Source organism: Strix uralensis, chromosome 1 (genome assembly GCF_047716275.1).
Source record: "Strix uralensis isolate ZFMK-TIS-50842 chromosome 1, bStrUra1, whole genome shotgun sequence".
Taxonomy (NCBI): domain Eukaryota; kingdom Metazoa; phylum Chordata; class Aves; order Strigiformes; family Strigidae; genus Strix; species Strix uralensis.
In genome coordinates this window covers 34742173-34808259 of record NC_133972.1, presented here as the reverse complement: position 1 = coordinate 34808259, position 66087 = coordinate 34742173, and the positions used below count along the sequence as shown (strand labels likewise).

General features: G+C 41.8%; 1 protein-coding gene and 1 long non-coding RNA gene across 4 annotated transcripts; one reads left to right on the top strand and one right to left on the bottom strand.

Annotated features, from left to right (window-relative positions):
• The first annotated feature begins 7109 nt into the window (after nucleotides 1-7109).
• Nucleotides 7110-43068, top strand: SNX10 (sorting nexin 10). Of its 3 annotated transcripts, none has more exons than XM_074862271.1 (7): nucleotides 7110-7200; nucleotides 23271-23326; nucleotides 28924-29010; nucleotides 31083-31183; nucleotides 32153-32251; nucleotides 40227-40442; nucleotides 40883-43068. In XM_074862271.1, exons 2-7 carry the CDS (start codon nucleotides 23303-23305, stop codon nucleotides 40959-40961), a joined length of 606 nt encoding a protein of 201 aa, XP_074718372.1. In that variant the 5' UTR covers nucleotides 7110-7200; nucleotides 23271-23302; the 3' UTR covers nucleotides 40962-43068. The 3 variants fall into 3 exon arrangements, with proteins under 3 accessions (XP_074718372.1, XP_074718383.1, XP_074718392.1); XM_074862282.1 differs by lacking the exon at nucleotides 7110-7200 and adding an exon at nucleotides 9714-12496; XM_074862291.1 differs by lacking the exons at nucleotides 7110-7200; nucleotides 23271-23326; nucleotides 28924-29010 and having other exon boundaries at nucleotides 31098-31183; nucleotides 32157-32251.
• Nucleotides 40069-44815, bottom strand: LOC141940788 (uncharacterized). The gene is made up of 2 exons (XR_012628118.1): nucleotides 44758-44815; nucleotides 40069-40384 (listed from the first exon to the last, which is right to left on the bottom strand). It is a non-coding gene; the product is annotated as an uncharacterized LOC141940788 (long non-coding RNA).
• Between the last annotated feature and the right edge of the window lie 21272 nt (nucleotides 44816-66087).

The following is a 66087-nucleotide window of genomic DNA, read 5'->3' as shown; positions in this document are numbered from 1 at the left end:
ACCCTTTGGTGTCCAAGTACCAATGGGAAATGTTCATTCAGTGTGCAATTAGAATAAGCGCATGCTCTCCAGCTGTTAGAAAAAGGGTTCCTTCCCCCCCCAGTAACACAACCACTGTCAGTCATGCCAGACCCTGTAAATTTTGGTCTTTCCAAACCTGCTTCTCCTAATTACATCTCTGCTGTTCTTGACCTAATTCAATGGTAGTCATTTTGCTGCAGCCTTAAAATATTTACCACCAACGCGACCCTTCCCATCCGTGCACATCTCAGTTAAAAAGTGTCAATCCAAATGCCTTTCAAAACAACTAATTCCTCCCGGTCTTTATTGTCCCCCGCTGGTTTCCATTGCTGGTACTCTAACTTCCTTCTGCCTGAGTGCAACAAAAAGTTACCTTAGCAAGTCAACGGCAGAAGTCACCTCATTGGGCCAGACCCACCTGCCCCTCAGGCTTGGGATACCGTCAGCAGAAGAGGCAAGTTCCCAAGGCTTTGGAAGTATGCTGAGAACTGTGAGATAATCTGCCAAAGGAAACAGATGCTCATTTGGAAATACACATGTACAACCTGCTTAAAGCAGGACTCCCTCTAAAGTTTTTAAAGAATGGCTAATGTTTTTGTGTGTTTTTTCCCAATTTGAAATAAATGGCAGGTGAGAATTTATCATAGGTTTCTTTACATCAAAAGAGGAAACAGAAGAGAAATACAGGAAAGGTATTTACTAACCAAGAGTAAGTAACCAAGACTAACCAAGAGTATTTGGACTGAGAATATCACAAGCGTCTTCTTATTCCACCTCTTTTTATGAATGTATCGGGACAATGGTGTGGAGTAGACAGTAGTCCTCATAGACACTGCCTTTCATATGACATGCAAATTTTCTGTGCTGACCAAATGCCAGCTCACAGTCAAGCCTCTGCAAGCCAAAAGAAAAAACTACCATTTTATAGTCAGTCTGACCTAGGTGCCTCCCACTTGAGGTATGGAATTGCCCTTGGCTGCCTTTCTGGACACTGGAGGCACAGGTATTTTCAGAGGACAAATTAAATCCTAGGCAATCTGGATTGTCTGAAGGAGATGTTTGTATCTGCCTCGACTACAGAGAGCTGATGGACAAGTAAGTCCCCAGTGTAGGCAGGGAAAATAGGGCAGCCAGTTCCCTGGTCTTTGTGCCTTGCATCCCAGTACAAAGGGCCAGAAATAGGAAGGGAAGCTGGGAGATATGGAAATACACACTCAGCTGGAATCTTCTTCAAGAACAATATGGTTCTGGTCTAATATTTTGCAAGAAACCAGCACACAACCAATAAGAAACTGCAGATGGAAAACAGCATCTGAGGCTCTTCCAGACAACCACTGCTTTATACTATTATTATCTTCTCTGAAATAGTCATAAATGTCAAATGTGAGGGCTGTATATTTTGTTACTCTAGCATTTGATCTGGATGCTGATTTTAATTTGTGAATCTGATGGATCCATGCAGATAGACACCGTGACTCTATGTTATTTTGTTAAACTTGACTTAGAGAAACAAAACTAAACAGAACAAAAATTGCTTAGAAATAAAGGGAGGAAACAACAAAGACCTTGTAAGAAGCAAAGTTAGAGGGGAGAAGGGAAAAGAAAGTCTGTATTCCTTTGCTCCTATCAAAAGTGTAAAGGAGGAGTCCCTTTAAAAATATTCCTGTCTGTTTAATCCTTGCTTATTTTACTGCAGAATATCATGCAAGTCTTGCAGGTTGGTCAGACAACTCTCTGCAACAGTGTGTGGCGACGGGTCATAGCTTTTTCTGATGGTTTTCAGTTTTTAATAAGGCATTTGGCTTCTGCTCAAGTTGAAAAGATGGCATAGGGATTTCAATAACGGTTCTTCCTTCTCAATTGATAATTTTCTTCTTCTTTGCGCTAGGCACACTGAGGCCTTCTGTTTTAGCTTGTCTTCAGATCAGATATAATACCAAAAACTGGAATTGCTTATGGGGAAAAAAGAAAAAAAATTCAAACAAAATAAACAGTCCTTTTTCATATACATGCAAATCCAAATAATCCTCTCTCTCCCACAGTCTGACCCAATTTTGCTTGGTCAGACTTTGTTTTTCTAAGCCAGGCACCTTTGAGACTGCAAACTTAGGAGATACTACCGAATATGAGAGCACAGCACTTGGAAAGCTACGACATTCATGGCACTAAAATGTCCAGTGTACTGACAACTTGCCTGTTCTAACCAAAACTTCTCCCTTAGCCATGCTCACATAAATGGACAAACCAAAGCCAAGAGTTTCATTCCTCCAGCAATTTTATATATCAGAACATCTGTCCAAGCTGTCTGAGGGAATGCCCTATTCGCAGGTAGGAGTATTTAAAAATGTTCAAGTGCTTATTGGTATACATACTTGGAAAAGGGATAAAAATGATTAGCAGGACATTGGCAAATGCTTTATTGCAAACAAGCTACAAAGAAATCACTACTTGCCAAATACAACATGACAACATGGTTGAGGGACAATTGTTTTCCACCACGGAATACAAACAAGGAAGGGGACATATTTGCAGAGTTCCTTCCTTTCTTCTTCTCACTCTTTTCTTAACCTTTACACTTTCCACAACATGAAAATACAAAGCATCTTTTAGAACTTCAATCAGTGACACAACTCCTGCTGTTATTTATTGGTGCTTCCTAAGAGTAATGTCTAAGAATCCCATCGCAGCCTAATGCTGCATGATTTCCTCCCCTCTTTAGCTACAAAAAGGAAACTATAGGAGAGTCTTAAAAACATATTTCTTTTTATTATGTATCCATAATACGCTATGTGTCTTTGTTCTTTAGTTCTCTAGTTCGAAGAAGCAAACCTTGCAAATTTAAGAATCTTCCGTTGTATCTGAAATTTTTCATAATGTGATCAAGCTGTCAGGATTCGGATAGTCCTGTAGCATTTTCTGGATGCAGAGCTTTATTCCAGTCTAATGACATAGTTGAAGGGTTATAAACATACAGTAACAGAACCAGCATTTTTATCACTCTGTGACTTAGGCTATGCCTATATTAGCAAGCAGCAGGATGCAACAGGAAAAGCTCTGCAGTGCAAGCCAGCTTGTGTGGAGGACCTGACCTTCACCCTGTGTGCTCTGGAGGGTCTGTTCCAGGCTGGCTCCATCAGCGGTTGGAGTGCAGTTTTTGGTTATATTTCAGGTGAAATGTTTCTTCTGTGTCTTCTGGGGCTTCTCCACAAAATGAACAAAAGAGCACGAAGGGAGGGAAACCAGAGATTTGTTTCAAAAAATACATATCTCATCTGAAACAAAATGCTAACGTAGATGAACGCACACTTAAGTTTGCCCTTCTGAGTAAATGGACGGCCATGGCTATGGCAGATTTAATCTGAAATAAATCAGACTGATGTCAAGATAGCAGAATAATAATTTATTTCAGTGGAAATTTTAAGAGAGAGATGTTGTGGAATAAAGTCCCCATTTTTTTGGCTGAAACATGGAGAAAATACTTGATACAGATTCAGTAACTCCCTGAAGTGCAATTAGTTTATCACAGTGTTGAGAGGCAAGTTCTTGGCACAGAGAAAGAAGTCTCCTCAGAGCAGCAGGTCAGCCAGTGCCAGCAGCAGGCCACATCATTCATACCAGCAGTATAGCTGCACCCCGAGAAAGGCTCACAAAACACCCTGATGCAAGCGCGTTCTTGGACATCATGTCAGGACACAATGCCACTGGTGTGAAAAAAGCTGGACAAAAATAGCATAGAGTTATAGAATCATAGAATGGTTTGGGTTTAAAGGGATCTTAAAGATCATCTAGTTCCACACCCCCTGCCATGGGCAGGGACACCTTCCACTAGACCAGGTTGCTCAAAGCCCCGTCCAACCTGGCCTTGAACACTGCCAGGGAGGGGGCAGCCACAGCTTCTCTGGGCAACCCGTTCCAGTATCTCACCACCCTCACAGGAAAGAATTTCTTCCTTATATCTAATCTAAATCTACCCTCTTTCCATTTAAAACCGTTACCCCTTGTCCTGTCACTACCCTCCCTGATACAGAGTCCCTCCCCATCTTTCCTGTAGCCCCCTTTAAGTACTGGAAGGCCGCTATAAGGCCTCCCCAGAGCCTTCTCTTCTCCAGGCTGAACAACCCCAACTCTCTCAGCCTGTCCTCATAAGGGAGGTGCTCCAGCCCCCCGATCATCTTTGTGGCCCTCCTATGCACTTGCTCAGGCAGTTCTGTGTCTTTCTTACACAGGTGGGATCTCACGAGAGGGGAATAGAGGAGGAGAATCACCTCCCTTGACCTGCTGGCCACACTTCTCTTGATGAGTATGAGATCTTCACAGAAAATGCACAGGAATTTCCTTTATGCAAATTCTCAACTGGTCACAGAATTAAATTGGCACCACCAGTTTTCTAAAACTCCCCCTTACCTCCAATTTCTGTCCCTTTCCTCACAATATTAATCCCTTTTTCCAGTCCTTCAGTCTTTTTCACCTCCCTATTTTTCTTCTGCTTCCTCAGTCTTTCCTGGTGTTTTCCTAGGATGCTATATTTTTTTTTTTATTTAGCAGCTGCAATAATCCTGAATTTTGCTGTTGAGCTGATAGCTATTTCCCCTGCAGTAGGTCCAATGGTAGATGCTCTGAGCAGTAACCCACAGGTTCCTCTGGATCTCTCACCAGACAGCATTATATAGCTCAGGGCAAACCGAGAGCCTGTATTCCCAGCAAAAGAAAGAAGAAAAAGGAGTTGGAGCATACGGCCCCCATCATCCATGAGTAAATGGAGAGCAGAACATAAAATAGGAAACATCAATGAGGATGAATGAGAGTAGGAAAATTTTGTCTATGCTAGAAAAAGACCTGCATTGACCAAACTAGGCTATGGAAAAAGAGACTCATCCTTTTGAGGAAATTCGTCAGGGAGGTCTTGGACAGATCTTCCACTTCAGGACCACAAAATGTGGATATTGCGATGGTTGGCATCTGGTCATTTTGATGCAAGCTTTCCTATAAAAATAGGAAGGAAGAAAAGTTCTGTAGGAGCATCATTCACGTGTTCATTCTGCTGCTCACCGCAAACAGTCATCTTAGTAAGGTCTGTTGTCTTCCAGTCTCCATTCTTTCCTGGAATATATCTGCACATCATATGCTTATGAAAGGTGGTAATTCAGTATGACAGTGAAGTGGGACAGAACAAAAAGTGTCTGGAAAAGGAATTAAGGATTGTCACCCTATAAATAAGCAGTTAGGAAGTTTGAACAGACCTTTTTCAAACAAAAAATTTGTTCCCTGTCATAACTGTTCTTTCCTTTTTCATTAAGAACATTTGCCTGTACAGCCTCTGTTTGCTAAACTTAAATATATCTAATTATGATTTTTTGCTGGCAAAATTGTGTGGCTTAGAGGTAGCACTATTTCACATTTATGCAGAGATAACTAAGATTTATAAATCTCATTGATAATATTTTTTATTATGCCAGATTATAAAAAAAATCTGATTCCTGAAAATTAGTTTATAGTAGCAGTGCTGCAGAGAGCTATTTGATTGCCAGTTAGCGTCATTGTTCCTTTTCACTCTGGTCTTTTCCTATGCTATCCTTCCTTGTGAATCATTTGTCAGACAGGACAGTTGCACAGAGCCACTGTTCAGCACAGCATCTGACAGTAATAGCAAAAAAGGTGACGTCCAGCCTTGGCGCTTCCACCATCCTGCCACAAAAATTGTCTCTACAGGACAAATTTCAGCAGCTGCTTGGAGCCCTGTCTACACTCACACCGGGTCTCTGCTGCCAGCAATGTTGAACCACCATTACCAAAAGCGGCAAGCATTTTGGGAAAAAGACTGATGCAGACACCTCATGTAACACCCCTGTAATTCTCTGTACTTTGTTACTATGAATCAACAGTTGTTCATATTGATCTCTTACCTGTCTCTGTCGTGTTTTGCTTAAGGGCTCTTACCGGATGAAAGTTTGGGGCATGCAAGGTAGATTAATAATTATTATTTTCTTTTAGAATTTATATCCTAGAACTTGGTTCATATTTTAACACCTTATTGGAAAAATCAGCCTATAGTTTACATAAAAAGATTAAGAAAGGATTCTAGGCTTTTCAGTATTTAGAAATGAAGGAAGTATGTGTTAAAATTATTTCTCCTTTTTAAAACAGAAGTTGCTCAGATTCTTTGGTGACTCTTTATCAGTACATAGATAAGTAAAGATCATTCAAGCTCTTCAGAAGCAGAAACCCTTACTACTTCTTGTAACAGAAAAATAACTCTTTTCCTTCCACTCTCATTAGTGGATATTTCCCAAGGAACTTTATTTATTCCTCTTAAAACAATTTCAGCACACAAGAACAGCCTCAGCAACAAGAGACAAGGATTCTCAGAGATGTATTATTTCCCCGAGCTTGTTAAGCTCCTTTTCAGAAGTCAGATTCCAAAACTCGGGAATCTGAGGTTCCAGAGATGTGCCGTAAAATTACCCTACTATTTCCAAGACGATCTCCAAGCACTGCCACACAATGTTCATCATGTATTTCAAATCCTGGAACTTTAACATTTAGCAATCAAAGACGTAATTTAGGTAAAATATAAAACCAAAACAAAACCAAACCGGTAAGGAAACAGAAATACTAGTATTTTGATTTCCTGAGAAATCAAGTAAAGTTGAAAATAAAAGCTGAGAAACCTTCAGGAGAGATTTTATTCACCCGTTAAAAATAATTAATTAATCGGATTTAGCAATCTTAATTTCTCTCTTTTTTTTCCCTCCTTAACTAGAAGGCTCCTAAAAACGACTCTTTTTGAGGAAAGCCATTCTTTGCCCCTCTGGGTTTCCAGAACACGGGGCTCAAAAAGCAGCCGGCGCCGGGAGACCCGCCCGCTGCCCCGCGGCAGGGCCCGAGCCGAGCCGAGGAGCTGCCCCTCGCCCCCCGGTCCCTCTCCCCTTCCTGTCCCCCGCAGTCACACCCGCCCTTTACCCGCCCCCCGCGCAGGCGGGTGCCTCCGGGGACGGCGGCGCCCGGGGGTGGCGGTGGGCGGGTCGGGGGAGCGAGGCCCCGCCCACCGCCGGTGACGCGACGCCTCCTCCTGGCCTATGGGCGGCGGCGGGAGCGGCGGCGCTGGGGCTGCGGGCGGCGGCGGCGGCGGCGGCGGCGGCGGTGGCGGTGGCAGTGGCGGTGGCGGGGGGAGACCTCGCGGTGAGTGGGGCGGCGGCGGCGGCGCGCGGGGGCGGGTGTCAGCCCCGCCGGCCTCCTGGGGAGCTCGGGGGGCGCCGGTCCGGTACCGGGGCAGCGGCAGAGCCCAGCGGGTCTCCGGGGCGGGGTTGCTCGGGCAGTGCGTGCGTGCGTGCGTGTGCGTGCGTCTGTAGCTGCCGGCGGCGGCGGCGCGGGTGAGTGAGTGGGTGGGTGAGTGAGTGAGTGGGTGTAGAGCCGGTGTGCGGGTGATGGGGCGGCGCTGCCTGAGCTCGTTACGATAAGCCGGGGTTTAGACAGCGGCTTGGGAAGCCCGGGTCCCAGCAGCGAGCCCGGTTGTAGCGCTGCCGGCTGCCGTAGGGCTTGGCTCCTCCCGGTCTTTTAGTGTGTTTATTCCCCCGGTCTTTGATCTGGGACTCCGCTGTGATTTACAGCTGTGGAAGTGACTGCTCTTAGGAATGATTAACAGCAGGCAGTAAGAAACTTTGGTTTAAATAATTGCTAAGCTTGTTTTGAACCACCCGTTTTTGTTTTGCTAAAGCGAGTCCACCACCTTTGGCAACTGTGATCTTTATATGGATGTGCAAAAGCTCTGCACGTATATATGTTATATCACCATGCATATACATTATATCATCATGCATATTGTGCATAATAATACATAAATATTTAATGTATATAATGACATGATTTTGTATTAAATACATCGTGCTCGTACCCTTTTGAAGTCAGGAGACTGCCTTATTATTTTTAAAGTCATTGTGTTATTTAAGTAAGCAGCCTGAGCATTTTTAGCTGCATACAAAGAAAGCTGTGCAAACACGGTGTGCAATGAAGGCTAAGCGACTGATAAACCAAAGGAGCTGCTGGGTTTGCCTTGGGCCACGTACCCGGGTTAAGCACAGAGGCCCGTGGGCCGCCTCGGGTCGCCTGTGTTTGCTTGTTGTCTCACACCCACTCGCTGGGATCGCCCTGTAGAGACACGGTCACCATCAGATCAGTGCAAGGGGCTGGGTGTTCTCACAGCCCCCGTGAGGGTGTGGCAATTTTAGATAAATATTGCCTAATTCTGCTAGCAGTGGTGAAAAGGTGAAGGCAGATGGAGGTGTGGAGCCAAGCCACTGAGGATCAGGGTCTGGCCCACTCGGGTGCATTTGAAGCTCCCACCTAGCACGTGTCCGCATCACCCGTTGCCCAAGGAAAACAGCGGCTTGAGTCCTGATTTCTCACTTTGCTTCTCACATGGACAGAATAGGGTTCAAGTGAAGACAACAGTCTGCCTATTCATGCTAGGGAAAACTGAAACTAAAAGTAATGCAAGACAGGGCTTTCCTGAATGACAGAAAACTGGACTTCCTTTAGAAAACCAGCATTTTCTTTGTGTAAAAGATGAAAATAATATTTATGTCTACTTCAGCCTCGGATATTATTTATAATGCTTGACCTGAAATCCAGAAGTCTCTTGTTTGTCATTTATATTTTATATTGAACCCAAAAAGTATTTACCTTTTAATGAATTTTAATGTAAAGAACTTGCACTGGTGCACCATGTCTGTGTTCATATACTTTTAAGGGCTTATATGTGAACTTTATTATAGATTATTAAGATTTTAAATTTTATTTGGAAAATAAGTATATTTAAGTTTGGGGGTTTTTTTAAAGGAGAAAAACGTTCTGAAAATATTACTGCTAAGGTACTAACAACATAATCTCTCCAGTACTATAGTGTAATTAGAAGACAGTAGCACTGGAAGCCTCATCCAGTTACTTGTGCTCCCTAGTAGAAGCTGTGCAAATATAGGCAAAAAGGCAGAGCTTGGTCCCAGAGAATTTATGAAATAGAAAACAAGACACTATTTGTGAACATAAACAAAAATAGTTGTTTAATCAAGTACCTCCAGATGTTCCTACAAGTGGCAAACCCATTATAAGTTACATTGGTATCATGCTTTCTCTTTCATTTATGTCTTTATAGTTTAACTGAAGTTAACTTATCAGCTGAGCTACTGGAATTAAGGATTCATGCTTTTATACCATTGCAAAATGGCAGTTGCCAGCTTGCAGATGCTCTTTCCTAAAATTAGCTGGTTTGTGATAGAATCTACTGCAATACTTTTTATGTTTGAATAAGCTACTAATTTATTTGAATGATGCAGGTTTGGCCTGGGGGTTTTTGTTTGTTTTGGGGTTTGCCCTTTTTTTTTTTCTTCTTTCAAGGTATGTTTATGGTACAATCAGTCAGGGATAGCCCAGTAGAAAGCTGGAGTAGTATCACAACACTGCATTGCTGTGTTTATTGCCTAGATGAAATACTGCCTAGATCCTATCTTAACAGACTTTCAGTTTTCTTGTTTTCCCTTGTTTCCTACCTTGCAGGCAGAGATGAGTAAACATTGCCTTTACTCTTCAGAGCCCCTCCCTTACATCTTCTAATAGGCTGAAGAGTTGTTTTCAGCTATGCTTTTCCGCATTAACTCCTGAAGAGCAGCTATTCTGAAGGTAGTGCCTTTCACCAACCCTGGTGTACCTGCTTAAGCTACCTCTGTGCTTGCTGCATGCCCACGGTGCTGTCATAATTTTAGTGTAGATGCAGTGTAGGGATCAGACATGAGTGGTGCCCTGCTGTGCTGCAGGCTCTGGGTGTCTTAGGATTTCCCTTCCCAAGCACAGTGCTGTACAGAGCAAAAAACACTGGCAGTTTGGGTCAAACTGAGTAATTCTTAGGTGTAAGAGGAGGTGGAGCATTAAATCAAGCCAACAGTTGGTAAACATGTTGTGATGTGGCTTCTCTGGGTGAACTGTCACCATCTAGCCACGACGGTGATGCGACTGATGTAAGGTAGTAGCACTGAACAGATGAGGACCAGAACATAATAAGGGCAAAGGCTATATTCCTAGAAATTTTTACAGACCTCGTGATGCTTCTGCACATGAATCTCTTACAAAATAGCTTTTCCCACCCAGAGAAGGTTGTGGCAGTCATAATTTTGAAGCCTCCTGCATCCAGTTCCTAGTTAAGCAACCCAAGCGCACATCCCCTTGGGGCTTCCCTCCATCCCCTTGGGGCTTCTTGCCCCTGCCCTGGAGCTGTATTGCCTTTGGCCCAAGGGGCTGCACCTGCTGGTACCAAATGTGCTTCCTCAGTGTGGTGGTCTCCTCTGCCTGCCCTTCTGCTGGTCCTCTGATCCTGTGGAGTGAAAGATGCTGTAAAGAATATTGATACAGAAGTTGGGCCCTTCTGACTGTAAAGGCCTGAATCAGTCTTGCAGCCCTATTTCAGTTGATCTTTGCTCTGTACTTTTCCTAACTGTCATCATTTCAGGCGACTGCAATCTTCCCTGCTTTTATCGTACAGTTTTGTAATTTCTCCATATGAAAGAAGGAAACACTTCTCTGGCAGGCTGATTTAAAAAACCCAACAAACTACAACACAACAGAAAACACACTATAATAAATCCCAAAGTAAAAAGGTTGTGAACATTTGCTCAGCAGCATGGACTGCTGGAGGTGTTCCTTGCTCCCTGGGAGTAGGTGAGTAAGATAGGACAAATGACAAATTTGGTGTACCATCTCTCTGCAGTGTATCACGTGGATCTTATTTCCATACATGTGGTATGTAGTATGCCTAAGCTTCTGGCTTTTGTAAGCAGAGAAGAAAAGACACCTGATTGATTTAGGATATTGTGATTTTTCTTTCTTGCTAAACATTTTGCATCTTTTTATTATCTCAAAAAAATAACTCAGCAATTTTTTTGTTCTTGATACTAAAAATACTAAGAGAAAAAAACAGCTATGTGTCCTATAGGAATTCCCTAACTTCTTGGTAGGATAACTCTTGGGATAGAGAAGTGAATCATGCTCTAGTTGCCTACTGACTACAGGGAACTAAATGCACAAGCCTGGTGCATAGTATTTTGACTCTGGATCTGTTTATCTGTAGTATTCTGTGCTAAATCTCTATACAGTACAGCTTGGGCATGGGTTGGTGGCCTGGATGTGGGTGACCGGTGCCTTTCACGGGGGCTGTCCAAGGGGATCCAGGACATCTGTATGAGTCTGATGTTATGATACATGACCTATAGTTGATCCACCTTCTCCTTGGGCAGCAGCTGAAGAGTAAGTAGGACACCTTGTGAGCATCCACAAAGACGCTGAATGTTCATGTTTAGCTAACTGAATCCTCCTTGTCCAGATTTCTGCAGGACAGGGGGATCAGTGGGAGATTAACAAAACGTAATCCAATAGTGTAATTGCATTTGTCCTGTGTTTCCCACTGTGTTCCTCCAGTGATCCTCTTTCAACCTGGAGAACTTCAAAATAGTATTTCTCTTATCGAGGTCTAATCTGTGAAGACATATAACAAAATCCTTGAGGCTTCTGTTCCCAGGAATCAGTTTCCTTTTGGACTTTGCTGGGCATGCTATATACATGATGTCTCTCTGGTACTGCAGCCTGAGTTACTTCAAAATGTCTCCCAGCCAGCACCACAGAGGAAATTGTCAATAGACATGAACCCTGCAAAAACCTTTATGACTCAGCATCAACCTGTGGGCCTAGCCTGAAAGGAAGGACTTGCTCAGTTTGAAAGGTGTTTCCCTTTGCTCCAGCATCTTCACATGATTGACGTTATGGATTGCCACAGAGTCCTTTAGCAGGATGCATACCGATGATTTTAATTTGTTTAAGAACAAATAAACCAACAATATTTTGTTATGGATCTTCTCTACGGTAACCCTTGTGTGTAAAAAGAGAATGCAATCTGCTTTACATGCCTGCTTTTTGTGGTATGAAGAAATCCACGTTTCTTGGTATTTAAAGGTTTTGTGGCTTAAGAAAATTACTTGTTCCTCTCCGTTTCTTCACTACCAGAGTTGTCTAGGAGGATAAACTCACTTACAGGTATCCTGTGCCTCAAAGCAAAACGGATGTTTTGGTACTGCAACAAAGCATTTATTTTACTATGGAAGTTGACAGTGAGTAATATACCTGACCTCTGTGTGGGTGTGTGCTGCCAACACATCCTTCAGGTTCCTGCCCCTCCTCTCCCTTAGGGAAGCCCTAACTGCTCGCCTACCTTGCTCCATGTGTGCAACAATAGTCACCAGGTTATAACTTTGTGCCTTCTAATAGTCTCGTTGTTTTAATTGCATAATGGTGATGTGTGGTTTTAAATTAGTCATGACTTCAGTACCCGTTTTAGTGAGATCTTCAGCTGTCTTCCCAGAGGCGAAGGCTTTGTTTTCCCAAAAGCAGCATGCCTCTTCCCAGAAGAAATTAATTTCTACTAATGAGGCATGAAAAGGTGAGGTGGTAAAGGGAGTGGGTGGAGTGGTTACAGGGAGAAGGGAAATAGCCGTGAGTCTGGGGTGCTGGAGGACATTTTGATAATGCCAGAGCTGATGACGTGCTGGGCATTTGCATGTATAAATAGTCACATTGGCGAGTAGTGTCACTGCAGTCATGCTTGCCTTGAGAACAGCTAAGTGTAATAGCCTTGTCTCTCATGGCATAGAGTAACATGACGCAAAGATACCCTCGCATGTCTTCAGACATGTGAAATGAGACTGACGTTTAATGGCTGTGACACCAGTGGGTCTGCTCCCCAAGAATTTATGACTATGTTGCATTTGTTACGTCTGTATGGTGCGGTGTGACTGTTTGGAGTTTTATCAACAGGGTTGTTGGGGAAACAGGAAGACAAATCTCTCATTCCAGATGAGATAAAGCCCCTTGTCTCCCCCTCTCCAGGCGGATGAAGGTGGGGGTTGCTGTGAAGGTGGTGGGGAAGGCAGCCAGGTGGCTGGCTTAACCAGTCCCTCCACCTCCCAGACATGAAACTGGGTTTGGGCAATAAGATCCAAGAATCGGAGAGGATTTATAGCCAAAATATCCCTTTGGGGATTTTATAAAGAACTGTTTGACACACATAAATACTTGTGCTGAAACAAAGCCTTCCTAATCTGCTTGTCTGTAAGGAAGCTTTGACTGCTATTTTGCTCTATCACAGGTAGATTTGGAAGGAAGATCTGTTTGACCTGCTGGCCAGGAAAAGGACTACACTGGCTGTGTAGTCCAAAGCTAAATCTTAGAATAGGGATGCAAGATCTTCTCCCATCTGAGATCTTTTGGGCAAGCTTTTCAAAGCTGAGTCACAACGGGTTTAATGCAAACCCTGGTAAGCAGGTGTTAATAGATCAGGTCACCTTGCAAAGAAACCATCTTGACTTTCTCAGGAAAACTACTCTTCAGTACATGCACCAAACCTTGTAACTAATGCACGATAACTGTAAAGATTATTTGGAATACTGTGGACTATCTTTAAGAAAACATAAAGGCAGTCTTCAGGCTTCAGTCCACAGACAGATTTTGCCTTCTTTTTTGTCATTACATACTTGAATTAAATACAAGATTTGAAAAATACTATTAATATGCTGTACTGTAGTATATGTGCATAAGCAATGACTTTCTTTCAGAAATGATTCTTCCATATTCCCCAGGCTCTCCAGAGCCACCGGTCTTTGTCCAAGGCAAGTTTTGCACATTAAATATATTTTATTAGAGTAACATGTCTGCTTGAAAAAACACAGCTTTAGGATAGCCTCTGAAATATTTTCAAGTATACTTCTAATCTCTCACACAAGGCACCATCTCTGCTTACAGCACTGTCTTGCCTATGCTCTTAGACCATGACAGCAGCAAGCACTAGCGTGTTTCTGAATACTGCAGAATTATTTTGACCACCTGAGGGTCATTGGAGCTTCTGTCATTCTAACCTTGGGTGGTAATTGACTTGTCCTAGACATCTGAAATGTAAGTCTGTTGGCACTGTGGAAAACAGTAATTGGGTTCAGTGTATATGATTATCCCTTCACTGGATTTTTATCAAAGCTTAATTCTAAGGAGTGCTGTCTTTTTCCCGTAAGCTCAGCTAAACTAGATAACTTTCAAATCTTGAATAGCCTTATTCTCTCTAATGCAGAGGAAATTCTGGTTTTCAGTAGTCAGTTAATAGCTAGTTCTTACAGTTGCAAAAGCTATGTTGTTTTTATGCTAGATGACCACCATTCTCCTTCCTGTTCTTCTGCTAGATCAATAAAACAGACTCTGTCAAGGACAATGCTGTCTTTATAGAGTGCTTTCCAAGTATGTAAAGCACTTGCCTGTATATAAAGCGCTGCAGGATTTGAAACTTGTCTGTAAAGCAGAACGCATCATCAGTAATGGTTATTCGATCTCTGTTGGCCATAGTGACCCAATAGCATCAGTTCTGCAGAAAAGTTACTGGCAGTGACCCAGGAGGCTGGATACCTGCAGTGAGACTTTCCTCTATGGGGCTTCCAGCTGCGGAGGATGTGTGGTACTGCTCCCGCCTCTCATGGGCCGTTCGTTTTGCCAAGTTACCTTGATTGTGGTTTCCTTCTGAGATGCATGTGTAGCCCTGGACTGAAAAGTTATTATCCCCACAGCATCGTTGTGTTTCTGCAGAATGGTAGAGCTGGAGAGGATCTCTTGGTGATTGTCAGGTCCCATCAGCCACATGATAGACGTTTATTACATATTTGCATGTAGGACCAGAAAGTAGGATTTCAAATACGTCCATACGTAATGTGTAGGTTTCAACTGGTTTAGCTAAAGGTGTGATTATGTAAAATTGACACTTGTTCTAAGACTGGATTGTGCGTTTTTTCGCCTGAAGTAAATATACTTAAGTGAACCTGGAATAAGCCTTACTTAAACAACACAAACTTAAACCAGTTTCATCTCAGTTCGTTGTTTTCCTATAGGCTTGTAATACAGTCTGAGCTGACCAGGTTTAAAATGAATTTAAATCTGTGCATTCTACTAATTTAGGCAGCACCTGCTTCATGAGTGGGAAGTCTTTCTCCAGCTAAAGGCAGAAAAAGTCCTTCAGATTACTTAGTGGTCTACTTGAATTCATTGGTAGAAAAATATCATGTGGGTTTGGGCACCATGAAAGCAAGCTGTGGGCCATGTTTGTCCTGCAGGCATGAAGTTTTCTACCTTTGCTCTTCTTGCTGCTTGATCGAGCCAGTGTTTGCTGTTGATGACCACAGACCACTCAAACCCAAGTGCTGCTTTTCTTCTCTTCCTCCCATGTTTGTGTGTTTGTCATGTTTCTTGCTGTTGTCTAACTTATGAAAGGAGTATTGGGATGAAAGTAACTAAAATCACATCTTAACATTTAGTGGGAACAAAAGAAATGAGAAGCAGAAAATCCAGGAATATGAATAAATCGCTGATTTTCAGCCTGATTTTCTTATTGGTCAGTCTCATGAAAAGTTTCTCTGGCCAAATGCTGTTTGCTCCTCAGAATTGTCTGCTGTAGTAATGAGTAACACTATTTAGAAGCTATTTACTTCTAAAATATTGTTTTCATGCCACTGCCACAGGCTATCTCAGAAAGAGAACAAAGCCCGCTGAACAAACAAGCTGCCCAGTTGAAATCACTCTTAATACGTTCTTAAATGGTTAATTTAATGGTTGATAGATCCAGCTCGTAAACTAGTGCAATATAGGGGTGCAGCTACAGAGATGCAACACCAATAGGTTTCTGCTGTCACGAGGGGCCATCTGGTGCGTTCTTCAGGGGAAGAGAGTCTGAAGAGTGAATTGCTACTGTGTGGGAGACTGGATGGCTGATCCAGCTGGACCATTGTAATGATCCCTCATGGGCTTGCTCAACTTAAAAAGAGCCAAGAAACACAACAGTTTGAACAGAGTCTGTCAAAATGCTTGGTGAGCGCACTGTGTTGACTGCGATATTTCCTATCTTCCCCACTGTTCTGAGCTGCAGTTATAGAGATTGCTTAGGATCGATCTGTCTCAGGATGTTATTACTTAACTATTCATTTTATTTTTGACTGTATCTGTGCTTGGTCTTTCCCAGCCATCTCCCCAGACTCACATCATGAGACTGGGACTTCTAATTCTGTGGTTACAGCCAAGACTATTGCTTTTGCTTCAGCTTCCTCTCTGGGGACAAGACCAAGCACTAGCATTTCCTAGATGAGACCAGGTGGCGTGTCACAAAAATAGCCGTTTTGGTAGAATAAGGAAATCCATAGCAGAAAGCAAGCCAAGCTAAAACATGTAGTGCTATGTAATAGCAATTCAAGCAGCAGAGAAAAATCATATCATAAATTAAAAGACTTTAAAATGAGCAAAAAATGAGAAACTTCTGGCACATGAGATGCAAAGTGTTTCAGGGAGTGAGTCAGGAAGGAAAAGGTCAGGTGATGTCAGCCTCTGCATGTAAGAGACTGAGAAAGAAATGTTGCAATAAAACTGCATGGCGTTTGCTGACTTTTGCTCTGCTTACTCAGCAGGAAAGATACAGCTGCCATCGGCCCTTCTTTCCTCATGATATGTAAAAATTAGTTATTACAGAGAGATACCTTGGGGACGATAATATTTTTAGGGCAACTTAATTTGATTTAATGCAGTGAAATACTTAATTCCTGTAAGAAATATGAAGTTTTTGGAAGAAAGAAAACCATACATTCTCTGAACATAAACTCTTCTTCAGAAGCAGCATTTAAGATTTTTCTTAGGATTTTAATTAGCATTCTGAAATGCTGATACTTTAGTCTCTTTTTACAAATACCTTCTTTATGGTTTGTAATCCAGTTTGTAAAAGCAACAGCTGTCTAATGTGTTGTTTGTAATTGGCATCATATAAAAATATCTAGGGGTGGCTTCTCTGTCTGTGAGTGATTGTATATTGCCAGTTCTCATTGGTGTATCTAATAAGATGTGTATATGGTTTGTGAGTGAACAACATGGACATCTTCACTTGTCATTTTTGTAACTGAACGGAACTTTGACTTGGAAAGTACACGGGTACTGTGTCAGCAATTGGGATTTAGCCTGGAAATTACTTGCTTCTTTCCCTTTGTTTTCAAAGGTAGTTTTACTGCCAGTCGTATACTCTAATTTATATAAGTATTGGTAAGAAGTCTAATGCTTATCCAGTATTTTCCATGTTGAATGTATACAGCTATAGTTGAGACATAATTGAACTTGCCAGACTGCTGATTCTGAAACAAATTTCTCTTAGCTCAAAGGATCTCAGAAGTTCTCTGGAGCCATACTGAGACTTTACCTTGGAGGTCACCAGTGCTTCTGTTCAAAGACTGCCTCATGTCTTTGTTGGCTTCCTGAAAATGCCCTAGCAACAAAACCGGCAATTATTTACACTACAAAATCATTTAGTGTAGTTTAAGCTACTTACTATGCACTGTAATATTTGCAAAGAGTTAGGAAAGGCAGGCTCACATGGCAGACCAGCTTGACAGGCTGCCTGGAGAACACAGGAGCCAGGGCTGCAGGAGAATTTTGAGCGGTCCCCAGGTAGTCTGCAGAAGCCGTGGCAAGCATCAGCCCTGAGTAATTACTGATTACCATGATGAAGGCTGGCACATACTGTTCTTTCAGTGTCTTGACCCACAATTACAGTTCTGTAGCCATTGCCTAAAATCCCAATCTGCCAGCGTTAGCCTTACCAATATTTTCTAATGGGAAAACCTGAAAGTAATAGTTGCTCTGGGATCAACAACCCACTGAAACTGCAGAATATGGATGAAGTCCTTTGGTTGAGCATACGTCTGCAATTTGAGACTGTTAAAAAAAAAAAAAAGAAAGTGAAGACACATTCGATGCTCTCCCCTACTGTGAACAGATTTCTTAGTACTTCTTCCTTGTTTATCTTTAGGCTTTTAGAGGTTTGAGAGAGGCTTGGTGTGTGAGTCATACTGGTGTCCAGCAATATGGTATTAAGTTGATGCAATTCAAAGTGTGGTATAATACCACTGTAATTGGAAGTCTGTGACCCACACCTGACACCGCAATCCATGCCATGTATGTATTTTGGAGAAGAGAAGGAAATTCGTATGTTTGATTAACTCTTTGATTTTCACATTCCTCTGGAATTAATGAAAATTTCTTTGATAGTTTTTTTTAAATGGCCTGAATTCATTGTCTTGATAAAAACAGGTTTCAGTAGCTAGGAAGATTGCAGTACAAGGGAATGGCTGGTTGGGGAAAAGCAGTAACATAGTGTTTAAAGAGTGTCTTATACCTGGTGGCCATAAACAAGCATTTAGCAACCAAATGGAGTGAAATCCTATAGGAAAAGAGCAGTTAACTAAGCATCATGACAGCATCGGCTGGAAATAAGAATTTCGAGTGCATCTGGAAAGGCATGATTTTTGGCAGTGCGTTTCTACGTCACGTTGTGGTTGGAAGGAAGGTCTGTGAATCCTGTCGCTGATTTGGAAAGCTCTTGTTCTTTTAAAAGCAACTTAGATGGTGTCCTCGTTTCCTGCTCAGCAACGAAACAATTCTGCTGCTACTGTAATACAACACTGATAAAACAGCTACCTTGAGGCTGGAAAGTGAGATGGATTTGCTCAAGGGGTACTTTATTTTGTTGACTTCTGTCGTGGTTTAAATCCAGCCGGTAGCAAAACACTGTGCAGCCGCTCGCTCACCCCCAGCGAATGGGGGAGAGGATTGAAGGAGTAAGGGTAAGGAGACTCGTAGGTTGAGATGAAAACAATTTAAAAATTGAAATTAAAATAATAATGATAATAGTAATAACAGAAAATACAAATGAGTAATGCACAGTGTGATTGCACACCACCCGCTGGCTGATGCCCAGCCTGTTCCTGGCTAGTGATCCCAGAGAAGAGAGAATCCTGAAACCACAATCCCAGAAGCCAGGGTGAGCTTCCTGATCAATCCTTATCTATATAGTGAGCATGACATTTGATGATATGGAATACCATTGGCCAGTTTGGGTCCATTGTTTTGGCTATGCTCCTTCCCAGCTTCTTGTGTACCTGCACACTAGCAGGACACGAGAAATTGAAAAGTCCTTGATTTCTTAGCAACAACTAAAAGCATCAGTACATTATCGATATTCTTCTCATATCAAATCCCATACTGAATACAAACCACAGCACTATTCTAGCTGCTAAGAAGGAAAATTAGCTCTATCCCAGCTGAAACCAGGACAACTTCACTAAGCTGTATGCAGACATCTGAGTGCTGTGCAGAGTTTAGATGAAAATGCTGCTGTTTTTCATATTCTTTTCACTTCTGACAAGCAGACCCTTACGATGCTTTGCTGAGGGAATGCGAGGTGGATAACCAGCAGGGTAGATGAAAGAAGGAAGGATGCTTTGTGTCCTCCACAGTTGAGAGTTACAGTCCTCACTGTTCTGTTCATGGACAGTGAGGGACAGAAGGAAACTCGTGGCTCCTCTGATGAGCAGAGTTGAGTTGACCCCAGATATTAAACTGGACCAGGTGAAGTAGAAGACATCCACTTACACTGAGGCTGAGTTACTCTGGATTGACTGGGAGTCCCTGCTTGGGGAACATAATTTGAATAAGATTTTTCCTATCAACAAGAGCAGTAGTTCTGTGATGGCTATGTACCCAATTCCTGTAAATGCCAAGCAATGTTATGATGTGATCAGTGTGGCATCACAGAATGGCACATTTTATATGTATAAATGTATGCTACCTGTAGTTTTCATATCTTTTCCTCAAAACTGGGCAATAAGCACTCAAAATTTTTACTGTTTCTTATACTCTGAGGTTCCAGTATGAGTCACCATTTGGTCACTGCTGAACTAGATGGACCTTTGCATTGATATATACAGTATGGCTGGTCTTATGATTCCAGGCAGTTTTGTTCCATAAGGAAGTTAACATTGCTTTCTCCCACTTGTTATCCTTTCATCTGAAACCTATAATAACATTTCATCCATGCTTCTGACTAGCTGTGAGTTAGTACTGAGTTGGGATTTATCTCCTCCATTTCCTACTGCCTTGGAACAGCAGTGGCACAGGCATCCCTCAGGTCCTCTGCTCCGTGCAAGAGTTGCAGATGCTCTTTTCCCAGCAGTGACTCTCCCTGCCAGTGACTGACCTTTCAGAATTAGTCCAGAACCTGAGGCTTCTGCCAATCAATAAATGCTCCCCAAAAGAAATTTGCATTGTCCTATCCTGAATCAAAGTACTACTTATGTTTTAGCATGGGATTACTGAGTTTATTATAGTCTTTTTTTGAACCGTCCAGAGCTAGCATCTTAATTTATTACAGCTCTATTCTTCATACCCTCCCCCTCCCACCATCACCCCTTGCATGTGTATTTTCCTTACAAATCCATATGGATGACTTGCCTTTCAGGAACATAGGTGCACGCAGGCATGTTCTGTGATTTATCTATTACCCCTAAGAAAAGCACTACAGCACTTGTTTGTTTGGTTTGGTTTTTTTTTCCCCTGGATTTTTTTTTTTAGGTTACAGGAAATATGGCAAGTCATCCTACGTAATCTTTTTACTTTGGGTGGTTGTTGTTGGCAGTTGTGGAGCCATTCCCTGGTGGTTTTGTTGATTATGCAATTAAGAACTGTCAAAAACATGTACTGCAAGGAGCAGGTGTTACATTAAGTATATGAAACTAATTAAGAAAAAAGAAGTCTTCAGACTGATAATAGATCAGAAGCAGAACAAAAACTTCCTCAAAGCAATGGAGGTTTTTTCCCCAGTCACAGCAGAAAACATTTTATCAAAACTACAGATCTACCACTGCCTTTTTTGATTCTTTTTCCCAGCACTGGTTTCCACATTTCTCTCTCAGTGGAAATTTTTTTTTTTAATGAGAAAAAAGACCAGCAACCTTTGGTTTGTCTTCTGAAGGCTGTTTCACTCTGTCACCAGTATTTTGGGTAGGGTTTTTCTAAAGATAAAAAGACATTTTTTTAAGCAGAGAGTTGAACTGTTCTGCTTCACTGGCTTCTACGTGTGTTAAAGAGGTCCCAAAATATATGTCTTGCTATGAGACAGAATACTGCATTCAGTATGTTTGCAAGTGGTGACAGTGACTGGGATGATCTCAGACTTGGGGTGATCTCAGTGGGCTTGTGTTTCCTTTTTTTTTCAGATTACTTGATGAAAAAACAATGTACTTTAAATATTTTAGGAAGGCTTTTGGTGCTGAAATATTAATTTTAGTCATTAAATATTGAAAACTGTGATGGCTGTTTGGAGTTTAAACTGTTCTTTCTATCCTGCACCAGTTCTGTGCTATAACTCGGTCATTAGAAAAACAGACAACAAAATGAAATGTGTTATTTCAGCCCTGTCATTCACTAACAGTGTCAGGAATGAGATATTTTGGCCTTGCATAATTTCTTAAGTCACTTAAGAGACAGGAGAGAAGAGGCTGCAGAATCTGATAGAATAAAGGTATATAATTGGGAAAAAAATGCCATTTTTTTAAAAAAAACCCAACACATTCAACCAGAGCAGAAAGGGGGATGATACCACCCCCACCCCCCAAAAAAAATTACGTAGGTTTACAACTGCACCCAGTGGGAAGAGATAGCAGACAGAATCCTCTTCTAACAGCCTGAGCCCTGCACAGTGTTTTCTGTGGTGTGGGCTTGCACTCTCTTGAGAGATAAAAGCTGTTTATCCTTACTGAAAGGAAGGCTCCTAACATACTTTGATATTAACAGCAGTTATAACTGATGAGCCAAATTCTTGCCTGCCCCCCTTGCAGAGCTGCTTGGCGCTGCTGAGCCTGTGCAGCAAGAAGTGTCCAAGGCTCTTCTAATGCCTTCAGCCCAGAGTGTATATGCCAGTTAGGCATAAATACATTGAGTAAAAAAAGAAAATTTATTGGGAGTGTGTTTTTGATATTCCTCTGTGCTTTTGTCAGTGCCATCCTAGCTGCAGAAGCGAAATGGTGGCCTTACCTTTATAGAGACGAGAACCGTACTGATGACACCGTTTAGGATGTCTGAAGTCCTGTGTAGGGACTTTTCTATTTGGAGGCAGAGTATCTTGATCCTATAGAAATTTGACAAAGATGTGTTTGTCCAAAATAACTTCCCAGTCAAAGAAATATATGTGTGCTTATCTTTGTTCTCTGTTTTATTAAAATAGTTGAAGTTGTTTTTTGAAAGTTAGACATGTTTGTCCAGAGGGATGCATGGGGAGGATTTTGCTCAGCTTCTCCTGCTCGAGTGGCACCCCTCCTGACCATGGAGCCTGTGTGGGGAGACATACTGGGGTGAAGGAGGGATCCTGCTTGGGTCTTCTCGGTTTGGAAGGAGGAGGCTGACTTTTCACAGCTGAGGAGGCAAGAGGCTGTTTTTGTAGCTGAGGGTCAGTGTAGGTGTTAGCTGGCAGTGGCTGGGTGGCATGTGGGAGAGGTAAGGGGGAAAGGCAAATCGCAAATCCTTTTCCCATGACAGTTGTTTTTAGACAGGCGGTGTGTATGTAAGTAGCAAGTGAATAAAGCTGCCATGCTCTTCCCATGTGGGTACCTGTCCATTTAAAGGCTGCAGAGGTAGTTAAAAATTTACCAGGATTTCCAGTGAAAAAGTAGATTTAGAACATAAGTTAATGATGGGATTTTTTTGATTGGTCGAATTATACACTTCCCTACATGGAGGTTTTAAAACCATGGACACCGTGAAATTTAGCCTGAGTTATTAGCTAGCCTGCAGGATCCAAACAGTTCTCTGCTTATCTCTGTCTCGGAGAAACGGTTGAGAGGGGTTTTTGATTGTGCTGAGTCAGATGTTTTAGCATCTCCTGGGCCTCAGCTGCAGTCACGCAGAGCTGTGCTTGGGTGCCTGGGAGCAAGGTGTGGGCAGCACTGCCTCAGCTGTGTGTGTGCACTGGGGATGCTGGCTGCGTGGAGCTGGTGGGAGGTGGGTGCAAGGATGAGCCTCAGGGCAGCTCTCGGAGCAATGAAGAAAAGCACTGACTTCCAGAGATGGACAGGCATCGCCGGACTGTCATGTATGACAGATAGCCCCACGCAGGGCCTAACACAGTGCTTCTAAAATGGGATTTTTTTAAATTAATGAATTCTTAGCTATAGTTAATGCAAACATGTTTTCTGGTATATATGGCACTGTGCCTGGCTCTTCCCAGTGTCTACTAATGTCTAGCAAAAGTGATAATGATGTTCAGAGAACTACTGAATGTTCTAAATGCCAATCTCATGTCTGTTTTGGTTTTTTTTCAGGCTAATTTTTATTTTAATACAAACCAGTGAAGATGACACCGAAACATGAAAAACAAGTAAGTCATGTCTAAGCTTTAATAAAAAAGGATTCTAGTTGGTCATTGTGGATTGAATTTCATTAAGGTTCCCATGGACCAGGAAAGATTGGTTGTATTCTTCATGCTTTTAATTGCCTGGCTACAGAATGTTATGGAGCGATGCAGTGCCAGTTCCTTCTGTTAAAGTTTGATGGAAGAATCAAATATTCATTGGATCAGAGAGAAGGAGAGTAAGTGACTCTGTACATAAGGGACTCAGACACTGAGACAGGAGAGAAGGACTTGGATTTCAGTCTGCTCTCCGTTGGTCTTCAGCTATTTTGTAGGACATAATGGTTGGAGCTGCGTCTGAACTCTGATTACCGGATGCATGGACCACAAGAATCACACTTGCACATTCTCTTTTACTCAGTCCCAATGAACATGAAAAGTTTCAGACAAAATAATTTGTTCAGCTGTTAGTCTCTTACCAGCCTTACTACTCAGCGTGCATGGAGTGAAGATGCCAAAACTCCCAGCATGAGAAGTCCCCATGTCCTTTGTGGTTGATCCTTTTACTAATAGGCAACCTGATGGGAAACTTTATTTTTCTCAGAAGCTTTGTGGAAAATGACTCTTCAGGAGTTTTTGACTAATCAGATGTGTAACAGTGGCACCATGGAGCATGAGTTTATCACCTGATACAGTCCTGAGCATAAACATTTGAATTAAAATGCAGCTGGAATGATTAATGTGAATAATCATCCAATGTGAGATTATTTTTATTCCTCCTCCATGTGGTAGATTTTTTCCCTATATTAAAAATAGATGTTTTCATGTCAGATTTTCTATTTTCCTAATAGGAAAATGTTAAAAAGAGAGTTCTCAGAAACAGTTTTTGTGGTCAAATTCTATATAGTAGAGCTTCTGGCTTATCCTTGTTTCTGAGCAATCCATTGTACTGTGCAGAAATATTTCCAACAGGAGAAAGGAGGTGGGGAAAGGAGAAAAAAAAAAAAAACTTCTTATGTTTGCTTCAGCTGCTTTTTGCCTTTATGGTGTATTCTTTCTTTTGAGACAAATCCAAGTGGGAACATTTCAGTTCTCAGTGCTTGTGTCTACATGACCTCAGTGCTGCCGTTTTCCTCTGCTGTCAGCACTCGTGTTCTTTGCATAGGACTGTAACCACAAGGAAGTAGGTGTAAACCAGGCTTGGGGGTCACTTTGGCCATTTTGTCATTATGTGTGACCCTAGCTACTTGGACTGCTCCAGGCCTTGAGGACAGGGTAGCAAAATGCCACCAGTGCCATGCCTAAACTGACTGTTTTAGCCAGGAATTAAAAGGCACATCCAGCCAGAGAAGCTGCGCTGCTGATGCCTGCTTGTTAAGCAGTTATGACTATTTGTAGTAGTTACGACTACTTTTGGGGCAGATTTGAAGTTCTTCATGAGGATATTTGAGCAGGTGTGGCTGCTGGGCTCAATATCAAAACTATAGCACTAGCAGTTTGGATAGGAAATGTTTTGCGTATGAATTTAGCAGTTTCCAGGGAGAAGGAATAAATGGAGATGCCACTTCTTCCAGTACCTTTCTGCTGAGTCTGTATTGTTCCCAGTGCAGTAGGCCTCCATGACCAGGCGTGGACACTTTGAACTCTCAGCAGTAAGTTCTGGTTTTGAAAATTGTTCCCCTTAAGCGTTAGAGGACACCCACCATTCTTGAATGCAGGATAGATATGCATGTATTGTGCCCCTCCATTAAAAAACAAAAACCAAAATGGAAAGTTTGTATAATGTGGTGTAACAGCTAGATCTGCAATTCTGGAAAAAAAGAGCAGAACTGGGTGGGGGAAGAAGACACCTTGAAAAGGATTGCAGCTGACAAAAGTAAAAAGTCCCTAAAACCTTGGCTCTCCTCAGGGTCTGCTTTTCAGGTTGTGTGGCTGGACTGCAATACAGTCTTGTGACAAAAGATGAAGTTAGTTTTCATGTGGGCTGTGGGAGGAAGAGGTCAGCCTCATCTCCCCTACGTGAACAGTGCGTTACTTGAAGATAGACACACCTGTTGAGAGTATTCTAGTTTTTATAGCAAGATGGGGAGGAAAGGGAGTATATACAGAGCAGAAAGGTAGTTATTGCCCAGAACTACTGTATTCTGGTGTCTTTATGATGAGTGAATGCAGGATGGACTGATCATACAACAGCAATCTCCCAGAGGAGTATTCTGCCACCTAACTCTGCTTGGACCCTAATATAGCCTACATGTGAATATTGGCCTTTACAAACCTACTTTTATAGGGACAGGGAGGTATAAGCACCATTTCTGGCAGTGTGTGTTCATCTTTACTTGGCAGTTAGGGCTGCTTTGGTTAAATCAATATTTTTGTCCCAGTGGGGTCTTGTATCCTGGAGAAGGCTTAAAGGTCAAAAGAGGAGGGATAGTCTGCGTGTGCAAAGCCACTGTTTCAGAGCAGCAGAAATTGTAATGGGAATTGGGATTAACACTTCCTGGATTCAAGATGTTTATAGGGGAAGTAACCATAGCTCTTGAGAAAGGCTGTACATTTTTGGTTTTTTCTAGTTGCTTAACATTTATCTTGCTTCATTCTGAACTCAGCCTCAGTATTCTTTGGTAAATAAAGGGGAAAAAAAAAGAAATGCCCAGTCTTCTAAAATCCTGGTGTTTCTAATTGGAGCTGATGCTGTCTGTGTGTGAGGGCTGCAGTTTGCAGAGGTGCTCTGCTGTACCGCAGATCATTTTTACTCTTGGCTCAGTGATACACTGCCTAGACACCTGCCTGCCACAGAGTGTACAGCAGGTCTCCTTTCCTCTCTAGGTGTAGTCTGAAGGGTGATTGACTTCCTCAGTATTGAAACTCGGGGCCTATTTTATCATGTGGTCTGGAATGACTTGCAAGGTAACCCGTAGCTAACTCACAGCATATCCAATAGTAACTTTTAATCATAATACTTTGGTATAATAGAGGTTGAAAGAAGCATTTTATTTCGAAGATTATTTTGATTCAGCACAAAGGAGAGGGTTATAGAAGGTTACTTGGAAATGAAGTAATTTGGGGAACCTAGACAAAGAAAGGGCAATGAGAAGCCAGTATGGTGGTAGGTTAGCGGAAGGGGACCAAGGTTTGGTTATGAGCTGGCTACCTGCAGTTGTGACTCCTGAGCTGCAGCAGTTAGTTGAAGGGAAGAGGAGAGCAGTGTTCTGTTTGAAGCTTCCTGGCATAATTCCTCTTCCACTTGCAGGACTGATGCATTTAGTGCTCAGGAAAGAAAAGAAAGTATGTTTAGGAGAAGTGGTTGCAGCTCTGGGGAAGAGTGGGACACAGGAAAATAGAAGGCTGGGGAAGACAAAAACTTGGGAGAACGTAAGACTATGGATATGAAAAGATGTTACAGTGGATCTGAAAATATGCTATGTCTATATATGTGTGCTAAATATGATAGTGAGGCAGGTGGAAAAAAAATAAGTTTTCTTCTCAGTTGTTCAGCACATTGCTCAGGATCTGCTCAGGAGTGGTAACAACTTCCTCATGTCTCCCACGAGTGTTTTTGTAAAAGTAAAGGCATGACCCTCAGCTGGTAGAAGTGATTACAGCTCTGCTAATTTGTTCCTATTGTGCCATGTTGGCATGGGGTTAAAAAGCTGTGGAGGAGAATCAGGCTCCAGTGCTCTTCAGCGATGAAAGTAGCAGCAGAGGTGGTGAGAGCCCTTCAAACAGGCTTTCTTTGGCCAGGTGCTCATGGCACGCATCAAAAGGGTATCCAGCAATAAAACAGAAAACACCCCTGTGACTAGGAGCTGGGCTAAGTGAGATAAAACTGTGGGCTGTATCCAGCCATCAGGCCTCAGGGTCCCCATCCCTGAAGCAGGACCACCAGGAATCGTCATTTACATCACCATCGTTTACCAGCATGGTAAATGATCTATTCCAGAGCATGAACACCACCCTGCCATGTACAGAGTGCAATGACTGTTCAGGAAAAAAAAGTATCTTTCTGTTCAAGGTTGTCATTGTTCTCCTGTCAGTCCACTGAAGGTTGCTGCTGGTGGCACGCTGAAGTGTGGTGGTGGGGGGAGAAGACTTGGCTGAAGAGTAAAGGTTTCTTTTCTAACATCTGTGGTTTGGGCACGGAGAGACACATTTTGAGACCTTTCTAGTTCAAGATTTCGTGATTTATGCAAAGTCATACTGAAAAAGCATGTTATTTACCAGAGACACTGTCATTCCTCCCACAGTTGATTCCTGTACCTGGTGATCTTGTGCAGTGCCCTCCTCTCAGGGGGAATATATCTACAGCTTAAAATGATAGTTTTCTTTAACTGAGTCATTGTTTAAGTGGTTGGCTTAGCTCTTTGGGTAAATAGCTTATTTAAGCAACTGAAGTAGGACAGCCTATTTGTTGCTTGGGAAATAGCAGGTAGTTAGGCACATTTTCAAACTTTGTTTTTTAAAGAAACCTTTTCCATCCCAGTATGAACATACAGATTTGCCAGGGTTTTTTGGTGGTGTTCTTTTTTTCTTTTTTAAAAACATGATACAATGACATGGTCATTAGCTAAGGATACTTGAAAGCGTGTAATTCTTCAGCCTCTTCCTATTAGTGATGCCCAGTTACATAACAGTAATGCCCACAGGCCTCTCACACTTCTTCGGTATTTCTCTAAATTATTTTATAAAAGTAGAAATTAAAAGGAAATAGACTGTATATGACAACTTCTATGACAAATACTTTATATCATTGTCTCCCAAAAATGGGGAATTACACTCTGCAGCATGGGTGTGTTGCTTCCTTGGACAGGTTGATGGGGTGACTGGAATATAGCAGTGTCCGGGTCCTGCATCCTTGGGTATACTCCATGGCTTAAGTTCCTCGTGTATCAGGAAGCATTAAGTGTCATGGCAGAGGAGGAGGATTTGTCTCCTTCCAAACGGCACCCGGGACACTGGACTTGAGACCTTGAATTCCCTGCATTGAATCTGTGTGTGTCCAGGGCAATTAATAGTGTTGCATCCTTTTCCACTGGCTGGAGCGAGTCATTTGGGGCTTAGAAAACTGAGGTAGTTCTTTAGCTCCTTGTTGAGGTACCAAGCACTTGCCTCCAATCCCTGAAATCAATGGGTATAAATACTTGATTTTAAAAAATATAGGTACAATGACAAAAGAAATTTAGGAGCAAATATAATGCTATACGTATGTATTGGGTACATGGAGCAGGTTTGTAACACATTCTTTGTGAATGTTGACTACAAGGGTGGGAAAAGCCTAGTTCTCTCTTACATGTGTGACTTTGAATGTTAGGTTTTTAGTTTGTAGCTACTGATATCACCAAATCTCCCATGCATGAAACATGTATGACTTGTCACAGTATTACTTAATCTGAAATACTCCTTTTCAGTTAGCACTTTGGTGAGGAATTTCCCGGACATGTGGTGTAGCTCAGATGATTCATTGCTTTTTGCTTCTCCTTTTATAGGGTTGCAAAATTCAATAAAGCAGCAGTTCAGCTTTTAATCTGAGCACAGTAGTTTGTGAAACAGCAGAGCAATCAAGAGAGTCTTTCAGGCTCCCTTTTTCTTCTGAAATTAATTGCTTGATTTTTATTATGCACTTGCAGGAATTTGTAACTGTCTTGGTGCGAGACCCCAGGACACAAAAAGAAGACTCATGGCATTCTTACATAGACTATGAGATATTTATTCATGTAAGTATAAAAAAATATCAGCGCAGATTCTTGGGACTCTTATTGCTGTTTCTGTCCAAGCCAGGGTTGTCTTTGGGGTATTAATGGAATTTCTCTACACCGCTTCTGGGAGGCTGGAGGATATTATTGTCCTTTTAACTGAGATGCAGTAGAACAGGTAAGGTGGGTTGGCCAAAGGCCATGCAGAAGATCTGTGACAGAGCTGGGAGGTGAACCTGGTATTGTGTTTACATGTGCACTCTACAGTGTCTTGCAACAGAGACTATTCTTAGCTTTACATATCAACTAGAAGATTGTCATATAGTCGGTGACATCTTACCATTACAGAATTCTGGTGTTCAGGTATTCATGGGAAAACAACTTTTCAAGTAATTATCTGGCTATTGGTACTTCAAATTCTCCCGAGTTTTTTTTGCCATGTTATTTGGTTGCTGCAGTGCGGTTGTTTTCAGTGTACCTTCACATTCATATTATGCTAGTTTAGTGGTGCTTGGATATGCCAAGTAACTACATTTGGGTTTATGATTGTAGTCTGCCATATGGTAATGGGAGTGCACTTAGAATTATGGGTCTCTTGTGTCTTAAATCTGTCCTATACATAATTTTGTTTTGTTGATTATTCTTTGGTGGGTGACATACGGAAGGAGTTATCCAAATCTAGATCCAGGGGTTTTAATTGCAATGTAAAAAAATTTTTTGTGAAGTGTATCAAGTATCAGGTGAAGGATTTGAAATCACCAACTTACATGGTTAATGCTTGGCACAAGACCAAAAGCATTTCCTTCCTGTGTGGGGGAGTTAAGCATTCAGTGTAATGAGAGCAAGCGGTCAAATGATGGCTTATTAAATGTCCATTGTGACAAGTACTTCTCTTCTGTGTGGCAATCAGTCCTGGGAAACTTTTACATTTTACAATGTGGTTTAAGTACTGGTTCTAAAGCAATTGTATTTTTGACTTCTGATAAACAGAAATTCTGTAGATTGGTGGGGCAGGTGCTGTATTACTGCTTCACAGGCATTGGTGCTTCTGAATATATATTACTTTATATATAACTATAATAGTCAGTATATTACCAGCTTTCTCAGTGACTGCTAAGTTGGGGCGATGTCATTGAGAACTCAGTGTTATATGATTCAGCACTGGGCATCTCTGAAGCTGATAAGCATCAGCTTCATCATAAGGATCAGCTCAGCTTCCTACCAGCACAATGCCAGGCCTTTCAGAGACCAAGTCTCTAGGTCAGTCCTACCATCCAAGCTTCTCAATGGATTAAAAATCTTGGGTCTGCCAGGCTTTTAGACCAGCTGGGTTCCCCTTCTGCCCAGCTCCTAGAGCATTTGGCTTCTTAAACTGCGAGGTATCCCAGACACTCATCTTTTCCAGCAAGCTGGCATCTTTGGGCCCCCTACAATCTGTGTCATTTGGCTGTCTAGGAGTTGTGGTTCCTGGCAAGTGATTGAGGGTGGCTTAGACTGCAGGCAGATTTATAATGGAGTCCTGTCTGGTAGGTAGGGTTTAATCTAAATGTGTGCTTCACAGGAAAATTTGGCAAAAGCATTTAATTTCCGTGAATTGTTTCTCTTTTGATGAATTGGTATTTTTCTAGTGGACTAATAGTGTTCTGTGGGAAAACTTCCAAATGCTGCTACTTGTGGAGAGCAATCACATTGGTTTCTTTGATTTAAGTAGGATTGCGCACTGGAAGAACTCTATGTAGCTAACTGTTTGCAGGGTTATAACTAGAATAGCTAAACATTATTTTTTTTCCCTGGAAAGATTGGCATTATCTGCTGAAACTTTTTTTCTGAGATCTTTTTTCCTGTTATTGTTGTGCCATAATCTAGATCTCTTGCTTTTAAAAAGAAAAAAAGCGATGAAAAATATTTCCCTGAGAAGCACTAGAAACTGTCACCAGTCCTGTCTGAGATAAAGCACAGTCCTTCACCTAAACTGAATTAATGTCAAGCTTTCCATTGGTGTCTCAGGGATTAGCGTCTTGTGTTTTTAATACCATGCCTGCACTTTAGCTTAAGCTCATTTACAAAGTAAAATGTTTTTTATTTCCCAACAGACAAACAGCATGTGCTTTACAAGGAAAACATCCTGTGTTAGACGACGCTTTCGAGAATTTGTTTGGCTTCGGCAGAGGCTTCAGAGCAATGCAGTGCTTATGTGAGCAACTTTATGGCTATTTAATAATCTGTCAATCATGGAAGGGGAGGATTGTTTCATCTTAATTCTGAGAATTACAGAAATCAGAGCTGAAAAGTGTCCTGTGTTTCTGGGGTTGTTTAGTTTGGAGAAGAGGAGGCTGAGGGGAGAACTCATCGCCCTCTACAACTACCTGAAAGTAGGTTGCAGAGAGCTGGGGATGAGCCTCTTTAACCAAGTAATGAGTGATAAGACAAGAGGGAATGGCCACAAGTTGCGCCAGGGAAGGTTTAGACTGGATATTAGGAAGTATTTCTTTACAGAACGGGTTGTTAGGCGTTGGAATGGGCTGCCCAGGGAGGTGGTGGAGTCCCCATCCCTGGAGGTGTTTAAGAGTCGGGTTGACATGGCACTGAGGGATCTGGTGTAGTTGGAAACTGCCAATGCTACGTTAACGGTTGGACTAGATGATCTTCAAGGTCCTTTCCAACCTAGATGATCCTGTGATTCTGTGAAGTTTATTCTGTACAAGGCATGTTCTCGGCTTTACACCCAGAAGAACTGTATCAGTACAAGAAGGTTTGTACTGATAGCCTTTGTTAGGTGAGCCCTGCTCTAATTTGTAACAGATTTGATCTGCGTTTCCTTTTGCAATGCACAGGCAGCAGAAACAGCAGTCTAGCATAGGTGTATGTACCTCCTCTGCACTTTTAGGATGCACTTAACTTCTGCAAGGACCATAAGAGACCCAGCCAGACATGCATTTAGGCTTAACAAACAGACCAGAAAAATCAAATTAATTTATATTTCCCTTTGAGCTGAGTGAGAAGCCCTCCAGTTTCTCAACCTCGTGTTCCAAATTCAATTTCATGAGCTTCTGGAACATGACCCGTGATTTTTCACATGTTCGGGGTTGGCATTTGCTTAATGCATTTTTCTCTGCTGTTTCAGATTTGGTTTTAACTGTGTATTTGCTTCTTGTTTATAAAGACAGCTACCCGAACTGCCATCTAAAACTCCCTTTTTCAATATGAACAATCCTCATCATGTGGACCATCGCCGGCAGGGTCTGCAAGAATTCCTGGAAAAGTAAGTACAGCCTATCCTAGAGATGTTGGCATTTTTATGATGTCATCAATTTTCTGCTTTAAAATAGCTCATCTCTGGTACTTGAGAGCCCCCGTGTGGTCATCTGTACATGTTACACATCTGGATTTATTTTTTGTTTGCAGAGTCATATTTCATACACGTGACTTCAGCTCTATTGGTTATAAGGCAACTTCAACTGGCACTTTTCCATTGTGTTTCACTGCATTGGTTATAAATAATAGTTTGGGATATATGTCACTTTGCAATTGTGTACTAAGGTTGGGAGATCTTTCACCATGATGTCTATTTCTAGCTTTCAAGAATGAGCTAGATATTCTCATACAAAGAAACAGGCTTCTCTCCCCCTTTATATTCATGGAGAATCGGTGTCTTTGTGAACTAAACCCTCGGGAACCTGGGAAAACTCTGTAGCAAGATCTCCTAACACAGATATTTCCTATACTACCAATTACTTTGTTTACCAGTCCCACTAACATAAACAAGCCGTAGCAGCTGTGACTGTTTTCAGTAAAGCTGCAATCTGTATAAAATCATTCATCAGACTTAGCTAGAGTCTGTCTGACCTGTGTTACAAGGGAGTACTGTGTGAGTTTCAGTACTGCATCCCTCAGTCCTGCTGCTGTAACCACTTTAACTTCTGCAGTGGTGGAGACCCTATTGGTGTAATTTTCTGCTTTCTCTGCCATTCTTGTACCCTGGCACTGCCGGTGTGAGAGCAGGCCACTCACAGCTGCAGGGGCAGGAATTGTGCATACGTTTGCAAGCTCTCTTTAGCCACTGCACAGGGTAAGGGCATGGTAAAACACTGTAAGGAGAGACTATTTATTTTCTTTCAGTATTAATGTTTCCATGAATCAGAACTACATAAGCAAAGGAAAAAAGCAAATAATTCAAGTAGGCTTTAAGCCTTGTGGTCAGTGGGTAGAGGAATATTGGACCCACTATTTTTCCAGTCAGTGTATTATAAGCCTCCCTAACAGACAATAAATAATTGGTCCTGAGGTATATTTGTTATGCTTAACAGCTGAAGGCAGGGAGAGCTAACTGCTGCAGGAACAATATTCTATATACAGTTATATAGGATCTGTTGCTGGATAGCAAATAAATACTGATTGAAGGCATGTGAGAGAGGAAAGGGAAAGCAGAAAGGATCAGGTTTTTTTCTGCACCTCAGGAAACAAGGGTGATGAAATAGACTGACAGTGCTTCTAGAGGCAATAATATTAATGGTTATATGAAGGTTGTGGTAGTTCAGGTCTCAGGGTCTGAGCAGTTCTAGCTTAGCTGTGCTGCCCCATGGAGTAGTGCATTTCCAAAATCACTCTTATTTTAAGGTGGCAAAGAGGACAATCTGGTAACCAGGTATTTCAGCATCAAAAATATTTGCAACCGTTGTCTCTGCTTCAGAAGGCAAAACAGAGAGGTAGATTCTCTTAAAACACATCCTCACTCTCCAGTTTTGGAGATGTGTGTAGCTTCAATGGGTACTGACAGCAGAAAATGACAGCATGTGGAGCATTTTACCTTGCTGCTGTTTGTCCAGGAATGGGCAAAGAGGCATCTCTGTAACGTAATGATTTAAGTGTTTGAACTTGGATGCTGTTTAGAAGGGTGTCAGCTTTCTCTCAGCCCTAGGGAATAGTTGGAGGGAGTTTTCAGAGATAGAGTTCTGTTGTGGGGAATTGGCTGGGCACCTGCTGCACTGTACCATTGCCCTCTGCTGGCTGGCACCTCTGTGCTGCTGCTGCTTACAGAAGGGATCTTTTTACTGGCTCAGCTAGGCTGCCATGATGCCTTTTTTCTTTTTTTTTTTTTTTTTATGAGTCTGAACCAAAAGTTATGATTTCTTTCTCTAAAATTGAATTTGTGGGACTCATTAACAAGCGACTTTACTAAAGCTCTAGATCTGGATGCTACATGATCTGTAGTGTGGCAATGCCAGGGGAAGCAGGACCTCCCTGGTATATTAGAAAGGGGGTGGGAAGGGAGCCAGAAAGTAGTTGCATGGGGTGGCGTAACCCAGAACTGCAAAGCCAAGTGCTCCATTCACCCCAACAATGATGGCAGTCACTGTGTACAAGCTCACAGCCTCACTGGTGTTCCTTTATGGCAGTGGGATGAAACAGGATTCAAATCTATGTGGACCTGTAAAGGGAGAGGTTCACAGGTAACATTTTTCAAATGCCTGCATGTGATGCAGGAACCCGAACTCCTCTCTGCACTCAGTGCCTTGTGAGATTACCAGGATCCAAGCCATCTCTGAAATGGAGTTTAGATCTTTCACAGTCTCAGTTTGTGCCCTGTGCCCGTTGTTGTGTGAACAGGTTGCTGTAGTGTCTAACAGGGCAGGAGCCACATGCCCGAGGAGTAAGGATTGAGCAGCTGGAAGGTCCCTGGTACTCAGCTCCCGGCCCTGGGAGCACCTCCATATTGCCTATATGTGGATGGCTATGGAATGCTCTTGTCCTCGTTCGCGTGTCACTCCAAAATGAGTTAGCACGGGGCAAGGTGCACACTAAGAGCCTTTGTGAAGCCCTTCCATGCTAAGCACAGTAGCGTGAGAATTAGGCCAACAGCTGGAAACTAAAGCAAAGCACTAGAGTTTGGTGAAATCTGGAAACAGGTGTCCCGTTTTGATTTGGCTTTACTGCACAAATGCAGGGTAAGGTCTGCTTGTCTTATAGGTTATTATCTCTGAGTGATGAAGAGCTGTAAAGCTCACTTCTTTTCTGGGCATAATTTAATATTTCAGGAGGCCATTTGCATTAACGGAAGTCAGCTAGCCCTTTTTCAATTATGAATTACTTTGTAAGAATAAGGAAAATTATGTGTTTTTCCTGGTAAGTGTCCTCATCCTTTGAGGATGTCTGTAAATTCACAAGAAAAGCTTATTCTTAAATTAGAGGTCAAAATTAAAACATTAGCTTATAATATTAGGTTCTGTAAGATCATCTTTGCTTCCATCCCTTTGTAGCTGCACAGGTTTAACTTATTAGAAAACTAATTAACAAAACCATTTTAAATGAGGTTGGGTTCAATCACTGGCTTTTTTTTTTTTTTTTAATTGAATACAGTTGGATCCCAAAAAATTATGTGGTTTAGAAAAAAGGATTAGTCTTCAATTACTTTTCAAACATGCAGTTTATGATAGGGTTGAAGACATACTGGGAGTTTTGGGAAATGCAGCGCTTGGGTCCCCAGGAGATGAAGGGCATCCACAGCATTGCTGCGGCTCGTGTGGTGCTGGAGCAAGCAAGCCACCCAAAACTCGGCTGCCTAAGGCAGAGCCATTCCCTGGAGGTGTCTGGGGTTTTGGCCTTCTCCTCACACCTCCTTACCTTACCACCGCAGTCTCACAGGCAGGAGCTGGTGCAGGGTTGGAGGACTCTCCCAGGGGTGTCTCCACTGGGTGCTCTCTCAGGGATGTGGAAAGTGGGAGACTGGCTCCAAGAGGGATGGATGCCTGCTTGCTGGGGCTCAGGCGGGAGCACTGGCAGCTGTGGGGCAGGTGGGATCTCCTCAGGTGAGTGGTGGCTTCCTCTTTCCAACGGAGCCTTGCTAGTATTTCCTATCGAGTGAGTGACATGAATAATGCCTAGCAGGCGCATGTCGCTCAAGCCTTTCCTAAACGTACACATTATCAGATGCCCAACAGTTGCTTCACAGTTGTTTGCTATCAATAACATTTCCTCCCTTCTAAAAAATGAAGGAGGAAACACAGTCGGCTTTTTAAAGAGGAAACTGGGGCTTTGTTTGCTGTGGGCTGGGGTGAGGGGCTGGGTGCTCAATAGAGGGCACCACAGCACAGGCTGTCATCTCCTGCCTCTCAACTCCTGGTTTTTTCCTTCATCGTGTGCTCATGATATGATGTAAATGGGCAGAATAAATTTGTCGAAAACAAAATCAGAGTGTTAACCTTCCACACACATGCAAGTGTGCATCTGTCATTGTATTAGGTTACAGTAGATACAGGAAATCTTTAGTTAGGATTAAGTTGTACTGTTCAGCCATATGTTGTTCTCCTCCAGCAGAACAGTGTATAATATACCTAATAAAATCATGTTGAAGAAAACCAGATTTTGGACCTTGTCCAGATAAGACAAAACATATGTTTTGTCTTTTGTAAATGTTCTTGCCGTAACATGGGGAAGGAGAAATACTCCTTATATAGTATCCAGCATTTCCTCAAAAAAGACATTATTTCTTCTGTTTGTGAAATTATGTTTTTTGGCCCTGCTTTTTTAAAGATCCAGAGATCATGAGTATTTACTGAAATCTTACAAACAAAGATTCACATGGCCGTGAATAAAAAATGATTTTATTATCTCTAATTCAAATGTAGAGCCTTATCCTGCAGCCCCCTTAATCACATGAGTAGTCATTATGTATGTGAGCAATCTGGCCGAGAGGAGTGAGATCTCTGACAAGTAATGACTACTGATGGGATCAAGACTTGTAGAATTTAGCCTTTCGTTCTTATTCCAGGCGTGCACAGAAAGTCTGTTGTTCTCTTAAATATGCCCAGTCAGTTTATAGGAATTATCACCGTGAGCCATGACTCTTCCATTAGTGTGACGGCATCAAGAGCTGATTTACATCGCTGTAGCTGCAGCTTTGCACTGACACTGGCTGTAATAAAACTGTTGGAGAAGCACCGGGAGTGCTACTGGTTGTGTTCAAACTGCGCACGCGTTCAGCCTCTGCTAAGACATCCAAGTATTAATATTATGACACTCCGCCTTTCCTCTTGCCTTTTTAATTTGATAGGTGATGTTTTGTAATTTTGATTTTTTGTAAAGTCCTTGGAGCCAAACCTATTTTTTTAGATGTATGACCCTTCATACAGTGAGTCCCCAGGACAGCAAAAGCCCTGGAGAGCAACTGATATACCAGCACTTAATACTACTAGTAACATCTGGTGACAAATGTATGGTTATTTCCTTGAAGAAGGAGTATTTTGAACAGGAAAGAATAATGCTTATGGATAGCACAATTTATTTTTCATTTTGATTGCTTGAAGGATGCAATTAAAAAGCAATCTAACCTGTTGGTTCAGATGGGGGGGGAAACAAAAGTTATTTTTTAATTAAAAGAAGGAAGAAATGCTTCAAGGGTATGGCTGGGTGAGAGGTGTTCATATATTTGCTTTCAGGATGGTTTTAAATGGTTTGCAAAATGCATTGAGTGTTTGGTCCTTTCCCCCATTGTAAACACATGCACACACACACACACATATATATACACACACATATACATATATGCGTGTGTGATTAGCTTTACGAACATCTTTTCATTTCTTTGCCTTGGTTTCTCTTCACTCCTTTCACCTCCAGATGGCACTATGAAGCAGAAAAGAAAATTACTGTGAAATAATGAGTCCAATGTAAAGTAAAATTGGAAATTGAATTATAGCTGCAGAAAAAGGACAGTAGCCTTGAGGTCCTGATCAGTCTGTACTCTTATCACTTTTGTTTGCTGTTCCATGTGTTAGGTTACTGGCGAGTTAATAACAGTGCTTTAGCAGTTCAAGGCTTAGCAGAATTGTACTGGACATGAAATAAAGCTAAAATGAATTTGTGTCCAATATCATTGACATTAGTGCTCATTACTTCTCTGGTGTAATGCCTCAAACCATCTAAAATCAATTTTAAAGATTACCCATTATTTTATAAAGAAAATAAAATACATTTCAAACAGCAACAGAGCTGTAAGTGTAGTGTAATCTCATGAACAGTTAGTTATTTGTGTTTTCGCTGGTTGGCAGGAAACTTTTGAAGGTACGGCAAGAGGAAAATCCGTGAAACTAAATGCCATCCACAGAATTTAATGTCTTGGCTTTTTGCTGGGTTACTTGGTATTAGACACGCAAATGTTAGAATTGCAGAAATGTGCATCCCCTCATTGTGCTCGTAAGCCTGGGAAAAACAGTCACTCTAGTTACTATAAAGTGAACTTCAGCATGCTGGTTTTTGTTTTTTGTTTTTTTAAGAGGAAGAAAAGAGGAAGCAGACAATTTACTCCCCCAATTGCATAAACTATAAATGTGGATTCATTGTGTGGAATGATACCTTTTCTTTTACTTTTTGTTGCAATGTTTGTCTTTGTTTGGAATGTATGTTTATCAAGACTCAAGGTTGGAATCCTCTTTTAGTGGCCGCTGAATGATGGTTTTTCAAACTATATTTACGAAGCTGTTGCTGTCAAGGTGTGTAGACATGTAGATTCTGTGTTTTGATTAATTTTTTACACAGCATTTGCTAGCTGCTTTTAGACTACAAAGAAGTTTTTCTGTATTTTTATACACTGCGTGCATTGATTTTACAGATGTTTATTTGCTATGTTTGTTTTTAAGTAAAATTGTGAGAATTTAGATCGGATTAGAAAGGCTTTCTCTAGGTATGAAAGTCTGCTTATTTTGAATTTCAGTGAAATCTGGTCCTTCTGAGACTGAATTTCAAACGCACCTGGTAAATCATTAGGGTCATTGCAGACATTTCCTCATTGGAAGGTGTCAAAGTCTGAGTTTTTGGTTGAGTCTGCGTGTGTGTTTACCTAGGCAAATGAAATGTGCATGTACACAAATACCCTGCATTTTCAGTTAGGTATCTTATTACTTATTTTGATTTGACAGATTTTTTTTTTTTTTTTATAGGCTTAGATGAAGCTAGAAATCCTTTAGTGTATTTGCTAAATGTTATTGTAATGTTGGCCACTTTAGAGAACAGATTTCATAATGTGTTTGTATTTTAAAACCCTACAGTCCAAACACACCATTAATCTTATTTGAGAAAAGGAACTAATCAGTTATATTTTTCATTTTAGTCAGAGTACCTATAGAATGCAATATTTCTTTCTGCTCTTACTAGTTCTTACATTGATGTCATCTCTTGTTTCCTATTGCATAGCAATGACTTTTTTTGTAACCTAAATGGGTAGAAATAGGTAAATATTGACTCTTTAACAGTTGCGATTTGTTTAAAGATATTTTAATAATTTTCTATGGAGCACTGTTTGGCATGGTCATAGGCTCTGATGACTTTATTAAATGAGTAAAATTACATTTACATATAAAAATCTCTTGTTAATCGTTCTAGGATTTGTTTATTAAAGATTCCTTCTTTAGAGAAATGTTGCAGCAAAGTTGCATTTTTTTTTTTTTTCCAAAATAGTGATGATGATCCTCAATTCTCAGTCCTTGTAAAAGTATCTCTACAACTTTCTGTGTTACTGGAATGTGTTGTATTTTGTTTACTCTCACTTGATGTAAGTAAGTACTCCGTGCTAAATTTATTGAAGACTTAATTTAAAATACATATAAACCAAAGATTAAACTAGACTTCTGAAAAACTGTTTACAAGTAAATTTAAGTCAGTGTTCAGTTTTAGCATTTTCATTCTAGCTTAAACACACACGTATTTGTAAAAGCGTAAATGATTTTGCCTAGTGTTGGCTCTGTTGTTAACAGGTATTTCAAAGTCCTGACACTGCATGTGTATGAAGTCCTCTGTCTCTCTACACACTTCTTTCCCCCACCAAAGAAATTGGCAACTTGTAATTTTTAGAAAAGCTTATCTATTAAAAAAAAAAAAGTTCTCAAATGGAGACCAAATTTTCATAAAAGTATATGCCTCCAACTGCCTAAAAATCATTAATTGATCCATGTGGTAATAACAGATGGTTAAATGGAAGAAATGTCCTTGAAGTTATTCTAATAGCAGATGTGCCTAACTATTAGCTTCATGTTTTTACTCACCTAAAATTCCAAATAATGTAATAAGAAAGTAACACACACCTAATCATTTTAATATGTTCATTACCTTCTGTTACTGATTTAGGGTTCATCTGAAAATTCAAAAGCAGGACATCATTTAGAATTTGTTCTGGTAAAATACTTTAGAATATACGTATGTATGTGCATCTGTATAAAAACATTTGACTTTTCTTCTTTTTTCAGAATCCTACAAGATGCGTTATTGCTTTCAGACAGTAGGCTTCACCTCTTCTTACAGACTCAGCTAAGCCCAGAAGATATGGAGGCTTGTGTATCTGGACAGACCAAATACTCTGTTGCTGATGCAATTCATAAGTTCGCCTCTTTAAACAGACGTTTTCCTATAGAAGATGAAGAGAGAAAAAAAGATAAAAATGATGCGGACTCTGATTCAGAGAGGTGATTTCTGTATTTCCTTACTTTCTGAGATTATATATACATACATACACATGCACATGCTTCACTTTTTTTGTTGATGTAATACTAAGATAATGAAAAAATTAATTGACTGAGATTTTATTGAGCTGTGACAGCTCATCATAGAAGTCTTCACACACACCTCCACACTGAATTAATGAATGCAGTAGAAATTCAATTATCTGCATTCTGATTATGTGAATTTCATTTAGTCAGACTTGAATTATTCGCGTTTAAATTATCTTGCTAAAAAAATATCCAACTGCACTCCAAATGGCTAATTAAAAGTCCAAATTTCCTGTCTCTCTTTGTGACTGGAGATAATTAAAGTTCTCCTCTGTTACTCAGGCTTTGAGTGTGTTGTGAAAACCAATTTCCTCCTTTTATTTTTTTTTTTTTCCCCCCTCTCCCCTCTTCTGCAGTTCATCCTCCGGGCTCGGACCTAGTGATGACAGCATTTCATGTGGATGTAAAGCAAGCCCAGCTTCTGAAGAATCATGAAAAATCATTCCTGTGTTGCTATCTTAAGGACAGTACAAAGCAGTTTCTGCTCTCTTTACGTGTACCACGTAAACACAGCTGGCTGGTAACACGTACCTAAAAGACACGTTGTCGATACAACCACATGTCCTCACAAAATTTTCAAAACAGACCTTGATACTATTTCTTGGTTGATTTATTATGTACATTGCTTCAGGTCTACTTGCTACCTATTACTTTTAGGTTTTTGTGACTATTTAAAATCTCAGTATTGGGTAAGTCATGCTCTGCTGACATACGTGGCAGTTCAAATATTTCCCTTAGTGAGTGCATGTCTTGGATCTGAAAAATAAAGATAACTTAATTCCTCAGCCTAAAAGTTGGTATATCATATCAAATATATTCAAAGCATCTTTTTGTAATTAGCATCAGAGAAGTTTCATCTTTAGAAGTCATTTGACATTGGTGATGAAATTACATACCCCACAAGGTATTCACTTTTTAAAGTAGCTCAGCAACATCAGCAAAACAACATTTGTACAAACTATATGCTGCTGACAATTTGAGATATAAATATATCTTCCTCTGGTCTTTCTGTAATGTTTATGGAAAGCTTGGGTTTATCATGTATAAGAACTGAAGGCCAAAATTCTTGGGCATGGTTGCTTAGAAGTTAGAAATATTAATAAAAATGACATAATTTCTAGGTTTGCTGGAGATTCTCACTTCCCAGGGAATTACAGATACTTGTTCCCAGTGAAAATGCTGGATGAGGTCCATCGAAACCAATGGCTGAATTTTGCATTGACCTCGCTAGGGCCAGGATTTCACCCAGCATGTTTAACTTTAGGCACTTATATTTGAAGATGCCGGGAGAGATGTTTTAGTTCAGCAGTTTAAATGGAGAGTATCTCCCTCTCCGAGATGACGATAATCACATAGCTATAACACGCTGTACGGACGTGGACCTCCCCACTCTTTGGGAGTAACAGGAGCTGCTGATTTCATTGTGGCTGTAGTTAACACGTTGGAATATTGACTTTTTCACAAACAAAAGGCAAGCTTGAACACAACTTTGTAACCACCAACACTTATTTTGATTAAATGTCAGTTTTGCTCTTTATTGTTAACAGCAGCTGTGTAGTGTCTTGTCCCAGATTCTGTCAAAGGAATATGTTTCACTGTGGTGTTGTATTTATATTTGACATTTAACTGCTATTAAAAAGAGCTAGGGGGTCTGATCACCCTAGCAAAGCTCCCATTAACTTCAGTGCTGTAGTTACCAGCCTAGAAATGGAGAGAGATATATATGTAATTTTTTTTTTTTTAAATAATTCTGTGGATACTTTCAAAGAAGGAGCATTTCAAACCTGTGAATTGCAGAAACAATAGATTATTAAATGGCCAGCTAATAAAGGGTAGCATAGGCATGTGTGGGCATGCTTTTTTAAAGCATCCAGCTGGGAATCTGTGTAATTTTAGAAACATGTTTCAATAGCCTGAGGATAACATCTCTTAGGTAACTACTTTAAGCCACTGTATTTTGTTGATGGTAGCACTTTTATAAGATAAATATCCATGTTTCTTTTTGCTTGATCTTACTGAATTGCACAAATGTATCTATTCACCTTCTCAGCTTGTGAGTTAGCAGCAATGCTGTTTTAATGTAAAAGTGATAACATTTAATTAAAGCAACAAGTTATCACTAAAAGTAACTTAAAAAAAATAGCTGTTATTGCCAGGCAGAGATTTTGATTACTTGACTTTTTTTTTTAAGATGGCACATTACAAGAAAAGTTGTTTAGCAAATTTATTTAAAAGATGGGGAAAATAAAAAAACAAGAACTGGAATAATGTCTGAGAAATATATTAATGTTTTTATTTAATGCAGTGTCAGGGTAGTGGGTTTTTTTTTTTTAAAAGATTGAGCTAAAACTGTTGAAGCACTTCACAATTCTGGCCTTCTAACACATCCTCAATATTTGGTGAAAATTACAGAAATACAAGGTTTGGAGAGCCTTTGTGGCTATTTTTTATTTTTTATTTTTTAATTCTAAGAGCTTATCTGTATGCCAGTGAGTGTTTTCCAAATGATTGTGTTTCTGAAATAAATACTTGTTTTCTAATAGTTCTATTGTATTCTGTTATTTTCTTCGTCACCCTGTTCAGAAACTCTAAGACTACTGTAACAGAACTTTCTTCCCAGCTTTGACAGAAATTTGTTTAAATATTTATCTTTTGAATGTTGTTTGTGTAGCTAGTATTACTGAAATTTTTCTTAATTAAAGGGGAGGGAAAAGTATGCTCTAGTATGTCTTTTTTTGTATCAGCTGTACATAACTGCATGTAAATGCTTTAAGACATTTTGTGTCATTTGGAACATTAAATATAACTGTTACAAATTTAAATGTAAAAAAATTTTTTTTTTTTTCATGTATTGTGTGACTTTAATGATTTGGTGATTTTTCAACACTGTCATATATTTTGATCAGTTGATCCCTTGTATTTTGATTCTCATTTTTTAGCTTTGAATAATGATACTTCCTGCTAGTTTTTTTAAACAGGCTAATATCCAGTTTATAGTATCATCCAATTACTTATTGCTAATTTATATGTAATTGCAATAATTCTGCACTCAAAAGCTTCGCTTTATCTTTTGCTTAGAACTTTATATTCTCCTTTTTATGATTTCTTAAAAGCTTTTAAGTAATTAAATAAAACAAGTTGCTACTTTCTATCTTGTGTTTAAACCTGACTGTAAGGTTTCCTTTATTTCAGTATCAATATCCTAATCACTTTATGACCATGTGTAATCTCTCTTCAACTATTTTTGTAATATGTATATATATATTTATACACACTGTTATGGTTGGGTTTGTTGTTATTGTTTTCGTCAAAAATGTGAAGAAGTGAAAAAAGTCATATGTGATATCAATTTCTAAAACATGTAACTTCAGAATATTGTAAACTAGTATTATGCAACCTGTTACTTACAGTGGCACTGAAATACACTTTTAAGAAAGATGAGATTGTCACTTGAAATGAAAATTTTAATTTAAATAGCAATGTAGTTTTATAAGCATTGAGGAAATTTATAGCCTTAAATGCTCTGCTGTATAACATTGCACATTTTTTTTTTTTTTTGACGTGATCTATTGAAATTTTTTCCAGAGCAATATTTAAGTTATGTAACTACACAGTGTTTGTGACTTGCTCTGTTGTAAAATACCCGGTACACGTAAAGTCAGTGTGTTCAGCTGTGAGAAGAATAAAACTTGTATCTTTCTGTGTAGTCTCCCTGTAATTACAGGAGTAGGCGCAGTGCTAATGCCCAGAGAGTTTGCCCCACGGGCTTTTTACAAGGCTGCAAAAATGTAAATCGTTATTCCAAATATCGGGTTCTTTTCAGGAAAGGCCTAAAATGCTTTAGAAAAGACACAATGATGTTAAAAATACACTGTAGTGTGTTAAATCCCTTCTCTGCCTTCTGGAATAAAACCGCCTTAGAAAAATAATTCCAGTGACGTTTTAAAACAGAAATCAAACTTGCTCCTGGGGCCTCGTTCATTCGCGACTCCCCCCTCGCCCACCCGTATGTGTCTGCGTGCCCTGTCACGCAGGGGCTGGCGAGCGCCCGGTGCCCGACAGTGGCCGTTCCCGCGGGCTGCCGCGCTTCGCCGCCGCTGGAAGCGGCGAGCGCGGAGGAGGGCTTAAAAAAAAAAAAAAAAAGAGGGGGAACAAAAAAAAAAAGCCGGTTCCCCGCGCACCGTCCCCTCCTGGCCCTGCCGCCGGCCGCGGAGCGGGGTGAGACTCTTACCTGGGGTCGCCGTTCCCCTCCGCTCCACCCGGCCCGGCCCGGCAGGGGCTCCCGCCGCCGCACCCCCACCCCCCCCCACCCCCCCCCGGCGTACGGCTCGGGCGGCGGTGCGCGCGTACGCGCGCACCGCCGCCCGAGCCGTGCGCGGGGGGGGCGGCTGTCAGGGAGCGAATCCGCCCGGCCGTGATCCGGTAACTCGTAGCAACCGCAGCCCATGGCAACGGCGGGGGGGAGCGCGGCCGCCCGCGCTCCCGCCGCGCTCCCTCCCCATCTCCTCGTGGGGGCGGTGCGGAGACCGGCTCCGTGCCCCCACCCCCTCCCGGTAACCCGTTGTTGCCCCCCTACCCGCCCCCGCCCTTCCCCGGTTTCCCTCCGCCCGCCGCCCGCGCCGCGCCGCCAGGGGGCGCTGTGGGTCAGCGAGAAGCGCGTAGCCGGGCGGGGCGGGGCGCGGCGGCCGCCCCCGCGCGGTTCATCTCCGCGGCGTTCCGCGGGCGTTCCAACGTGTTTTTCGCCGATTTCTCGTTTGTTTTGTTTTTTGTTTTTCCCCCCATCCCCAAAGCCTGTCCCGTAGCCCCGCGGCTCCGCGACCAGGCAAAACAAGGAGGCGCCCACCGCGCTGGGGGGTGGGGCTCAGCCGGGAAGTGGGGGGCTGCACCTGCCTCCCCGCAGGGAAGCCCCCGCCGCCCCCCCCCGGCACCGGCCCCCACGGCACGGCAGCGCCGGGCTCCGCAGTGTTAAAAAATATTATATATATATATATTATTTTTTTAAATACATATTTTTAATTTTTTTTAAAATACAAAAGCAATTAGGGGCCAGCGCAAAGCCGAGGCGTGACATTTACCAGCTTCCGTGGCAGGCAGGCTGCACTTAAATGGAGGCCTTTCTGCGGAACAACAAGAGCCAAAAGGCCTTGTGTCACCCAGTTATGTAAGACACAATCTCGCCTGAAAATGCACAATGAATCGGGAAGGATTTATGTAATTAATTGACCAGTCTTAACCTGTTATCGTGATGTAAGGAATTTGGAACTCATTAATTTGGGCCCTGACAGATTTCATATTAGAGCTGGCAAATATGGATTGAGCCTCTTATTCTTGTAGCAGCTGGAATTTCCATGACAGTGAGGATTAGTGAAGAAGACCTATTGCTGGAGTCAAACTGCCTCTTTTGTAATCAGCAGCCCTGCTCTGCATTAGAGGGGTAATGGGAAAGAGAAAAAAAAAATAAATACCAAAAGGAAAAAAAAAAGAGAGAAATGTATTCATGTGTGGAACAGAGCAAGGGAGGGAGAGGAGGGACATGTCCTGGAGAGCAGAGGCACCGAGTGGGGCTTTCCTGGCCCCGTACAATGAAAACTGCACGAAGGCAGCCCTGGCATGGTGGAAAGGGAAGGTGCCCGAATCACAGGTCTGCGGCATCAGCATGGGGCTTGCTGCCTCTCAGCCAGACCTTCAGATGGAGGCTCCCAGGATCCACCGAGTACTTGGGGCTGTGGTGTCAGCGGTGCTAGGAGCGGGCTCTGGGCTGCGGAGGACTGGAGGGATTTAGGGATAGAGGGGTTTGGGTCATGGTCCTGGGGGAGTGGGGACTGGGAGGTACCTGTCTTCCAGCCTGGACCGTGGCGCCCTCACCAGTGGGGAAAAGGATGCTCAGGGTGGGTAAGGACCGGGTCCAGGGACGAGGACAGGCTTCCATGCAGCTGTGGCAAGGGTGACTCTGCACATGATATGCCTCAACTTCCCACATACAAAGACAAGAGTAAGAAAACTCCCTTTGTCTGCTGGTTCACGACAACCTCTCAGTACAGTTTTTCATGGTGCCTGCTTGGGGAGGGCCCTCATCCCATTATCATTTCTAGGCATTGATGTAATAGTAATAACATTGCGTGCAGACTGTATGGAAACAGTCTAGGAGGTTTTATTTTCTCTCCCAGCAACCTGTTAATGACTGCCCTGGTAGTGAATACAGTTGTTAGAAATTACTTTAAAAGGTTTCCATGAAGCATCATCATATTTCTCCCTGCAAAGTGTTTATCTTCCCTTGTGACAAATGCCATGCAAAGATGGAGGAGTATTTTTCCTTTCCTCATCGTTTCTTTATGCTTTTTGGTAGTTGAACATTTCCCCTCCATGATCATGTAGAGCCACTCTTTGTTCCTGTGGGTCATTTCTGCATAATAACCAGAAGAAGGGAAAAGATGAAAAACAGGGGAAATTGACAGTAAAACCCCAGTTGTTTGCAAAGACTGTAATGGCAAATGCATGTTAAAAATAAAATGCAGCAAATAAGGTCTATGTGGCTCAGATCTTTTGGTCAATCTTGCCCATGTGCATATTGGCCTTGTCTCCCATCATTCTGCCAGGATGGTTATATGAATCCTGGTACCAAAACTCGAGCATTCGGTCCTAAATTTGGGAATCTCCATGGGGTTGAGTGCGTGGTGCTGGAGTCCTGCCCTTACCAAATTTCAAACTCTTTGGAGAAGGGATACCGTGTCTTCTTGAGGGGCTAGATCAAGCTCTGCGGTAGCCTTTACATCGCTCTCGTAGTTGTCAGCTAATAATCCGGATCATAGCTGTAATCTCCATGATTTAAACAAACAAAAACAACCTAGACCAATAGATTACAATTTGATTGTGCTCCCTCAAAGAATGTCTTATTGTCTCCTGATAAATTAAAAAAAACTTTGCACATGTCAACTAGCTCAGATTTCCCCCAAAGGCAGGGAATAATTTATCTTTTATGGTGGTACACAGACCCAACTCAACCATTGTCTCACCAAGTCTATCTTTGCTTTTTTTAATGATCAGGAGCAGCAAACCACTCAGGTACTACTGCAGTTATAGGTTTTGCTCAAATGTTCCGCTTGTTAAAATGTTGATCAGGCACAGCTAATTTCCATGTTAAATGTGCTGGCATATGCCTGAGCTTAGAATTATTTCAAACAACAAAACAAAGCATTTTTAAGTTTAAATGCATATTGTAATTATAAATATTTGCACTTTCTCCAATTCCTTCCCATGGGTACATTTAAAATCTGCCTGAGTGGTAGAACTTTCTTGTGACGCCCATGACTTTGGGTGCTTATAAATTTAAAGCTAGTATTTACTACTAGTATTTACTAGTTGGGGTTGTTTTTTGCTTGTAGGTAAGAAAACAATCAGCTGAGATGGGTATTTTGCCAGACTCTTATGCTATTTTTATTCTTTGATGGTTAATCAGAAAGCAAAGCAAAAACATGATGTAGAAAGCCAAATACAGAAAAAACCTACAGTTAAACCTTCTGAACAAAAAATACCTTTGCTGCAGATATTTTATAACTTATACTAATACAGAAGGCCTGTTTTAATTTATGTGCAAATACTAAATGCAAATTTCAGAGTAGAAGTGGTTAAGAAATATCAAGCAGTGATTCAATTGAAGTAGATGGAAAAAACTTTGTGCTGTTTACACTGAAGGTGAAAATTCTGTCTTCCGAATGGCACTCAGGTTAAAAATTACATTCTTGTTTGAACCAATAGGTGGCCTTTTTGAATGTGTTATAGTTAATTTTCCCCTGAAAACAGAAAAATGTCTGCTTTGAGATAGAGAGAACATTTTCAATCAGTAATTTTCAAACAGTGAAAATGTATTTTTGTTTCTGAAAATCAGTAGTAGATGAAATTCTGGATGTATTTCCTATTCTAGAAGTTTTCAGTGTGCTTATGTTTACGCTAACTCCTGAGGCTTCAATGCATAGTAATAATCAATAATGGTGATGATAAAGAGGACTACAAAGTCCATCCTTTTTCATATGTTTGTGCTCTCAGAATGCCACATATTTACAGTTTCTAAGACCTCTCATAGTTTTTTATTTCATGTTATTTACACAGGTAATTAAAACAGTTTTAAAAGAACAGTATCTCCTTGTGCTTCAGAAAAGGAGCACTTGTGATTTTTCAGAAGTCACACCTCTGAGCCAAGTGTCAGGAATCTTGATTCTATTTTATTTCCTGTATAAGAAATGCATTCTTAAAAGGGTTTCTGCAGGGAAAAGGCAGCCAGCAGCCATAGGTGGCAGAGCTCGCTTAAAACCCTGGGTCAGGTGAGGGTATTACACACGTGAAAACAAAGCCCTATGTTCTTCAGAACATCCCTCACTTTCGCGTGGATACCCTGATCAGGGGGAGCAGCTCACTCCCTGAGTTGTGTTTTTGTGGATACGTGACTATTTCTTGTGTTTTGACCAATTTTGGGCTTGTGTTTTTGTCCCTGTGAAGCCTCTGCGAGGCTAAGAGCTGGGCAGGTATCCCAGGAGGGAGGCATCACCCTATGCCTGTCTTGCCCCTGTGGTCTTCTCACGGTGTTTGCTGGTGGCCCTTGTCTGAGAGCAGATTTGGAGTCACAAGGACTGCTGGTCTGACCCAGTTCTTACCTTCCTCAAAGGCAGTGGCCATGAGGTAGTAACATACAACTTGGTCTGCACCCAGCACTCTCACCATGAAATTGGGCTTTAATTTAGCTGGTGGCAATTTCAAGCCCTCAGCATGGGACAGGAATTGACCTACAAAGTCCAGTGTAGCTGTGTTCCCATCTGTGTCTGCACACCATTTTTTGCTTCAAACGTTCATTTGAAGGTTCTGTGCTTTGAGCTATGAATTTGAGGTACCTAAGCTGTGGGGGAGAGTTATTCTCAAAAGCTCATGTTAGCCTAGGGAGGCTGGTTCCTAACTAAACTTAATTGCTCTGACTTATCCCCTGAAGGCACCCATCAGTCCCCTGACATGTGAGAGCCTTAGGAGACCTGGTCCTATGACAGAAAAGTAACCCTATGAATGTCCACCCTAGGACAGTAGTACTTAGCCTCAAGAAATAAGTTTGTTGGAAAAGTAATCTGTATATAGCAATAGGCTGGCTTCTTATTATATGGCAAAAAATGCCTTATAAGTGCTGTTTATATGAATCTTTTATTACTATTTTCCATCCTATAAAAGATCCACAACTCTTGCTCTTCTAATGATCTAAGACACTGGGAGGGGAGGTGGGATGTGATTGTCTATCCATCAAAATGTTGCCAACTTGGTCACACAAAAAAGGAAGTCTTGAAGCAAGTTTGGCTCCTGGATGGTTTGAATATTGCTGGGAAGTCAAAGCTCCCCCTTGGTACCAGAGTCAGCACATCACTGGCTGGATACAGGAAGTTAATAATTTGTCTGTATTTATGATAAAGCTTTCCTGTCTGGAGTCTCAAAGCCTTTTGCAATGAGGGATTCAGTCAGCCTTGCAATAAACAGGATCTACTATTTTACAGTTGGGGAAACTGAGGAAGAGGAAGGTGACGCACGGGGATGTACGGGGTGTCTGTTGCAGGGAAGGGAGGAACAAGGATCCTCCTGCTGCTGGGCTCCACTGCTTTACCTGCTGGGAGGGACAAAGTGCCACACTCCTTGTGAAAATCTCACCCCAGCTATCAGCACGAAGTATACCTAAGAGGTAGAAGAAGGGTCCCAGTTTTTGATGTTTGACTTGAAACAGCTGAAAGGGATTTGCTTTTTGCTTCCAAGCACTGTGCACTCTGGCACTTGGAAACCAAACTCCCTCTGGCATCTGTTGCATCTGAAAATTTTTGGCTAATTATCCTTCAGGTTGCAGCATTCAGAACAGAGATTTACGTCTGTTTTGGAAAAAGGGGGCTACTCACTCCTCTTGCTAATTAAAAAACAGGAGGTGAGAAGAGAGAGGCAATTAGGGTACCTTGTTTAGATTGGTTAAATAAGCAGCACTGACAGGATTTTCTCTGAGGGACACTTGCAGAAGTGTTGAGGTCTTGTTGATATCAGATGGTGTAATCATTGGAACTGGACTGAAGGAAGCAGGGCTGATGTTGACTAAAAACTACAGGAAAGATTGATTTTGGCTAGATCTTTCAGTCTGTACTCATCCATCCATGACAGTACTTATTAAAATAATTTGAGACTGCTAGCATGAGTAAAGACCATTTGTGTAAATGAGCACTGCAAACCTGGGCTTTAAACTTCCCGTACCAAAGTTGTGTTGCCTGTTCATCTGATTCCAGCAGACCTCCTCACACCATGTGAATTTATTTTGCCGATGTGATGTGTGACCTGGCCTTCCATACTGCTGTAAAAACAAGTCTTAAAAATTGACCACAAATACAAGCATTATAGGTAAATATAGATTGCAACAACCAATTTAATCAAACCCAGGCAGAATCTTTTAAAGATCATATTTTGCTTTCTGATCAGGTCTTTTTCTCGGGATGGTGACTGAGACACTTGACCAGAAGGGTCTGTGAGTCTATCCTTGATTCTGCACTGTTTGTACAAAGCGATGATGACTTCTGAGCAGGAGTTGAAGACTGTGCCAAGGACAGAGCATTGTGCCGTGCCTGGAGCATTACCGGCTCTTCCCTCCTGCCCTGTTTCTTGCTAATCACAATGGCTTCCTACAATGCATTTATCAGCCCAGACCACTGCCTGTAAATAAGGGAGTTCTTGTCCTTTCCAAAAGCCAGAAATACAATGTTATCTTTCCGCTTTCCCACAGAAGAAAGCCATTAGGAAATTCCTTGGTTTAGTTTGTCCCTCCTTGTTCCTGGATGATGTTGGAGCCATTGTAAAAAGACGAGGCTTAAGTTTCCTTCTAAAGATGGCAAACTCATTGATGCATTGGATTGATGAGCTGTATGAGCACTGATGTGTAGCATCCTGTAAGGAGCAGAGTGTTCTGGGCTACTTCAGGGCTTGGGAGTCCACAAAGCATTTTGCTGGTCTGGGAACTGAGTACTTGGGATTTTCCTGGGTGAAACACAAGGAAGTATACACCTGAATGTTAAATTTAGTGAAAAATTATTTGGGGAGTCAGTTCATGGCAGCAGTGGTGATGTGCTTGCACTCATTCGTGACCATCACCCTCAGCATGCCCTGAAATTAAAGAAATAAGATGGTGCCCTAATTCGCATGTGGGAATACCTTAGGAAGGAGACCTCAAAGGTCTGGCTTTATAAAGTGAAATGCAGGTCCGAAAGAAGAATCCTCTGGCAGTTCTCTGTTTCTCTGTCTGCCATAGCAGGGAGGACAAGGGGCTGAAGCTCTCCTGCACAACCAAAGAGGACTGCTTTGACTGTGGGTAGTGTCAGGGATGTCACCAGCAAGAGGGTCACCTGCTCTTGCGCATCCCTGTTTGCACCCCTTTGATGTGTTTTTGCTGTGCCCAGCTTTCCCTCCAGGAAATGGTGCTTTGGGGCCTGCTGAGAGATGCCTGCCGAGTTCTGCCACTTGAATGCAGGATTCTTTGCAGTCCCCTGATAGATCTGAGGAGTTCAAGCTCCCCGCTTGGTTAGGCAGGTATTAATACTGTGCACATGCAGAAACTCTACAGACAAATGAAGGATTTTACTTTTTGTGAGTCACAGATTAACAACCAAACCATCCTCACTTACAGGAGTCATCCCCTGCGGTCAGAAGGACCATTTGTGTTAGCAAGAGAGGCGAGACCTCCTGCAATGCGCCAAAATGATTCTGAGATTAAATTGCTCCACTCTTCCTGGGAAAACCCACAGAATCTCACAGGGTCGGCTGCATAAATTGTATGTTCTTCAGGGCAAGGACCTTGCCCTCCGATTTGTCTGGGAACCACGTGTTCAGTGCTCCATACCGCAAATAATAAATAACTGCTTTGGCTGCTGGCTGGGTTTGGGATTACGAGTCGATTCTCCCTCCTGATTCATTTCTTGTTCCGAGATGCCAGCGATGCAGTTTTACTGGAGTATGTCAGTTGCTGGTGTTCGTCCCCTGCTCTTCCCTTGCTCACGGTAAGGCAACTGTCATCTCCTGTCTACAGCATACTTTACAGCATCCAAGGAAGAATATTAATCAGGCTTCCAAAGGGCTTGCTGCCACTTTTGGTGGAAAGGTTTCCTACAAAGGATGAGCAGCAAAACTCCCAGGAGACAGAGGGAGAAAACCCTCCCACTAAGAAGAGCTGGTGTCGTACTGTTTCATTGTCTCTGTGTCACCGTAACACCCCTGTGACTCTGACACGCTGCTCTTGCTGCTTTAGCTTGTGCTGCTCAATGTAATTTCCGCAGTTGAACATCTTTATTTCAGATTTGTAACAAGGTATTAACTAGTTTCCCTGTGCCTAGATGTTAGCTGTTTGTGGTTTAAGGAAGAGTCTCCTTCCTGGTAAGGTCAGCTAGACTTTTACTTTCCCCTTTTGTTTTTGTATCGCATCACATTTAGAAAAAAACTCTTTATATGCCATATTTCCATCCAGGCTATGGGCTCGGAATCACAGCAATGCATCTGACAAGGAAACCAGGAATGCACCTTGTCAGTGAGCAATGAACACATTTAGCCCAGCAGCCAAGAAAAGAAGAAGGTAGACACAGAGAATCCCAATGCTAGGCGATGAGGTCCACAGTTTACTAGATGTGTCTCTCCTGGGCGAGCTGGCACAGTCTGTTACTACAGAATTACTAGAGTGCACTTTGAAAAGCAGTGGGCATCCCTGTTGTGGTTTCCTAGCCATGTCTCACTACCATTGCACCCAAGCCCGCACTGGGTGGTCGCAGAGGGTGGCCACCCCTGCCCTGCTCCGGCAGGGCACTCTGTGGTCCCTTGCCAGGGAAGACCCTTCCTCTCTGCGAGTCGCTCCAGTGGGGTGCAGCTCTGCTGGAGGCACCTTGTTGGGGTGTGCCTGGCGTCAGCAATCAACAGACAGACTGTCTTTTCCAGGTCTGCTCCTGAGGACCTCCCTTAAATGCAATCTGGGTGTCCTCAGTAAGTCTGTGGACATAAACAGGGCTGCTTTCTATATGAAGAGGTAAAAAGTGCATGGGAAGAAGGCTTTTAAAGCAAAAAACCCCCCAATGCTAATTGTCGAAGAGCTCCCATTAGGTGTTAGGCAACCTCAAGCCAGTCCAGCAGCTGCCTTTGCAGATCTTGACCTTTGTTATTTTTATCTTCTTTGGGTTCAGGGAGACAACTCTTAAATGAAACTAGGAATCTGCAAGCTGGATCTGTATTTGTAAGCGGATGCTCGTCTAGCAACTGCAGGGTTGACCAACAGATTGGCATACCTTTTATTGCTCATCCATGCATCAGATATACATGCATATATTTATATAGTTGGGTAACTGTAATACTTTAGAAAGTTTGACTAATATATCAATTGCACCATCCAGACATAACTTTTAATATGGAGCAGTGATATTGCTTGGTGTTTTCAATAATAAATCCCTAACTACCACATAAGGCATATTGAGGTTTTGTTTCATTTTGTTTTCAGATTGAAACCAAGAAGCTGATGTACATGAGTTGGCCTGTTCTGAATCTTTGTCATCTTAGACAGCCCTGCTTATTGCCAGCTCATTTCACAGAGATCTATTTCAAATCAACTCATAAATTATTAATAGTACATGTGTAGGTCAGAGAGACACTAACCCTGACAATCACACCCTAATATTCTCTCTTTAGCATCAGAAATAAGAAAGGAGATGTGAATAATCAATATTCAACAACCAAGGTACATCTCATACAGATATGGTATATGCACTTAGAAAAAAAAAAAACAGATCTTTGCAAAACCTGTCAGGCTGGCATTAATCTTGCATGATGAATAATGTGGCAATCTATGAATTTTTAACACCTTTAAAATGATAAAATTGTGGGGTGTGATATCCAAAAGTAAATTTGTTCAAATTGGAGAATATTTTTGATCAAATGGAGATATTGAATAATGTGCATAAAAATATTTAAACATCAATTTAAATTGCACAGCAGGCAAGACAGTTCGTACGGGTTTGTGACTGGGAGCAGCTTTCCATCACAAATAATTTTCCTGAAGATTTAATTATAACTCAAAGCTTAAGAGTAGCTCTTTTGAGAAGAGACCTAACTCTGGAGGCGCGGAGCAGCTCCCAGGGCTGGTGGGCAACTCTCGCCTCCCAGCCACCACCAGCACAGGAGAGTCCATGTGACCTGGCAGGCTTCTGGGCCAGAGAGGGTTGCCTTGCTGGTTCCTGATGTGCAACACTCTCGACAGAAAACCCCACCAAAACTGGAACAGGATGCTTGCAGAGAGGATGTAACACAGCGGCAGAAAGTGGCAGGAGCAGAATTTCACCTTTTATTCAGAGCAGGGCTGAAACCCGGAGGTGTTGCCCACACAGGGCTCTTGACTAGCCCCTGGCACTGCCAGCACTCACCAGTGAGCAGGATCAGGCCCTTGCTCAGCTGATAGTGCTTAGTGGAAGGGGGCAAGTTTGGGTTTTTAGCTTGGAAAAAAATGAACCACTAATGTATAGGAAATAACGGAATGGATGCTGTCCTAATGGAAATCAGTATGAATTTGTTGTTGACATTCATGGAGACAGGATCAGACTTTACGTCTGAAGTCACCTGCCTCTGAGATTGCCTGACAAACACTAAACCAAAATGTTTCATTTAGAAACTGTCAAAAAGGAATTACTAACCTTTTATACTTATTAAAATTGCTATATGCGTTCCTGTAAAGGGACTAGAGAGCAGCTGGACATTTTAATTTTCACTCTATGCAAAATAAAAATGACACTCAAGAACTTTACCTATTTTTTAAAACCTTCTAATGAAAACATTTTATTCCGTTTTTATTGAACAGAAAATAAAATGTGTTTGTTTCCCCAGATTTGAGAATTAACATGTATCTGATTGTTAATATTTGATCCTTCTTTAATTATTTATGGTATCAAGGAATGAATCTGTCAAGTAAATAATGAAATGCGTACATGCAGCATATGTAATTAGGTTAGGTGCATAAATCCAAAGTGTTCACTTTATAGTTGTCAGTGCAAAATTTATTAATAATGAGAAATGCTAAGTGAAGAAAATCCCTAACAGTCTACTCATTAGTGTAGGTTAGAGCAGTTGCTGAAAAGGAAAGTTATCATTCCTCTCTTACTGTATTTCATCATTTAAGAATGTTAGTAAATCACTATACATTTTCCTCATCTCTGCTTTAAATCTGTAATAAGAGCAGTCTTTAAGTTGTGCTCGGAAGGTTCACTTTATCAGCACACTGCAAACAGACAGCTATCAAAGTAGAGGTTTTCCACAGCTTTTGTGTAGTTTATAGCCACTGTTCTAGCCTGGTCTTGCTTTCTTTAGGACACAGGAGTTCCTATAGATTTAAAAGGGAAGAACGGCACTGTATTTATCTCCTGGTATTTTAGGACTGATGAATGAATGCTTTTACACAAGAGCAAATATGACTGTACATTTGCCAGGGGTGTAGGACACAGACAGTACAAAATGGTGGGTGATACAGTGTGCGTTTGCTTGTGTCGTGTGCCAGCTCCCGCACTAGAGTAGGTTACATAGTCACAGTCTTCACACAATGCATGTCTTCCTATAACACACATGCAGCAGAAAAGCTCAACACTTAGAGGTCCAAGTTTGTAGTCAGGTGTAAGAGTCATGATACCATCTATTTTAAGTGGAGTGGTGCATCTTAGTATGTCTTGGGCCGTGGGTGATTTGGCCCACACAATCACAAACCTTAATGTATTGCCAAGGGTGAGTGACCTGAGCAAGGAGCTGTGTGGCTGTGCCTGACCAAGGAGTATACGAGGCAAACTAATTGGCTTTAACAGAGGGGCTATGGCCCATATCACTCTTACCAACTCTTCACCTTAGTTTGCTGTCAATTTGTTTCTGGTTTTTGCAGATTGAGGAAAAAATGGTTCTAGTTAATAAAAAACAAAGCAAAATTAATCTGTGAGTTTGTGCCTCTTGGGGTCTGAGAAAAATGTGTGAGAGAGATGAAACACCTGTTTGAGACAGAGAACTGTTATTGTGGGACCACAAAGAATATTTCTTGATCCCAAAAGGTATTTTTCAGAGCTCCCTCTCTGGAAGAAGATTTGATTGCTAAATGTATATTTAAAACAATATTTCAATATCATTCTGAAGCTTATCATTAGCACAAGCACTTCATGGGATAATTCTCTATATCCAAGGATAGGCACTCACCCCAGCTCACTTTAGCTGTTGAAAATTAGATATCTAGTCTGAATTAGTCATCTGGGCTCCCTCCACAGTCATTGAGATTCATCCCAGCCTGAAACTGGTGCTTGAGGCTAAGCCTAAGATACAAGAGGTGAATCACCCTCTGGAGACACTTGCTCTCTTCTTGGGCTGCAGAAAGCTCAAGCTGGAAGCCTAACTTTTAGGCTGCTAAATGAGATGAGCTGAATGCATCTGTGCTGGATCTGACTTCCACTGGGGATCTTAGAGGGAAGGTCATCGTGTGATGACCCTAAGGTAGCTAAAGCTCTTGGAGACTGACCACACGACTACAGCAAAGTGCTTATGCTGGCTGTGCCTTACTTTTTCAAAGCATTAAAATAAGGAGAACTGGATTTGCTGATCAGCAGAAGCTGACCTAAGTCTGGGCTGTCACTGAAGCCCCCAACCTGAAGCTGCATATCTATCGCTTGCTTCTGCTGGCCTCAGCATCCATGCAGCTCAGCAGGCAGCTGCTTTGAGAGCTGATTTGGCTGAGCACTAGTCTTTGGGGGGTGTCACAGGGTAACTTTTCATTTTTAAAGATCTAGCTGACCATGCAGCCCCACAGCCACTAGTGCTGGCACAAGGGAGAAGAAGATGGGAAGGCAGAGGTTGCCGGTGTTGTGAGGTGGGAGGGTTGCTGCAGTTGGTAGCGGTGCAAAATTAAACGGATTGTGAAATCGAACCCTGAGCAAAAGGACGCTGACAGCCATTCATTAAATTTTGCATCACACTGTTAGATTTTAATCACAGCGTTTTGGATCAGAATCACAAATCCTCTTATCTGCCGTAAGAGCTTCTTTCAAGCTTAACGTTTTTATGCCCCATATAGGATGCAACAATATTCATCTCTGCTAGTCAAGCTTAGAAATGCATTAAACTGCCCAACCAGAAAATCGGGAACAGGCATTTAGTGATGCAAAATGGTCATTCTGCAACCTAATGCCTAAGGGACAGATCAGTCATCACAGACTCCCACTTCTGCCTGAAAAGACCAATTAGGTGACTCTGCCTATTCGACTATCAATACAGGATTGCTCCCAACAGGATATTCCCCTGTGCTTTACCCACTCTAATTTTAAATTACTCAAGTGCCAAGACTTCTATCACTTCCCTGGGGTGACCATTACACAATTGAAGGCCTCACTGTGAGGAAATGTTTCCTGATATTCTGTCACAATTTTCCTATGCTTAGACTCATCCCATTTTACCTAGTTACACATTCTTGAACAGCTCTACCTTCTTTCATAGCCACATCGTTGCAAAATATAATGAGAGCTAGCACACACACACACACCCCTTTTTTTTTTTTCTTGTATAATCTTTCCTGCTAGGCATTAAACACATAAAGGAAAAGTCAGTTATTTCAACCACTAGTAATATTATTGGTGTTGTTCCAGTGCTGAAGTGCCCTGATTATTCAGCATCAAACAAAGCTTCTCCAAGAGGAACTGTTTTCTGCGCACATCCTTTGAGGAAGGATGATAAAAGCTGAACAAAGGGAAGTCTAGAGGAAAAAAAAAACAACTTGTGGTTTACGTACTACTGTGGAAAGAGGAATTCATTACTCACACATGAGAGTCGCGTAATAATGAATAATTAGGATGAAACTCCTCACAAGGCTTACTTTGTACTTCTAGGTTTTGGTATGCCAGAGCCCAATAGGTTGTGGCTGGTTCAAGCAAGAGGCAGCAGCCTTGTGCTACAGCCCAAGTGGCTCTCAGGCACTCTCAGGTGCTCTTGCTCCAAGAAATAAGGCTTGGGTGCATCTTGTATAGCAGGAAGAGACTTGTCTCCAAGCATCTTGGGCAAATGAATGGCGGGCCTCATCCTCACCAGTCATTTTGTGCTCAGTAGAGGGGTGATAATATTATGTTGCTGCTCCTTTCACCTGAATCAATACCACCCTGCATTTTGAGTTGGGTATATTCAGGATGAGCTTTCCCAAGGTCGTTGCAGGACCTTTCAGCCTGCTTTAGGTAGGATTTTTTTTTTTTTTAATTTTTCCCCCACACAGTGAGTGTCGTATAGTCAAACCCTTCATCTGTTTTATCAGACAAGCAGAACTGGGAGTCTGATATCTTTAAAAAAAAGATACAGTTCTCTGATTAACTGAAGAGTAATAGCATGAAATTCTAGTCTCCAATAAGTAACATATTGATGCTTATGTCTAATTTAATCAGCATCAGGGGGGACGGGGGTGCCCATTCCTTCACCATCAGTTATGCAGCAGTTCAAGGTGATAAATCCTATCTGCAGAATGATATTCCGTCGACATTTCTATAATATTAATTAGATCACCATGTCAGGCTGTAGGAAATTTGCTTAACATTCATTAGAAATTTCTTATAGATAGATAGGCATCCCTCCCTCCTTCTCACCCCTGCTTTCTTTCTCCTGTGATTGACAGATGAGGTCAAGCCAGAGACAGCCCCCCCTCCCTCCCCGTGTCTGAAGAGCCAGGTCACCGGACTCCATAATGCATAGGGAGTGGGAGGGGAGGATTATGCCTTGAAGAGATATCCTATTAAATTGGACAAAAGCTCGTCTGCCTCCAGGCTCCATCGCCAGGTCTCCTTGGCCTGCAGCCGGCACACAGAACGCAGGCGAGTGTACGACGCAAAAGCCATTTGCATTACCCTGCAGTCATTTTTATATGTGGAGGTAATGAAGTTGTCAGCGGAGCCCTGAGTGTGGCAGAGCCTGATATTCAAATAGACCTGCCAGCTCTCCCCCCTTCTCGCCGCCGCCCTCCGCTCCCCGCTCTCCCCCCATCCCCACAGCTGATCTACTGACTCCCTGGATTACTGCTTCGCTGGCTCCCCAGCTCCAACTGTGCTTGCACTCTTGCCCCTGTCAAGCGCTTTTGTTTCCAAGTCAGGGAACAGGCAGCTGCGGCTGACTGCACGCCTCTGCCCGCGTGCTGGGGCTGGCCCACGCGCACCCACGCTGCCTGCACACATGGGGTGTCACGGGCTGACTGCTAATGAGTGGCAAGTGCCCCGGACGGTCACGCCATGGCCCTGCCCGCAGACAGGCTGTAGCAGCAGTCCTGCCAAATTTGAAGCCAGAGCTCCCCAAGGCACCACGTTAATCCCAGGTTGAACATCTGGGACATATTGTTGCGGGCAAATGGAGGAGAAAGGCTTCAAATTTAGGTAGATTTTCTAAGTAAGGTGGAGATGAAGATTGCACCTCCATGTTTTGCATGCCTACCGTGCCTTTTCGCTGAGGAACGGCAGAGCACAGTGCAAACCGTGCGCGCAGCTGGGAGGGAGGCAGCAGCCAAGTGGTACTCAGCCCTCAGTCTTGAGGGGGTGTTGGCAAAGGGCATCGCAGACATACCTTGTCCTCATAAAAGAAACCACAGGATCATAAATAACAAGGCCGTCAGAACTCACCTTTGGTAATTTTTAAGTCAATTTTTGGAAAAAAAAAATATTTCCCTGTGGCAAAGCTGCCTGGTAAGCAAAAGTTCTGAATCAACCCCATTAGCCTGGGAAACTAGCTTTTGCTAAATATGGGGCTAGACTGTCAGCTGGTGTTAATTGGCATAAACCCACTGAAGTCAATGGAATGACAGTGATTTATACCAGGATGAAGACTTGGGGGATGGATACTTAAAAGGAGGGCTGTCTTTTCTCTGCTTTTAGTAACTGGGACCACTTGTGGTTACAGCCCTACAGGAGAAAATGATAGCTTTTAGGCTTGATGGGCAGGTGTCACTAGGTAGCTAGGCATCTGCAGGTTGTCAACAGTGCATTGAGAAACTGAAGGCCACTTAAAAATTTCATCACTCTGGTAAATATTTAGCTGCCTCAATAGTCTCATTTTTTGACCAGCAACTCGTTCATTATTTGCAGAAAAGGATACTTTCTGTGCTCTTATGAAAATGATCAATGATCCTTTAGCTCAGAAGGCCCGTGGGATTAATTTATTTTGTAAGCAGCATGTTAAAAAGACTGGTTCAAGCATTTTTTAAAAACTTACAGGAGGGTCAAAACCACACAGGTTTCAGCAGCAGCTTTTTTTGGCCTTTGTTCTTACAATGAGATTTTGAAAGATTCCCTAGAACCCCAGCATTTTCATGGCATAATACATCATTGTGCCACTGGCATTCATGTGCCTTCAGGAGCTCCTTTTTGAGCAAACCGAAATTTATTCAGAAAGTGAACTTTATGTTTACACTACAACAGTTAGTCTACAAGTATTTCCAGTATACAGGGCTACTCTAAATGCACCAACCTGCAGATTAAAGGCTCCCTGAGTATAAATTGGGACGATGCACTGTAAATGATTCACAAATGGAGGAGTCCCTAAGTGTGCATTGACTCGCTACACCATAACATCTCCTACAGAGATTTTACAGCATCGTATGCCAATGATCCATGGATTAAGGACTCCCTAAGTGCACATTGACACGATAGACTGGAGCTGTTTTGGTCTATCGTGTCAATGATCCGGGGATAATGACAGTGTCTTGTGCAGGTCCACTGAGACCAGAGTTGTCGTGGTTCCTAATGGAAGAGCCAAAATTGTCCCACTTAAGTCATATTGACCTTTTTGGGTGCTACAGGAACATGGACAATGTTCTCATCCTTCATATCAGTTGAGGAATGTCTTCATCAATGCAGTTCTGTAGTGTGGGTGGCTTCTGTTTGTGTATGTACCTGCACTACAGGTCCATATGAAAAACTGTAAGCAAGTTCACTTTTATACATTTTATATGCATGTATCTTTCTTCATACAGAGCAGGAGTCTCACACTAAAATCTTGTCACTGTCATCAAGGGTACCAAGGCTTAAACTGAGGAAGAGTCATTCTAGAAACAGATTGACTTCCTATGCAAAAGAGCAAAGATCTCCTAGTACAGAGCAGGATGGGAAGGGGAAATGAAGACCCAAACCATAATAATGCCTATTTATTCTGTGACTTTCATCTCAAAAAAGGCATCTCCAACCGTTGTAAACCTCCCCTTGAACAGATGGGGAAACTGGGATGTAATGAGTTTAAATGATTTGGTAAACCTGTGACTCCAGTGCAGCTGGGACCAAAACACAGTCTTTTCTAATATGTCTCAACCCCAACAGCAATGGTTTAACAGTTTGAACATAAGACTGTCCTTTTGCCATATCCATGAAGACTATGAAAGAGAAGACGACTGGAATGCCTTCAGAGACAGGTCAGAAGAGAGTCTTAGGAAGTGTTTATCCTCCAGAAGTTGTCTGTTACTTGCAGCATCCTGGGTCACCACTCTCACCTTCAGCTACTCAAGCTTTAGAATTGCTAGAGCAGAGGAAAAGTTAAGATGACAAAAAATCAGGTTGCAATGCAACTCCAGGAGAGGCAGAGTCAAACAAAAAATGCGATAGACTGAAGATAGAAAAAGGTTGTCTCAGGGCCATGATTATCTACTCCACTTGTCTGGTTCTACCTGATCTCATCCAAACAGCAGAACCCCCAGCCATGCAGGTGAAATGAGTCTGATGTCTAAGCCACACTTCCTGTTGGGAATTTCCCTTCTGAACCTGCTAAAGCAGGTATTTAAAAGGAGATTTCTGAGTTGGCTTTGCATTTTAAATCTTGGAGTTGCTTCTTCTCCAGAAGAAGGAATGACACAGATGACTGATAGAAAAAGGCCAGGACAAACACTGTGCATGTGATGGGAGCATGAGGAGAAAGTGGAAAAGGAGAAAGTCTGGAAAAGGGCAGCTGCCACAGATACAGTGTGTGCTGTTTCTGTAGAAACATGGGCACAATTTCAGAGTACAGGTGGAGCAACTTTAGCAAATTGTAAAAGGAGGACACTTTTTATGTCCCAGTGGAACACTATTTCTGGTTTATATAATCTCTCTGCATTTTCCTATGAGTTTTGGTAAGAGTTAAACTGATTTCTGTAGTGGGATGAAATTGGAGGAGGTACAGTACAAAATTAAATGGGATGAAGTAGACACAGGACAGGATTATAAACATCAACAAATACATCTAGGATTAGAGTGACCAGGTTGGTGCACCATTTACACAGAATGTCATGAGGGTGTTTTATGGAAGGAAAAGGAGAGCTAAGCACAACTGATGTTTGTCCTGAGCAGTAAGACTTGAAGGATCTTCAAACAAACATTCACTGGATATCCATCCATCTAAACCCATAAGTTTCCAATTAAGCTCTTTAATGTTTCAGTGGGCCTGACCACAGCTTCACCTGAAGTCACTAGAAGATGCTAGGCTCTACAGTAAATTTCTAAAATTGAACGTAAGACAACTACTGCCAAAGAAAATGAGCTGTAAGTGTGCAAACCCATCTTTTTTCAGACTGTGGTCATTTGTACTTCTTTCTCCACTTTTCCCATAAGAAGAGGACCTATGGAAAGTTTTACTGGAACAGCAATTGCTAAGTGCAGAGCACTTGTCCCCGTTCATGCACTTAGAGTGGGCCAGATAATTTTTAGCATTTGTAGGTAGATTTGTCTTTAGAGTTGGAAAATATGTTGCAGAGCTTATTTTTTAATAAATAAAGGTGATATTAAAGGTTTCAGGAGATGACTGAAAAATAAAATACAAAATTTTAAATATATAATTAAAATTGGAGTCCCATCAACTTCCACAGAGCTCTCCCAGAAGAAACTCATAATACTGTGAATACATTTAATTGAAAAGGAGAGAAATTATTTGACTGTGATTACGAGTTAAATGAATACATTATAAATTGGCAACTGGATCCTTTGGTGAAAAGCTGCTTAAAGTTGCAATATATTGGCTTCTCAGGTCCACTGATATTCATTATAAAAATTTCCATTATAATATATTATTTTCTGAACTGTTTAAATTCCTTGACTCCTGACAGTCAAGAGAAAAGGTGCATATTAAGAATATTAAGAGTATTTCCATCTTCTGCATAATTTTACCTTCATAGAAAGTGAAGTCTGACCTCATTTTATCTTCAGAAGTAAAATACATGCTACTGAGACCCAGAGAAAACTGAGAAAGGTCCAGAGATCATCATCAATATTTGGGAACTTAAATCTAAAATAGCTGTTTCTGTTTATATTCCTGGAATGACAAAATTCATGAAGTTTGACATTTTATTGGGAGATATAACTTTATTTATAGCACACATACTACTACTTTAATCATGTTCAAAAGGATCAGGAATATCTGATCAATTGCTGTATTTCTTAATGCATGAGGTAAGAGTTTCCTCTTCCCAGGATTTTAGTAACTGATTTTCAAGAGTGAGATACTCCATTCTCCCCATTCCTAAAAGCTTCCTCTCTATGAAGATCTGACAACTTTTGATGACAAGTGTAGAGATTTTGAGAAACAGAAATTATGGCAAATATTCAGTGCACTAATGATTCATTTCTAGAAATACAAAACAAAAAATTTCAAGCAGTTTTTCAACCAACTTCTCTCTCTGCCACAGAAAGTCAACTGATAGATGGTATTTAGTTCTAAGGCGGTAACAACCCCATTAGCTCCTGCTTGGACAGCAAAGTATAGCCACAGAAGGAAACTGGGGTATTGGGTGACCTGTTTTGGACTGCACGTGGGCACTCAACACAGTTTGCAGAGGCAGAAGTAAAGGGAACACTTCCTAAAGAAGTACTGGGAATACAGAAGAATACAGAAGAACTGGGTAGTCTTCCAAAATGGGAATGCTTCCTTGGAAATGCTCTTCACGAAGCCTATCTTCAGCTGCTTCACAATCTACCTCCACACAAATGCTTAAGCAGCCCATCTCAGATGACTGTTGATGATTAGGCTGGTCTTCAGGGATCCCAAATACTGGGGTGATGTTCTTGTTGCATTTAGGGGGAAATCACTGAACCTGATTCTTGGTGAGACAAACTGTGCATTTCTTTACTACTAGTGCAAACATCCCTAGCACACTCTGTATGCATATATACTGTGAATTCACCCATCTTGATAATTTTAAAGACTTTTTCTGCTCAAGAACTTTCTTTCCACAAATCTTAGTTCCATTTTTAGCCAATCTCCATTTTTAGCCAACCTCCCTCTTCACTTCTTCCCTCATAAATGTGTGCATCATGAAATTGAAATACCAAAAAGAAAAAAAAAAAAGCCTCAGCAAAGTTTTGTTGTCTTTCACCACTGGTAAAAGGAAGGGACATGTCCTAAAGTGTAAGTCATAGTTGGTCAAAACACACCCTCCAGAAGGGCATCTAGCCTTGTTTTGAAGACATAAAGATAAAAGAACTACTACACTGTCCACAGCATTTACTACTTAAAAAGTAATTGTATAATTGCTTTGATAAGATAACCAGAATAATCCTCTTACATGTCTTGTTTTAAGGCACTTTTGCCAGTCTCTAGTGTATATAGAAATGTACTAAAAATCTCACCCAAGCTGACTGAAATCCAAGGAATCACTATTGTTAAGTTCAATGGGGTTGGGGTCAAGCACAACAAATGGTACATTTTTCTGCTAAGAAAGATGAAGAGTGGGGGTATCAGGAAGACACAGCTCTAAATTTCTATTTTCTCCCCAGGCATCTGAATTTTAAAATTTTTTTTAGCTGTGGATAGTTATCTGTGCTATGTCTACCTGAGCAAGTAGTGCTGCCCAATTGGAGTGGATGTGCAGGAGAAAACAGTCAGTGCTGAGGACCTGACACACATGCTTTATGCTCTTTGAGGCTTTATTTAAGAAGAACTCTAGCCTGATGCTCAGGACTGAACACCTATTTGCAGCTGGAGTGTATCAGGTGCACTCCTGGAGCTTATCTTCTGGTTTGTTTTTCTCCAAAGTTAGTTCAAGGTTCCAAAACTTCTGCAGCACAAACCAATATGAAGTAACTAGGGGCGGTCAAGAGATTTTTGCTTCTGCTTCTGTGCTGATCCAGAAGTGGATCCCTGCTACAACCTGAAACACTGCCATAGATGAGCCCTGTAAGTGTCATGCAGCCTTGTTCCAGCTGAATCTCAGCACAAGCTCCATGATTTTACCTCGTTATAGTGCATAGTCTGCATTGCTTAGCACAGTTTACGGCTATTACTGCTCAAAGAAAACCAGCACCCACAAACCACTGGCTCTGCACCTCTGGGTGCATGATACACTAGCAAACCCCTCTGGACTATGGCATCTCTAGCACCTACTTGGTTTCCACATCGATCTGCCATGGCCTCAGCCTTCTGCCATAATCCTGAGAGTTTATGCTCAGTGAGAGATTTATGAATATACACACACATAATTTTACAGCAAATTCCTATTTTTCTGAAATAGGTCCCTGCAGAGAGGCTGGTATGCTTTGAGTAGCAC

What these genes read in the sequence shown, in the direction of transcription:
- SNX10 (XM_074862271.1), top strand. Translation starts at nt 23,303, where the DNA reads ATGACACCGAAACATGAAAAACAA. An exon ending in CAGAGCAATGCAGTGCTTAT is followed by an intron (nt 31,184 to 32,152) that starts GTGAGCAACTTT and finishes TTGTTTATAAAG; the next exon opens with ACAGCTACCCGAACTGCCAT. An exon ending in CTGCAAGAATTCCTGGAAAA is followed by an intron (nt 32,252 to 40,226) that starts GTAAGTACAGCC and finishes TTCTTTTTTCAG; the next exon opens with AATCCTACAAGATGCGTTAT.